The sequence below is a fragment of the Xyrauchen texanus genome, chromosome 21 (assembly GCF_025860055.1).
Source record: "Xyrauchen texanus isolate HMW12.3.18 chromosome 21, RBS_HiC_50CHRs, whole genome shotgun sequence".
Classification (NCBI taxonomy): Eukaryota; Metazoa; Chordata; class Actinopteri; order Cypriniformes; family Catostomidae; genus Xyrauchen; species Xyrauchen texanus.
This window is the reverse complement of record NC_068296.1, coordinates 31,358,264-31,430,352: the sequence shown is the minus strand read 5'-3', so window position 1 is coordinate 31,430,352 and position 72,089 is coordinate 31,358,264. Positions and strand designations below refer to the sequence as shown.

At 40.2% G+C, this 72,089-nt stretch overlaps 2 protein-coding genes across 3 annotated transcripts; both read left to right on the top strand.

The window, feature by feature from the left end:
* Positions 1-25,581: 25,581 nt before the first annotated feature.
* si:dkey-11o15.10 (myb/SANT-like DNA-binding domain-containing protein) lies at positions 25,582-33,967 on the top strand. 2 transcript variants are annotated; one of them, XM_052152118.1, is made up of 5 exons: positions 25,582-26,131; positions 32,051-32,425; positions 32,538-32,690; positions 32,799-32,867; positions 33,013-33,967. In XM_052152118.1, exons 1-5 carry the CDS (start codon positions 26,047-26,049, stop codon positions 33,267-33,269), a joined length of 939 nt encoding a protein of 312 aa, XP_052008078.1. In that variant the 5' UTR covers positions 25,582-26,046; the 3' UTR covers positions 33,270-33,967. The 2 variants fall into 2 exon arrangements, with proteins under 2 accessions (XP_052008078.1, XP_052008077.1); XM_052152117.1 differs by lacking the exon at positions 25,582-26,131 and having other exon boundaries at positions 29,533-32,425.
* A 15,180-nt stretch (positions 33,968-49,147) lies between these two features.
* Positions 49,148-50,617, top strand: LOC127661492 (gastrula zinc finger protein XlCGF57.1-like). Its single transcript, XM_052152226.1, has one exon. It carries the CDS (start codon positions 49,148-49,150, stop codon positions 50,615-50,617), a length of 1,470 nt encoding a protein of 489 aa, XP_052008186.1.
* The last annotated feature ends 21,472 nt before the right edge of the window (positions 50,618-72,089 follow it).

Here is a 72,089-nt window from a genome sequence, read left to right as displayed (position 1 = left end):
CCTTAGAGAGAGAGGGGGGGTTCAGGAGAGTGTGGTGGATTTGGTTAATGGACATAATGGTAATGCAGTTAAAGGGAGTTAGAGGTGGATCTTGTATGCAGTAAAACAATAAAAGTGATATTGGTGTCTAAAGTGAAATGAGAGTCAAAAGAGAAAAGAATGATGTAAAATCATGTTAAAGTGTGGCAAGGTATGCTGCCCAAAGCACAGAGGTAACATTCACAACTGACATCTTCCCTGATTAAAAAGAGTCTGCAGGGTACAAGAATCCTGATAGACAATAAATGTTCATGATAAATCTGCCCAGAGTAACGTAGATATTTTGATTGAACTTTATCTTTGTAATTATTTTTTAATATTTTAAATTTTTTCCTGAAGAGCTATTTGAAGGTTAAGCTGTAATATTTTCCCCCCTTATGGTTTGGTTAGCATTTTTTTTTAAATAAATCGAATTAGACGTAAATTGTTTTATTGATTTTCTTTTAAACTTATGTGTCCTTTCCAATGGTCATTTTAGGTATAAGTTATATACATAATGTAGGCCCCTCTCCTCTCAATGTTTCGGTATGTAAAACACTGCCGTATAACTTTCAGTGTTTCTTGCTTTCAAAAAAACCTGACCCTAAAATATAAACCTTAAAGGTACACTACAGAGGATTTCTTTCTTTTTAAAATAATAACTTAAAATAAAGAAAAAGAACCTGTGATCAAAGCCAAGCTGGGATCTGTTGAATTCAGCCAGGAACCACCTAACAACAACTCCATAGCAACAGCAGAGCAACGTACTTACAACAACTTAGAACACCGTAGCAACCTCAAAGCAATGTCATGGCAACCACCTATGGCAGCAAGTTTGCACATGCATGCAACACCATGTTGTCTAACAATTTAGGTAAAAATCTATTATCTGTCTGTGTCCATGATTGTTTTGTATCTGGTTATTTTTGGAGAGTCTTGTTTGAGTTTGGCTGGTAAGACACTAAATCTGGTTCCTCGCAGACAACAGGCATTCTAATTAGAGTCTCCTAAAGCAGACCAGCCCATCCTTATTAAAATCCTGTCAGAACATTGCTAACGAGTTTTTAACGACCACGAGACATATTCATGCCAACACCATCTTCTCACCTTGGTAGAGAAACTACTTTTGGCACAACAGCGCAGATATTCAGGGGAATATCAGAAGATCTCATTTGACAGCAGGATTTGGATAGCAGACATACTGGTAACACACTTCCCCATGATGCCATGTGATTAATGGGATGTTGTTTTTACACAGGAGATGATTAACGTTGAACGCACTTAGGTGGAAGCCAGTCAAGTAGTTGTTAATTTTGATTTCTTTATGTCAATCCGAGTATGAAGCTAGAACAATGACTAAAGTATTTGATTAGGAATTTTGTTCATTCATATTCTAGAAATGTGACATTTAACAAAATAACAGTTTGAGGTTTGTGGTGGAATTAGCTGTAAATATTCTGATTTTTAAAATTATAGGTTAAAATTTTCAGATTGAGAAGAAATTCTGAACTCCAAATACAAATCTCTCACTTTCAGATTGTGAACATACTAGGCCAAGTTGCCTTGTTCCACAGGGAAAAATAAAAAGGGAAAAATAGAAAAGAAAAAGGGAAAAATAATCGGAATATTTACAACTAATTTCACCACAAAAAAACTTTTTTAAAATATAAAATAGAATTTTATAGAATTGTAATAAAATATGCCACAAAGGTCATACATTTAGTTAAATGTCATATGCCTAGAATTCAAATCAATATTAATTCATATTCAAGTACTTAACTTATTGTTCTAGATCCATTGAAGTTTGCTTACTGGACAAAATAAGGAAGGGTGCTTCTCATGTCTTAAATTGTGCATCCTCGTTTCCTCACTCCTCCGTCCTCAAGCCTGTGACCCAGAAACTGATCAATGTGAAGGACATATAAATTCTTTAAATGCACCATGGGGAGGTGAGGGTCGAGGACTTAGGAAGCTTCCCGAAGACACTAGAGCGAAGAAGCACTGGGGCATCCTATGCGGCAGAGTTTTGGTCGAAGCATGTGATGCATGTATTAATTCTCCTCCCCCTTCACATCTGATTCAACTGTTTTAATTTATGTTTAACCTTTGCAGTGTAAATAAACCATATTTGTCGCATACTTTAACAGTACATCTTGAATTATTGGGTTTTATTATGAAAATATCAATAAATCAAGTTTCAACAACATAACGGTGGTAATGCAGCTGTGCAGAGATTGTGCTTTGAAGAGACGCACGCGTAAGCAAGACATTCCATTTTACAAATCGTCATGTTTCTATTTCTCCATCCTCTTTCAAGAAAGAGCAAGAAGAGGAAGCAAGGAAAGGAAATGAAGATGCACTGATGTCTTATACTATGAGATTTGTTCAACACTCGAAGTCTTATCCTAAGTATGAGCAATAGTAATAGTGATACAACCAGATGCAACCACCACTAATACAATTAGAAAATAAATAAGGTTAACAGTCTGTTTGCCAGTTTAAATTACAATTTAGTTTTAAATGATTGATGTACAAAATAAAATGCAGGAAAATACTAGATTTCCATTAGCACTCATTGTAATGCACACATTTTTTATTTAGCTTGTTTTATTTTTCTGGCAAAATCAATCTGCCATTCCAGTTTGAACTAAGCAGATAGCTGAAGGAAAAGCCCTAAAGGGAAGGACAAGAGTGCAAGAAAATTGCCAACATTATAAGAGCATAGCAACTGTGACCAGAAGGAAGATCACTAATCATGTTATTGGCAGTAAAGATGTCTCCCTCCTCATCATCTGTGTCTGGCCATTAATCTGTACGTGTCCATGTGTTTTCTCTAGAGTATTCTCTGAGACAGCACATTATCAGGGGTGTCTTATCACATGTTTCATGCTAATTAAGGTCTAAAACCTCTAAATGCAAAAAAAAATGGCTAATTCAATGATAAAACAGACACTGTTCGAAGATGAATGTAAACATTTTATATGCTGCGTTGACGTCATGTTGAAATTACCAACCTGATCTCATGAAATGTCGCACATAATTAACAAGTTAGCTATTTCATATGGTCTCGCTCGATGTTGTTTGCATAAACTCTTATACATACGACTTCATCACGTGCAAATTCCTGGATGTCTAATGTAGATATAAGCACGAGGTCCACGTTAAGGACATACTTATTCATTTTATGCCCTAACCCAAACCCCTTATCTAAACATAGCAATCAGTAGAGTGTGTAAACACAAGCTGTTGTGTGTGACAGAAGCAAGTCATCGTCACGTATTAGATGGAAACGATGTCCAATGACATCATTGGCTGTAGTGAAAGTCGTAGGAATTCAGACACACAATATCATACGTACCAGTTATGGACTAAAATATTGATTCCTCTAAATCGTTTATAATTCGACTTTTAGTTTTTTCGACAATGGAGCCATCCTGGCTAATTGCCGCTCGCAAAGGTCATTTCTAATGAATGTTGTGATTGTGAGGATGAAGTGTGATTATCTGAGAGAACATCATGGCATACTGAAAAGGAATAAATGTCAGCAGGGATTCAGGTCCAGATCGAGGGACAGGGAGCTTTGGATTATCTCATTACTAGCAAACAGATGTAATGACATTTCATCTGTAATCAATAAATAGAAGATTTCAAATGCCCTGGTGTTGTGCCATCCATTTGATATGCAGGTGACAAATAAAACTATCCTTTGTGCTTCGTTGTAGGAATCTGTGTTTGGTTTACACCTTAATAAAGGAGGGGCACATGTGTAATTCAGCATCTTAGTTTAGCAGAAGTTCTAGAACAACAACATCACTTACAGCAGCTTTATGGAGGCTTGTGAATTTAGTCAGGCTCTGGTAGGTTATAAAATGAGATGATGACATCTGCATATGGGCTGAGATCTTGCAATAAATCAGATTTGATGAATGCTTGCTGATGAAGAATACAGACTGTCTTTGCCGTTGGAATGATCCTGACTGTCATCATAGAGCACTTGTTTGATTATATGCATTCTGACAACTTCTCAGAGAGTAAGAAATGTCATAACAGAGAAAGAGCAAGGAAATAAAATTGGGACACGTTTGAAATGGGACTGAAATAGATTTTAAACACATTAGTCAGTCAAGCTCTTTTTTGTCATTGTACCGGTACAACTCAATTATTTTTGTATTTCACAAGGTACGTAGTTGCAAGTTGTAAATTAAATGCTTAAATGGAAAATATGAACTAAATAAAGAAAACTATAGAAATGTTTGTGGGTATTAGACAAAGATTTACATATATATATATATGTGTGGCAGGGCAGAGGGTGGGGCCGGGTCATGATCCTACACACCCGGTCCAGTATTATGCCTCTGTGAGGGTTAAAGGTCGACTGCAGAGGATTGTGTGGGAGAGAGAGATCGTTAACGGACATGTCCGTCATGTGTGATTGTGTCTTCTTTTAAGTTTATCATTAAACTATTATTTATATTCAAAAGTCGGTTCTCGCCTCCTCCTTTCCATTGATCACGTTACAATATAATATGTAATAACACACTTTCAGAAATGTACATAGTTCCAAAGTCGAATAAAACGTATTGGAAATGTTATTTACATTTACATTTATTCATTTAGCAGACACTTTTGTCCAAAGCGACTTACAAATGAGGAGTAGGCCTACAATAGAATTGATTCATCCTAAGGAGGCAGTAATAAAAGAAGTGCCGTAATACAAAGTTGCAAATTGCTTAACCCTCGTGCGCTGTTCGGGTCTTTTTTTAACTGTTTTAATTTTTTTACTTTAATAAAAATGGTAACCTTTATCTAAGTGGTATAAGACTTTGGTGACTTTCCCTCAGGACTTTATTCGATAAGTCTAAGGGGTCATAAATAGAAATAAATAAAAGCAACACGACGAGTTGATGATTGAGAGTTTTTTCTCTCAAATAAAAATCAATAAAGCAAACATAATGCAGAACACAACCACACATAAATGAAGGGGTGAGACTATAAAACATCCAGAATGGAGAAAACACACACACAGGTTTGTTTGACTTCAACTGATTTCATATTAGGCCAACAATATTTTCTATTTCCAAACTCTAACCCATCACACAAACATGTGCACATCACTAGATTTGAAGATCAATATCATCATTAAGAGCTTTTTTATTGTACTGATGAGGACATTTGGCCCTCACAGGTGTAGACAAGCCTGTCGAAGTCTGAGTCTGACCCCTGTGTGACAAAGTGTATGCTAGAAGTTTTATGTTTGATATAAATGACGGGTAACAATATAGTAACTCTTTTGTTTGTAACACAATTAGATTTGACTGTGGAGTATTGTCATGTTTGACAGTATATTGGTGCATCATTGCAAAATCTGACATTTTTTTTTATTATGTCTAAAGATATATCAAATGCATAACTTGTGATAATATATAGAAATTAAGTTTGTTAGAACATGAGCTTAAAGATATCACCCAATTCATGGAGCACTGATGTCATCTACTGGTCACAGTTGTTATTTCTAGTAATAATTTTTTTTTATTCCAGCAGATGTCACCAGAGACCCCCAATGTATGACAAATTGTGATGTTTTGACACTTTATATTTAGTACAATTTAGAGTTAGTGGGATTGAGTCAAGTGCTCACGAAAGAGATGCATCTTTATGTTTCTTGAAATTGGAATCAGCTGCTTGGGTAGGGGTTGGAAGGTCATTCCACCAGTGAGGAATGGATGAAGTGAAAGTCTGGGAAAGTGATTTTGTGCATCTGTGAGATGTTGCCTTGAGGTGTTGCTCACCACTGATCTTAAGCTTCTGGAGGGCTCATAGACTTGAAGTAGCGAGTGTAGACAGGGCGGTGCAGCGCCAGTGGTTGTTCTGGAGGCAAGTATCAATGCCTTGAATTTGATGTAAGCAACCATTAGCAACCAGTGCATTTCGATGAAAAGAGGCCTGACATGGTCTCTCTTGGGATCTTTAAAGACCAATCGTGCTGCATATCAGTTGCAGAGGTTTGACTGTACATGCAGGTAGTTCTGCCAGAAGATCATTACAGTAGTCCAGTCTAGATAAAACAAGATCCTGGACGCTGAGTTGTTTAGCATGCTCAGATTGTAAGGGTCTGATCTTCCTATGTTATACAGCGCAAATCGGCATGATGTGACTGTTATTGTGACATGTTCTGTGAAGTTCAACTGATCGTCTAAAATATCCTTGAGGTTTCTGGCTGTCCTGTTTGGTGTGATTTTTGATGAGTCTAGTTGAATGAAAAGTGAGTTGGAGGTGGTGTGGAGCAACTTTAGGATCATCAGGCTGGAATGAGAGGTTGAGTTGTGTGACATCGGCATAGCAATGATGGGAAAAGGACATTGCCATCGCTAATAGGGCAAGTATTATATGATATGCATATACATGTGTGTATACATATATATACAGACACACACACACACACACACACACACACACACTATAAAAACACTATCAATTTCAGTTAAATTCCCAAATTTGAATTGAGGTAGCAAAGTATAGTTTCTAACAATACATGAATTGCCCATAATCTGTCAGGATCCTGTCACTTGTCAGTCATGTTTATTGTGGTGACAGGATCCTGACACACATGTTCTGTGTCACTGTGTGAGCGCCCCGCTCTCTGTTTCTTTTAGAAACAGTGACGAGATTATTCATCAAATATACCACAGTCAAATCATCTTTGAATACAGACAAACTTTATTGCTATTCTAAACCTAAATCTAATCTAACACATATATACATGAGACAAGTTGGTGAAAAGTGACAGAATGTGAAATAACTGATCAATACAGTGAAAAGGAACTTTATGGAGTCTATCGACAATCTAATCTAACACATATGTACATGAGACAAGTTGGTGAAAAGTGACAGAATGTGAAATAACTGATCAATACAGTGAAAAGGAACTTTATGGAGTCTATCGACAATGCCTTAAAAACATTTATCCTCATTTGAGTCTACATAGGTTTGTTATCAGATTACTCAAAATATTTAATCGATACACAAGCCATTTGAGCACAAACTGGAGGTATACCTTGCCTGTCCTGGCGTCCTTTATGTTGCTCGGTTCTTGGTCGAAAGTTCGTTCTGTCGATGTTGTGACTTCAATATGGTCAAAGTTTATTGTCTGGTATGAATGATGTTAGCTATGAAGCGAGGCCTTCTCACTCCTTCTCGGGACGTCGAGTCAGAGCGAAGTCAGAGCAGTCAGCAAAATAGAAGAGACAAGAGCAAGAGGAAAACCAAGAGAGCCAAGCCAAGATTCAAGAGTCAAGAGAGCGAGCTCTTCCTGTTTGGAACTTTTTGAACTGAAATTGGCCACATCCCTCAAATGTGTTCTGTGCCAATCAGAATTGACTTTTCAGAGTCACATGGTCGACTGGGCTGTCCTTTCCGACAGCTGATTTGTGACCCGTACAAATCTCCCGCTCAAAAATAGTGCATACTTAATCATGAACTCTCATATCTCGAGAATGGTACAAGATACATGATATTCGTTTTCACCAGATTTTTCTTCATACACAAACAAATGTTTACATATCAAAAATGACAAGTTTTTATGGATGTTATACGTGTAGGTAATAAATCATAAAAAATACTGGTTAGTTCCTTGGTTACACAACATGAATAAATATTATACATATTTTAAAGAGGTGCATCGGGCTATAATCCTTAATTTATGAGATATATACGTCACCACAGTTCAAAGCAATTGTCAGAATTATCTAGCAAGACTAGGTATTTTATAAATCATGGATTTAAAGTACTGTGACTTTGTGTAAAATGTTCCTGGATTAAGCTGAAATGTCTTAGTATTCGAGTCATGCAAATCTGATGGGCTTTTGGAAGCCTTACAAAGGAAAGTCTGGTTTAACTGTGTGTGGAAGTTCAGAAGGTCACGCTGAGGGGCCTTTCGGACCAAGCTCGATGCTTGAGTTGCTTGATTTACGACGGTGAAGAATTTCAGGATTGCAAAGGTTGGGTTTTCTTAGATTCAAATCATGTCACTGCAATTCTTCTGCATATATAATCCAACATAAATGTACTGTATACTTGGATGTTTTACTGTCTTGTTGGCATCGGTCAGTCTGCAGGTTTCTGGAGAATCTTGTGCAGAGATTGGTCAGAGAGGCTCAACTCCTGCCCAGCCAACCCGGTTCCAGTCTGTTTTTGGGAAATCTGTTCCTTCCCTAAAGGATTGTTTTAGTTTGTTTTTTGTTTATTTTTAAAGCTTAATAAAGCCCATTGAAACTTCTGTGCTTGAGTCCTTGCCTCTCAACCTCCACACCTGACAGAATCACATTATCACATTACTATTATTTATATATCCACTGTCTTAGTGTGTAAATATTGACTTGTTAATGTCACGATTGAAGGTGAAGGCAGACACGGAATGAGGATCTACTTGCAGCGATACTTTATTAACTCAAAAGGCAACACGAAAAAAACACGAACAAAGGCAACATCCACGATGGGAAAAGGTAAAACAAAACACGGAAGGCATACAAAGGGTTAACAAAACACAGAAGGCTTAACAGAAGGGGTAACCGGGGAATAAACCAAGACAGAGAGCACGGATAACAGGCGTCCACATACATCAAAGACCGACAGGGGAATGGAGAAACAAACGGGGTTAAATACAGCGACACAGGAAGATAACAAACCATATTCTGGTGCAGACAATAACACTGTGGCAGTGGTGATGAGGGCCGGGAATCATGGGAAATGTAGTTTGTTTACACAGACAATGAAACACGGGGCGGACAACAAGGAAAATGTGACATGGAACGTGAAAGGTGGCATGTGAAACAGAAAACACGGGGCAGACAACACAGGAACGTGACATAATCCCCCCTCAAAAGGACCGGATTCCAGACGAGAGGGGGGCTAGGCGAGGGGGAGAACAGACAGACCAAAGGAGCCACAAGGGACACAGAGACAGACCAAGGAGGCACAAGGGGCACACAGGAAGTCTAGGGGGCACAGAGGGCAAGAGGGCAGTCCAAGAGGAGCACATGGGGCAGACAGGAAGTCCGTGGGACACAGAGGGCAAGAGGGCAGTCCAAGGGGCAGGGACAGGTCCCGGAGGCCTGGGAGGTGGCCACAGGACAGGGACAGGTCCAGGAGGCCTGGGAGGTGGCCACAAGACAGGGACAGGTCTAGAAGGCCTGGGAGGCAGCCACAAGACAGGGACAGGTCTAGGAGGCCTGGGAGGCGGCCATCGGACAGGGACAGGTCCAGGAGGCCTGGGAGGCGGCCATTGGACAGGGACAGGTCCAGAAGGCCTGGGAGGTGGCCTCAGGACAGGGACAGGTCCCGGAGGCGGAGCTGAGAGGGGCTCTGGAGACGAAGCTGAGGGAGGCTCTGGAGGCCCAGGAGGCGGAGCCAAGGAAGGCTCAGGAGGCGGAGCCGAGGAAGGCTTTAGGGGCGGAGACCTGGAAGCTCTGGAGGCGGAGCCGAGGGAGGTGGCGCCGTGGGAGGTACCCGAGGCGAAGGCCTGGTAGGCTCTGGAGTCTCTGGGGGCAGAGCCGTAGGAGGCTCGGGAGGCGGAGCCGTAGGATGTTCTAGAGGCGGAGCCCTAGAAGGCTCTGGGGTCTCTGGGAGCAGAGCCGTAGGAGGCTGGGGAGGCGGAGCCGTAGGAGGCTCGGGAGGCGGAGCCGTAGGAGGCTCGGGGAGAAGAGCCGTAGGACGCTCTAGAGGCGGAGCCCTAGAAAGCTCTGGGGTCTCTGGGAGCAGAGACGTAGGAGGCTCGGGAGGCGGAGCCGTAGAAGGCTCTGGAGTCTCTGGGAGCAGAGCCGGAGGAGGCTCGGGAGTCTCTGGGAGCAGAGCCGAAGGGGGCTCGGGAGGCGGAGCCGAAGGAGGCTCGGGAGGCGGAGCCGTAGGAGGCTCATGAGGTGGGGCCGTAGGAGGCTCTGGAGGCGGAGCCGAAGGAGGCTCGGGGAGAAGAGCCATAGGAGGCTCGGGAGGTGGAGCCGTGGAAGGCTCGGGAGGCAGAGCCGTGGAAGGCTCGGGAGGCTCGAGAAGCGGAGCCCTGGGTGACTTGAGGGGTGGAGCCCTGGAAGGCTCGGGAGGCTTGAGGGGCGGAGCCCTGGAAGACTTGAGTGACTTGAGGGGCGGAGCCCTGGGAGGCTCGAGAGGAGCCCTGGGAGGCTTGAGAGACTTGAGAGGCGGAGCCCTGGGAGGCTCGGGAGGAGGAGCCCTGGAAGACTCGAGAGACTGGAGAGGCGGAGCCCTGGGAGGCTCGGGAGGAGGAGCCCTGGAAGACTCGAGAGACTTGAGAGGCGGAGCCCTGGGAGGCTCGGGAGGCGCTGGCTCTGGGACGGTCATGGCTATTGGCGCTGGCTCGTGGACGGTCATGGCTACTGGCGCTGGCTCTTGGACGGTCATGGCTACTGGCGCTGGCTCTTGGACGGTCGAGGCTACAGGTGCTGGCTCAGGGACGGTCGAGACTACAGGCGCTGGCTCAGGGACGGTCGAGGCTACAGGCGCTGGCTCTGGGACGGTCGAGGCTACAGGCGCTGGCTCTGGGACGGTCGAGGCTACAGGCGCTGGATCGCTGGCGTGGGTTCAGGCTCGCTGACCGTGGCAGGCGTGGGCGCTGGCTCGCTGACCGTGGCAGGCGTGGGCGCTGGCTCGCTGACCGTGGCAGGCGTGGGCGCTGGCTCGCTGACCGTGGCAGGCGTGGGTGCTGGCTCGCTGATCGTGGCCGGCGTGAGCTGGAGAGCAGAAGCATTTCTTCTCCTCCTTCTCCGGGCGGACGAAGTTGGCAGCGCTGGCTCATCGATCAGGGTAGGCATGGGCTCAGGCTCAAAAGCCGTAATCAAGAGGGGTGGTTTCTCGGTCGCGAGTTTCTTGAGAACGAGACTCACGTACTCCCTCCAAGTGTGCTCTCCGGGTTCCGGCGCTTCCCTCCGCTGGCATGATGGTAACCCGATCCAGTAGATGGTTTTCAGGGAAGCGTCGTCGAACCAGGTGTGGATGGCGACAGTGGAGAAGAGCCGCGAGTACTCGTGAACGGTCAAATTTGCCTGGGCCATTTTGGTTAAAACCGCTGCTAGATCCGGTCTTTCTGTCACGATTGAAGGTGAAGGCAGACATGGGACAAGGATCTACTTGCAGCGATACTTTATTAACTCAAAAGGCAACACGAAAAAACATGAACAAAGGAAACATCCACGATGGGAAAAGGTAAAACAAAACACGGAAGGCATACAAAGGGTTAACAAAACACGGAAGGCTTACAGAAGGGGTAACCGGGGAATAAACCAAGACAGAGAGCACGGATAACAGGCGTCCACATACATCAAAGACCGACAGGGGAATGGAGAAACAAACGGGGTTAAATACAGCGACACAGGAAGATAACAAACGATATTCAGGTGCAGACAATAACGCTGTGGCAGTGGTGATGAGGGCCGGGAACCATGGGAAATGTAGTTTGTTTACACAGACAATGAAACACGGGGCGGACAACAAGGAAAGCGTGACATGGAACGTGAAAGGTGGCATGTGAAACAGAAAACACGGGGCAAACAACACAGGAACGTGACAGTTAAGTCCAATTTATTATCTGCAATGTACTGTTAAACGTATAGAAGAGTTAATTTTACAGTGTATGTCTGTTCGGATGTATATTAGGGTACAACGGGACTAAATGTACCACTTGAGGAAAATTTGCTTTTTTCTGAAAAACATGCATTTCTATTGAATATTGATGGAGCAACACAATTTCTCTGAAAATAATTAATAATGGAAGGATAAATGATTTAAATTCTTAAAAAAAAGGTGAGGGACCTTTTTACACCTTTGGAGTAAAAGGCCCTTGGGGGTTTAGTGATATAGTGTAAATATAGGGGCAATAGTTTGAATTTATGCAAATACTTTTGACACAGCAAAAGTAATTTTTTTTTTTGCTTACTCAAAATAAACTTCTATTTTCAAACCCATTTGACATTTAATAACATCCCAAGTATTTGATTGGATCAGAATGTAAGCTCACTTTGAACCTTCTTCATAATTAATCTATTCCTAGTTAAGAGTGGCTTTTTTTGTGAGTTAAACTATTTATAAGAGAGAGATTGAGGAATACTAAAGAGGTGTGGGCACAACTCCAAAAAAATGGATGAGGTACAGGGGTGGAATGAGGTGTCAGGTCACTAAAGACCAGGGCCGTAGCTAGTGGGGTGAAAGGTGGTAACGATTCTACAAATTCTAAACTGTTTAATAGGAAATGGGCCCAGATTAGCTTACTACAGCCCTGCTAAAGACCCAAAAATGTGCATTTTAAGTGTTAATGTGAAAGGGGAAAATTAGGAGAGTTATTTTACAGCTGATTACAATAATTGATAAAATAGAGTATAATCTAGAAACAAACAGGCAGAGAAACAAGTTTGAGTGAACAGAAGAATATGAAATGGCAAGAGAGTTAATGTTCTGAAGGATTTTTGAATTTGTGTAGCTTTGTGGAAGCACAGAAATGTCTCTCTCCTGCTCTTGTACTGAGTTGTCTCTCTTTGCCTCTCATGTTCTCTCTCCTTCAGGGTGTCATGAGATGTTAATTACCAAATTCTCACTTCTCAGCAAAGGGACTGAATTAGACCGATAACAGCCAATTTGTACCTCAGTCATGCAAATAAATCTAATACCCAGATGCAGTAACGTCAGGATTGTGGTGTTTGGATGCTGTTTGGCTAAGAGTCCAGGATGACTGGGAAATTACCTCTGTGGTTGTGAGCTGTGCCAGCGACTGGGGAACCACCTCTGTGGTTATGAGCACTGGCAGTGGCAGGGGAACGACCTCTGTGGTTGTGAGCACTGGTAGCGACTGGGGAACAACCTCCTTGGTTATGAGCACTGGCAGTGACTGGGGAACGACCTCTGTGGTCGTGAGCACTGGCAGCGACTGGGGAATGACCTCCATTGTTATGAGCACTGGCAGTGACTGGGGAACGACCTCTGTGGTCGTGATCACTGGCAGCAACTGGGGAACAACCTCCATGGTTGTGAGCACTAGCAGCGACTAGGGAACGACCTCCATTGTTATGAGCACAGGCAGCGACTGGGGAATGACCTCCGTGGTCATGAGCACTGGCAGCATCTGGGGAACCAGCTCCGTGGTCATGAGCACAGGCAGTGACTGGGGAACAACTTCCATGGTCTTGAGCACTAGCAGCAACTGGGGAACCAGCTCCGTGGTCATGAGCACAGGCAGCGACTGGGGAATGACCTCCGTGATCATGAGCACTGGCAGCATCTGGGGAACCAGCTCCGTGGTCATGAGCACAGGCAGCATCTGGGGTGAAGGTGTCCTTTTCCTTCTCTTCCTTTTCTGGATAGCTGGGAGCTTCACATTTCTTTGTTCAAACTTTCCAAAAATAACCCAATTCACTTCCATTGTAAGTGCCTAATTGGAACCTTGATTTTTGCTTTTTCTTTTTTTAAAGTCTACTGTAAACACATTTTTGTTCTGGTAATCAACATAATGCCAATATGCTGTCGATTGAGCCGGATTTATTCCTTTAATTAAACCCTATTTGTAAGTTGAGTGTGTGAAGTCATGTTTGTTCTTCAGCCAGACCTTAAAAATCTTAATTTTGGAGGAGGGCTCACACCCTCCTCCATCTGCTCAAGGTGAACCAAAAACAACTGATACCAGCTCTCAGTGATATGTGTTGGGTCCCCACTATGATAACAGTAACTTTCTCAAATGTTTACAAAACAAGCGAGAACCCAGTGTGCCTGTATCTTTCTCTATTGCTGTTTGATTACATCATAGAAAGTCTAAGGCCTTCAAAAGCCGTACAGCAAACCCATCTAATCTGGTGCCTATTACACGCCAAACTAAGATTGCTGTGGGGACAAAAACTTGTTAGCACTTTTAAACATCCGCTCACTTAAAAATAAGTCACTTCTAGTCAATGACTTAATAAGCACATACAACCTGGATGTTATGTTTCTAAATGAAACTTGGCTAGAAGAGAACTGTAGTGCAACAGTCCTTAATGAAACATCCCCTCCTAACTTTACTTATTTGAGTGTCTGCAGAGAAGGTAGGAGAGGTGGGGGTTTAGCTGCTCTCTTTAAAGCTGTCTATCAATGTAAGCAAATATCATTTGGGAATTACCCGTCTTTTGAATATCTGGGTAGTGTGTTAAAAGTTGCTCCACGCATTTTACTTATCATTATTTGCAGGCCTCCAAAATACTCTCCAGTCTTCGCTGAGGACTTTACAGAACTGTTATCAACAATTACCTCAGAGTTTGACTGTTTTGCCATTGCTGGAGACTTTAACATTCACATAGATAATGCAGAAAACAATATGACAAAAGAAATCATAACTGTTTTAAAAACTTTTGATCTGACTCAGCATGTACATGGACCCACACACAATCATGGACACACTCCAGATTTACTTTTCAGTAAGGGTCTAAACATTTCATCGATTGTTATTAAGGATGTAGCACTGTCTGATCATTTCTGTGTTTTCTTTGATATATTGATCTCTCCTGCCATTGAAGCTAGATCTGTGTCTGTCAAGAAGAGATGCTTAAATGAGAACACTAGTGTACTATTTATGAAGGCTATATCTTTAACACCAAGTATATCTGCTGACTCTGTTGATTTTCTCCTTGATTCTTTTAACTCAAAAGTTAAAAGTGTAATTGATGATATTGCTCCTGTGAAAGTCAGGAAGAAGAGTGGCAGACAAAAAGCACCTTGGAGAAACTCAACAGCAGTGCAAAATATGAAAAGACAATGCAGAAAAGCAGAGCGTATGTGGCGGAAGACAAAACTTGTAGTCCATTATAACATCTACAAAGACAGCATCCATGCTTTTAATATGGAACTAGGCAAAGCTAGACAGACTTTCTTCTCGAATATTATAAACAGCAACTTAAACAACACACGCACTCTTTTTGCGACTGTAGAGAGACTGGGAAAGCCAGATTCCCAGTGAAATGCTCTCAGACAGCAAGTGCAGTGAGTTTGCTTCTTTCTTCTCTGAAAAAATCAATAATATCAGAAAGGTGATCAGCACATCCTTGAGTTGTGCTGGGGTCAGACAAATCAAACCACAACCTGAGAAAGTAGTTACTATGTCTGATTTCAAAGAAATTGATGGCAAAATTTTGGAAGAAACCGTACAGCACCTTAAAACATCAACCTGCGCCCTTGATGCACTTCCCACATCTTTTTTCAAAAGTGTGTTCAACTGTTTAGAAGCAGATCTCCTAGAAGTGATAAACTCTTCACTTCTCTCTTGGAGTTTTCCAAAACTCCCTGAAAACTGCAGTTGTCAAGCCCCTCTTGAAAAAGAGCAATCTGGATAAGACCATATTAAGCAACTATAGACCGATCTCAAATCTTCCTTTCATAGGCAAGATCATTGAAAAAGTTGTCTTCAATCAGCTGAATAAATTCTTGAACTCAAATGGATACTTTGACAATTTTCAATCTGGTTTCCGATCTCATCACAGCACAGAGACAGCGCTCATAAAGATAATAAACAATATTCGCTTAAATACTGATACAGGCAAATTATCAGTACTGGTACTACTCGACCTCAGTGCTGCATTTGACACTGTCGATCACAACATACTTCTTGACAGGCTGGAAAACTGGGTGGGGCTTTCTAGGATGGCCCTAACCACAGCTATGCAGACGACACACAGATCTACTTAGCCCTATCACCTAACGATTACAGCCCCATTGACTCCCTGTGCCAATGCATTGATGAATTAAACAGTTGGATGTGCCAAAACTTTCTTCAGTTAAACAAAGACAAAACTGAAGTCATTGTGTTTGGAAACAAAGATGACGTTCTCAAGGTGAATGCATACCTTGATGCTAGGGGTCAAACAACTAAAAATCAAGTCAGGAATCTTGGTGTGTCTCTAGAGTCAGACCTTAGTTTCAGTAGTCATGTCAAAGCAATAACTAAATCAGCATACTATCATCTGAAAAATATTGCAAGAATTAGATGCTTTGTTTCCAGTCAAGACCTGGAGAAACTTGTGCATGCTTTCATCACCAGCAGGGTGGATTATTGTAATGGACTCCTCACTGGCCTTCCCAAAAGACCATAAGACAGTTGCAGCTCATACAGAACGCTGCTGCCAGGATTCTGAGCAGAACCAGAAAATATGAACATATCACACCAGTCCTCAGGTCTTTACACTGGCTCCCAGTTACATTTAGGTTTGATTTTAAAGTATTATTACTGGTATATAAATCACTCAATGGGCTAGGACCTCAATATATTGCAGATATGCTCACTGAATATAAACCCAACAGATCACTCAGATCATTAGGATCACATCAGCTAGAAATACCAAGGGTATTCTAAGCAAGGAGAGTCTGCTTTCAGCTATTATGCCAGACACACTTTTTTCTATCACTTCAAGAACTGTCTCTTATTGATTCTTTTTTTATAAAGAATATGTGTTATTAAGGAGGAGGGTGGACCGGCTGAAAGGTGTGCCACTTACTGTCAGGAGTAAAATTGACATGTCATTCAGCGCCACCTATTGTAAAGGCATGAATGTGCTAACGGCGATTATTCATCTTGCTTTTAATGTAAAAGTGCTTTTCATCTGCAATTCATCTATCATTATTATGTCGCCTCTGGTAAAAAAGACCTTTAAACCAGCTGAACCATCTTATGCTTGTGGTTGGGGGTGGGGGTGATTGGGGTTTTTCTTTGAAAATAAAAATTACCCCATATGTGCTAGTTGAGTGTGTCTACGTAATGCAGGGGAGACAACATAAAGAAAAAGTAGATTTTTTATGTAATTGCACACTTCTTCTCAACTTGATGATTTCAGATATCATGTCTTTAGCATAAACAGTGTGGGATGAGTTACACTTAGGTTTATGGGCTTGTTCATGTATTTTTGAGCAGTAGTAATAGTGACACTTGCCTTAGAAAGCACCATTAATAAGAACCATCCTTCTCAACAGTTACAAATGAACCGTGCTGGAGGAGAGTTTACTAAACTTGTCACTCATTGGACACCGTATGTCAGGGATTTGTTATGGTTGGTTAAGATTAATTAATTCTGTCCTCACAAGCTTTCTGTTGAGCTCTTAAGATGGCCTTCATGTTATGTTTGTGTACACATAACCAGGAGTCTAAAATCATCTTCTGTTCATGCGGCCATTTAACAGACCAATAAATGTACCTTTTTACACACATAGTCAGGAGGCTTATTAGGTTTAGCGGCAGTACATTGAGTGACCTAGGTTCAAATCCAGGTGAGTCAGGAAGCTTTTGTTGTTTTGCTGTAGATTTTGTTGTATTTTTAACAGATATTATTAAAAAAAAACATTGTAAAACACACACAGACAATTTATAAAATTGTTTTAAATAAATCAATACAAATTGTTACTGAATCTGACAGCCAGCAATTACAGTATAATCTATTGATTTCTCTGAGAATGCTTGATTTACTGAGAAATAAAATATATGATCTACATTTTCCATTCATAGTTTAGGGGCTTTTTAAAATTGTCAAACCAATTTTTTTGCTAAGCAAACGCTTCTGAAGAAATGTATCATACTTTATCAGAGTTTATTCTCATTTATTCTCACTCATTTGTCAATTTGGCCTTTAAACAAAAAAAAAAAACAATGCACTTTTCTGATAGATCATCTTTTGGCAGCGTCATGGGTAGTTATAAACATACAACATTGCCATGCACATGACCTCTGAAAAGTAAAGGATCCTTTTATAACAATGTAAATACAAATACAAATGCTCACTGGGGATTTGAACCCAGGTCGATACGCATGGTTAGCAGACACGCTACCACTAGACCAACAAAAAACAATGAGACATTTCAGCCAGGGGTGAAAATTTAAACATAACAATTCTCAAGAGCAATTTTTGAAGGGGACACCAAGGGGTTTTTTGTTGTTGCCCCGTTTGAATTTGCATTATTTTATTTCTTAAACAATTATTTTAAGAATATATCATTATATTATTTACAATACACCTATTTTAATGATATTTTAGGGGACACCCCACCCCCTTGATTTCCGCCTATGATTTCAGCCTATGCTTAAATGTTGCAAATAAAATTATTCCACCTGTGATTTACTGCTCTGACAAGTGCAATTGCCAGTTCCCATTCAAACCAATGTCCCACTTTAACGTAGGAAAACATGTTACCCCGTAAAGCATTTAAAATCGCTTTTAAACTGTCAAATTCATTAGAACAGACATCAATGAAAAAAGCGGGTTGATAATGAGACCTGCATTGTTTTTATAATGTGCAAAATGTCTTTTCTTTGCTCCTTGGCAATTCACATTGAACAAATCTGCTGAAAAGACAAATTAACTATTCACATCCCCGGTTTTTCACAAAAGTAGTTGCAAAAGTCAAGGCATGAAGATTTAAAGTATAAAAGTTAATGTGTAATACAAGATTGTGTCTTCAGTTGTATTTTTGTGAATGTCATTTTACACATTTGTGACTATTTGTCTGCTATTGTTAATTCAGAATACAAGCTTTGAATTATTGTCTGCGAGTGCAGATTGCAACATTTAACTTTAGTTTTCACTTCGGTGCTGTGAGGGTAAATTTCAATTTAGGAGTACACATATTCATTATACAAGCTCTCAAATCCAATAATGCAAGCTTTCGAGTTTTGCTACTAATTTATCTTCATACTTTTGTGCTACTGTTGAAGTACTTTGGAGGGCAGGGTTTTTGAATGAGGGGCGTGTCTAATTCAGTGGCTCAGTCACGTGAAAGTTTCAGAATGCCAAAATTACAGCGCAATAAGGGAAGGTAAGATGTATCAAATGCGAAGGAGAACACGAATACGAACAATGTAATGCCTCAAAAAAGCACTGCTGTAACTGTGGATGAGAACATAGAGCTGCATATAGGGGAAGTGAGGTACAAAATATAACAAGAGAGATTCAAAATTATAAAATTGTAAATAAAACCTCAAATGCTTATGCAGTCAAAGCATACAACACCACCACGGTTTTAAAATGCAAAATACAGGTCAGTACCGGATGCACTCAGGAACATCATCATTTTGGTGAAAATGTGTTTGCTGACAAAGAATCGCAGAGAGGTTCACACAGATGTAGAGAGATTTCTGAAAATATTTTGGTTGTAGATAAAGTTAAGTTTCTTGCATTCATGGTTATGGTGGTGAACCTAACTGCTGTTCAAAAGAGCTGTTCAGATAGGTTGAAAATGGTGGTGGATACACCTGCTGAGTTCTTAAATATTAGTGTGATGGATAAAATTATACATGACCTACTTGCTCAACCGATTTATATATGTCTCAGTTTACTGATTAATGTTATGGTTTAATCAGTTTTACAATGGAATATTAGGAGTAAATGCGCTAATGGACAGCAGTTAAATAAATATTTGTCTGATCTTAATGAGAAATCTGACATCATATGTCTGCAAAAACCATGGTTACAACCACAGCATGAGTTTTTAATATTTGGATATAGTGTTGTTAGAAAAGATTGACAGCAAGGCAGAGGAGGGGGTGTAATCACTTTAGTTTTCTCGGATTAATATTTTTAATTTATTCATTCAGATAACAAAGAAAATCTAAACATATATACACAGAATCAACGTTTAACCCCCACTATTACCCCTCCCAATCCCCAACCCCAACCCCAACCTTACCCTCAACAAACATCCCTGTGGTCACATATAAGTATACCCACCAAAAATCATCCTACTTTCTTAACGTGACTGCTAATGGTTAAACGGTGGGGGTGGGGGTGGGGGTAGTCTCTTTTCTGCATATTGCTGCCCCCTTAGACATGGCCAGTCTGCCCCTGATCAGCCCCAAAGTTCCTCGGCCCACTGGGAAAATGCTCAGTATGCCAGAATACCAATCCAGCCCAGCGGGTGCCCCAATCTAGGGTAAAATAATCTGAAATATATCCATTCGTCTGCGATGGACTGGCGACCTGTCCAGGGTGTCCCCCGCCTTTCGCCCAATGTTAGCTGGGATAGGCTCCAGCCCCTGCGACCCTGTACACAGGATAAGCGGTTGATCGATGGATGGATGGATGGATGGTATCCATTCGTTTGTACCGCCACTACCAGGTGTCTATAAAGTAACATAATTCAACCAATAAAAGTATTGCCACATTTCCTAAATCTTAAAAAGATAATCCCTTTCTACCATATCAAACGTCTTTCCGGCGTCAAGTAAGATGGTATCGACCAGAGTCTGATCGTTCACCACTGACCACATGATATTTATGAAACGCCTAATGTTATCAGAAGAACTACGGCCCTGAATAAACCTCACCTGATCTATATGTATAAGAGATGTCATAACTTTATCGGTTAGCTAAAATTTTTGACAATATGTTAACGTCTAGCTGGATCAGGGAAATTGGATTGCAACTCTTACACTCGCTTGGATCTTTGTCCTTTTTAAGAATCAGACTGATCAGGGCTTGCGTGGTTGGCAGAAGTTTTCCATTCTTTAATGATTCTGTATAAACTTCTAGCAAAAGTGAAGCCAATTTTGTAGCATAAGATCTTAAAAATTAAACGGCAAAGCCATCTGGACCAGACCCTTACCTGAAGGTAAGACCTTAATTACCTCGCCAAGCTCCTCCAAGGTTACAGCGGATACCGAGGACCTGTTGGTCTCCATATAAACATTGATTTCAGCCTTGAACATGTGTTGGAATTCAGGATTTTGCGAATATATTAAATCCCCAACTAAATGATTTCCTTTTCTCCATTTGTGACAACACCTCTAAACTCACCAGGGCATGATCTGAGACTAAAATGTTTCCAATTGAGCAATCAACAACAAATGAAATGAGGGACTTAGGTATAACAAAATAAATAATTCTAGAATAAATCTTATGGACTGATGAAAAACAATTACAGTCCCTACCATATGGGTTCAAAAGTCTCAAGATTTTACACATCCTGTGAAGCGTCAATGTTGCTCTAGGGGGCTTGCACACTTTTGCTTCACTATGATCAAGGACTGAGTCCATCAAAAGATTAATTCTCAATTTGGCCGGCAACATCAATGGAAAAGCGACCTACCGTTGATGTAAGAGATTCTTGCATTCCTAGAAGTGATCATGTTTCTCTCTTGTTGAATTTGCAAAGTCAGGGAACAAGAAAATACTGTAGGCTAAAAAAGCCTTCCTTTACTCCTCTCCTCGCGTAACACCAGATTTTCATCAGATGATCTCAGAAATTTGGCCAGAATTGATTGAGGCCTGTCTCCCTCAGCAGATGGCCAAACTAGTACCCTGTGAGGAAAATAATATTTCTTAATCTAATTTAGGAATTTCGACGATTCTGACATTTTTCCGCCAGCTACAGTTCTCCAACTTCTCCCAGACACACTCCAAATCTACCTTGGTTGCTAGCGGATTATCAACTAATTCCCTCTCTGATGACCCCAGATAATTGATCTATTTCTCGACATCACCCACTCTTGATTAATTGACGTATTACAGCAAGATCCTCCAAGTCAGCAACGACCTTCATCAGCATTGCTGACATGTTCAACATTTCTCACCGAATTTCCCTCATTTCTCCGACCAGATCGGCTCCCTGGCTCTGAGCTTTATCAGGGGTATCAGCTTGAGCACATGTCTTTAAATGTCTTTAAATGTCTCCAGAGCCCGAGGATTTTTAATTCTTTGACATTTTGTCTTCCTAGAACAGTTATGGAGCAGAGTGTATCAAATCTCAGAGTGTATTATGTCATCAGTAGTGTTAAAACCAGCAAAGTGCGCAGAGCTTGCCGTTCACTAGTCCGAACCTCGCATGTTCTCTGTGATCACTTTTGTTAAAGAAAATTTACTACAGAGAAGTTGATATATCAAATTATTTTGAATGTAATATAGTGGAAATATATAGGGATAAAGACAGCATAATATATACAATCCACGTCGTCCATTATCCAATATATTTGCCAATGTATTTAGGAGACCTCAGGGTCTTGAGATATAGTGTGGGGACTTCAATGCCCATAATACATTATGGGGCAGTACAGTCACAGATGCAAATGAAAGTTTTTCGAAGATTTTATTGAAGATCGAGTGCTAGTTTGGCTGAATAATGGGACAGGAACTAGAATACATTTTAATACAGGGAGTTTACCATGTTTAGATCTGACAATGATGTCTACTTCTCTGGCAGGTGGAAGTGAAAGACACAATGAGTAGAGATAATTTTCTTGTGTGTTGTAATATTAATGTTAGTGTAAAGGCAAAATAATCAGGGAAAAGTGACATGGTGCTAAAAGCAAGCAAACTGGAACTATTTGACTTGTATTGCCAATCGGATATCATGTCAATAAATTCAAATGTTTCAGTTAATGACCATGCTAATTATTTTACAGCTTGGGTGTTCAATGCTGCAGAGAGAAGAATACCCAAATGCTTAGGCAAGAGAAATGGTAAGATTGTTCCATGATGGATGAATGAATGTACACTTGCAATCCAAGAACGAACCTGGTCATTCAAAGATCTTAGGGGAAATTTGAATACAAAAAATGCAATGTATATCAACAAAGCAAAGCAATTGTCTGGCGTGCCATTAAAACTGCCAATAGAAACTATTGGACAGAGTTTTGTTCATCTATTGGGAGTGAAACAAATATAGGATTTATATTGAGTATGTTGAAAAGGATGAATGGTAGGGGAGATTTCACACAAATTCCTATACTTACGGATGAAGTAAAAGATCATGTAGCAGATATAGATAAACTGATCTACAGGGTAGAACTTTTGCGAAGGTACACTCTGCATAATGATAATGAGTACATATATCAGTACGAACAGTTCTTAGCCAGTTCCCAGATATTGAGACGCCGATGCCCTTAACAGATAGCTCTATGGATGTAGAGTTTACTACACTTGAGCTAAAATTAGCCTTCAGTGGATGTAAAAGTATAGCAAATGTGGAAGATGAGATTAGTTATATTATGGTCATATATATGTCAGAGGAATCTTTGTCAATTGTTCTAAACCTTTTCAATAGAATTGGGAGAGAGGGCCGGATGCCAATCAATTGGAAACAAGCTATTGTCCTTCCTTTTGTTAAACCTGGGAAGGATCCATCAAATCACAGTAACTACAGACCCAGAGCATTAATGAGGTATGCGAGTTAATAGAGAATATGATTTGACATAGATTGACCTTCTTCCTAGAGAGTTGAGGATCGCTAAACTATTGCCAGTGTGGATTTAGGAAGGGTAGATCGACAGCAGACACATAAAATAAACTTAGTAATTAAACTGAAGAGGCCATGGTGTATGAAGTTTAGGTGTATGAACAAAAAACTGTTCTTCATTTATTGTGTTCTGTTGACATTCAATTATTTGTAGATTTTCCCTCCACTCAAACAGAGACTAAAGAAAGTGAAAGCTGCAATTTGTCCATTCAATTTAGTTTAGTTTGATCTAAAATTAAGTGTGAAATACACTTAATGTGTTTAATACATTTAATATTAAAACATTTAATAATGCCCATAAAATAAAATACAACATAAAATAAAAACAGAAGAGATCAGATACCAGATAAAAACATATTTATATACTACTGTAACACATGCTGGCATTGACAGGCAAACGAAGACGAGAAGAACCCAAGTGCAGTTTATTCATAAACGTGAAATCCAAAACCATTAACAGAAACATTTGCTTGACATCCAAACAACATCACATAAACAATACCTGACAAAGGACCATGGCAAACTCGAGGGTTTAAATACAAGGACATGGGTAACCACATGACAAAAATATCCAATGACAAGACTGAACTAATAACAAGATAACTATATACTAAAACAATGACATGACAAGACTGATAATGAGTTAACTGGACAATAAAACAATGAAAACAAACACATGAACATGGAGGGAAAACAGGACATCACATGACATTTAGTCTCAGATCATGACATGACAGAAATTAAACTTTCAAAATAAAAGACATGAACACAAAACATGAAAAAACACACAATAACATGAAAACTACTGTATTACACGTCACACTTTTCAGTCCTCCTGCTGTGTCCAGGTGTAGCCTACTTCCTTAAATTCAAGATAACATTTTTGACAGAAAACTTTTCACATTATATTTAGTATGGATAATAGGTGAATAGAGACTTCTCCCCTCACTTGTGTTCTTCATTGTATTTTCTGATTTTTTTTGCCATTGAATCACAAGTGGCAGCTTTACAGCTAACACACAGAGATTGCACAACAAATATGTGACGGACTGAGTTTTACAATTTCCATCATGGATTTCATCCGTCATATTAATTTAAATGTCCCTGATATGTAGTAAATTCGATTTTGTCTCGATATAGTCAACATTTTCAGTTAGAAATGTCTTTGCGTAGTAAGTGTTTGTCTGATAAAACGTGTTCTTTTAATAATTTGCAGAGTTGGGGAACGTACTTTTTAAAGTGTACTTTTAATATTGATATTTCTGGATGAGAGCGACACAACACACCTATCATACTTATATATTAATATATACTGTAATATATTAATACTGCTCTGTAAGTGTTGGGTCTGTGCAAGCCACCTAGACTGACTGTGTCCCCCCACTTTTAAAATGACTGCTACACCCCTGGGTTTACTCTGTAGAGTTAGTTGTCATAATTGTGGGCCTTCAGTGGGTAGAAGACACATTAATTGTATTTTCTGATTCCTAATCAACCCTTAATAGTTTGGATTAATTTCAGTCTTTGAGAGAAGATAAACTAAATAAATAAAATGGGAATCAGTATTCCTTTTTGTTGGATACCAGCAGGGATAAAAGAAAATGAGGCAGATAAGCTCTCCAAGAAGGCAGCTGGAAAAAGAACTGAAGATGTACAGGTCTCTTTGGGTAAGGGTGAGGTCAAATCCATAGTGAAGAAAGAGGTGGTCAGTGAATATCAGAAAAGATGGAATACATTTCAAATTGAGAGATAGTATTTCAAGATTCAACCATCTGTGAGTGGAGTGTCTGGAAACAGGAAGATATAGAAAAGAGGTGTTGTTATCTAGATTGAGACTCGGACATACAGGTCTTAATTCTACATTGTTTCTAATGGTAAACCTAACTCGGGTCAATGTCAGTATTGTGGAGTAATGGAAGCTGTTAAACATATTATTATGCTATGCAGACAGTTTGTAGAGGAAAGGGAAGTACTATATTACAGTGTATGTAATATTGATAAAGGTAGTTTTTCTTTGGAATGGTTGTTAGGGGATGGATTATGGAATATAATTGTGTACAGAGCAATTATGGCATTTTTAGAAGATACAAGACTAAATGTATGCATATGATTCAGTAATATAGGATAGTTTAGGTAATGGGTCTGAACACGCATCAACCTAGACCTATCATGTAGGGATGTATTATGTACTGGATTGCTTATATTTATTTATTTCAATGTGTGCGCTAGATAGAATAAACTGTATTGCCCACACTGATTTCACTAATAACTGTAGATGGCGGTATTCACCAACCGTATGTTGCTCGACATGAAATTACCGAAGAAGAAGAAAAGAAGTCGCCCAAACATGGCGGCTTCCAGCCAGATGCATAGTTAGCACAATGGTAAACATTAACCTTTAAACCAATAACATTCAGGAACGAGTCGAGATTCATATATTACAAACAATCCATAGTGTTTCTTTATACGCAATCTTTCGAGCATCGCGCAACAGAACACTTTGTGGTCGCAATCAGGAGATATCAAGCAGGATAATCTGACATCAGACTTTGAACGAAACTCATCTTTACTTTAGACTCTAACCGCGCGGTACCTACATTTATTGTGTAGTAAATGTGTGCGAGTTTCAGCTCGGTAAATGCTTGTTAAATTTTCATCCTTGTAAACGTTATATCCATCAGTTACTTTACAGAAGAAGAGGAAGAATCATCATAAACGTGACGAAGACACGCTTTCAAACAAACAAGCAGAAATATCTCCAGATAACAAATTAAATCGGTGTAACACACTATTGATAAGGTGATGGAGGTTATTAAAGAGGAGAGTGAAGACATAAGTTGTGCAGAAGCATGCAGAGTTAAAATTGAAGATACAGTGGAACAAGGAGGTTGGTGTCCATTATTGATTCTTTATTATTGACATTTGATGAGGAATTTTTAGGAAACAAAGTTTCAGGAAATTAACCATATTTGGTGGTTGAAAAATATACGGGGATGTGCTACTTTCTCAATTCTTACCTCTAGTTTTATTCAGATGGAATGATTTTTAAGGTATATAGCCTAATTATGGTCCTTCTCTTCAATCACATGTTTCTCAGCAAGACAAGAGGGAACATGTGCTGAATTACTTTTACATTGTTGTTCTTTTACAGATACCCTGAAATCATGACATAATCTTATATATATACAGTTGAAGTCAGAAGTTTACATACACTTAGGTTGAAGCCATTAAATCTAATTTTTGAACCACTCCACAGATTAGTAATTATTCATTTTTCCAACAATTGTTTACAGTCAGATTTTTTCACTTTTAATTGACTATCACAATTCCATTGGGTCAGAAGTTTACATACACTAAGTTAACTATGCCTTTAAGCAGCTTGGAAAATTCCAGAAAATGATTTCAAGCCTTTAGACAATTCACCAATTAGCTTCTGATAAGCTAATTGGAGTAAATTGGAGGTGTTAATTTAATTTGTGCACTTATTTTAAGGACTACCTTCAAATTCAGTGCCTCTTTGCTTGACATCATGTGATAATCAAAAGAAATCAGCCAAGATCTCAGAAAAAAATAAAATGATATTTGTCGACCTCCACAAATCTGGTAAATTATTAGCAGCGATGTCCAAACGCCTAAAGGTACCACGTCCTTCTGTACAAACAATAGTAAAACTGCTCAGGAAGGAGACACTTTCTGTCTCCTACAGATGGACGTAATTTGGTGCGAAAAGTGCAAATCAATCCCAGAACAACAGCAAAGGAACTTGTGAAGATGCTGGAGGAAACAGGTAGACAAGTATATATATCCACAGTAAAATTAGTCCTATATCCACATATCCTGAAAGTCTGTTCCAAAACTGACATAAAAAAGCCAGACTACACTTTGCAAGTGCACATGTGGGAAAATGATCTTACTTTTTGGAGAAATGTCCTCTGGTCTAATGAAACAAAAATGTAACTTTACAAGACAAATGGACAATGACCCCATGCAAACCTCCAAAGTTGTGGCAAAATGGCTTAAGGCAGTGTTTCCCAAACTGGAATACACATACCCTTGGGGGTACATGAGGTAACAATGAGAGTACGCGAATATCATTCAGAGATTTACCGTTCTTTTAATTTCATCACAGTCTAAAAATAACATTCAAACCCAGTTCATGTATTTCTCAATGTCAAAAATTATTTTGTGTGTCCTCTAGTGTAGAAACACCAAAATGGTTTTGTCATAAAGGTCAGAAAAATTAAATAACCCTATCTTTTGCGGTTAAAAAATTGCATCCATTCATGCGTCGTGCATCACACAAGTAATGTTTCGGCCAGTCCAGTGCTAGGTGACATAGCAAGTAAAATACTTCACATATTTAATGAGTTTATTCTCAAGATTGTATTTCAACATTTTTCTCGAAATTTAACGAGTTTAATCTCGCATTATAATGACTTTAATCTCGATATTTAATGAGTTTATTCTCAAGATTGTATTTCGACTTTTTTCTCGAAATTTAACAAGTTTAATCTCGCATTATAATGACTTTAATCTCGAGATGGTTTTATTTTTTTATTATTGCTTGGCCCTAATCCTCTTCCGTACATATGTCAGTCATCCACGATTTTTTTTTTTGCAGTTTAAAACATCATTTTGTATTTAAGGTTAGATTCATAGGGAGTTTTGATTCTGATGGTATAAGTTTTGATGACAGGTGTCAGACATCCAGTGCAAATTATTTTCCACATTCACATGCAGTAATTTTCACTCACATTTGCTCGCACACTAGAGACCTGTTTTTACATTATTTTTTTCAGCAAATGAGCTCAACCTTGCTAACAGTGTCAAACGTGACAAAAAAGCACCTTGAGCTGGCCGCACAATTGCACAGATACTTAGCCGCAATGCTCGAATTTGGCCGACAATGCCATACCTGCAATGATGCACAATTCCAGGCACAGAAACGAACGCTATTCTTGCATACCGCGACGTGATGAGGGGGGAGTTTTCAATTTATGCAGTTATATCATATCTAGCATTTCAATCGGTAAGCCATGTATTCAGTATGTATATGATTAATATAACATGTACAAATATAACATGTTTAATTTAAGGGAGTTGTTTTACAAAGATATTTGTGTTAAACAGACATATTTTCAAATTACCTTGTGTGAATGTTATCTATCCGTTAGAGAGGGGGTACGCAAAAGGATGATGAATGTTTGAAGTGGTACGCCATTATAAAAAGTATGGGAACCACTGGCTTAAGGACAACAAAGTCAAGGTATTATAGTGTCCATCACAAAGAACTGACTTCAATCCAAACTGAAAAATCATGTGCGAGCAAGGAGAGACAAAATAGGATAAAAAAAGAATTTGACACAATTCCAGTAACTTCTTGTGAGATGCTTGTGGAAGGCTACCCAAAATGTTTGACCCAAGTTAAACAATTTAAAGACAATGCTACCAAATACAAACAAAGTGGATGTAAACTTCTGACCCACTGGGAATGTGATGAAATAAATAAAAGCTGAAATAAATTATTATCTCTACGATTATTCTGACATTTCACATTCTTAAAATAAATTAGTGATCCTAACTGACCTAAGACAGGGAATGTTTTCTTTGATTAAATGTCAGGAATTGTGAAAAACTGAGTTTAAATGTATTTTGCTAAGGTGTATGTAAACTTCGGACTTCAACTGTGTGTGTGATTTTTATCTTCCCTGAGGTCCCCTGATAATGTTAAAGTTTTAATTTTAAAAACAGCCATAATTTAGTATTATAGTATAATTTTCGACCCTGTCTCTGGCCCTCTGTCTGAAGCGCTCTATTTTTGGCCTCTGCGTCTCCTTTAAACTTCAGTGTTAACACACTCTGTTATGATTTGCTATCATCATGCAGCCTCTCGAATACAGCCATATTTGAAACTCAATCGGAAGAAAATGGTTCTTCCTGGTTAACAAGCAATCCGCTCTGATATAAGCCAAAAGTAGAAGTGGAATGGACCAGAACAGACATTTTTTGTATTCTTAAAACATGCCGCACATCACCAGAAACACGGTGATCAAACAAAAGGATTAAAGAGGTATTTGGTCCTTGCGACATCACAAAATCCACAAATTCCAAACAAGCCGTTTTTGCAGCTTTGTTTAATTAAATGTTCTTTTTCTATTGAGAAGGAAGTTGAGTTCTCAAGCTTACTGTATGATCATGGGAAACTTGACTCCTCATGTCATGACCCCTTTAACAAATTATATATACAGGAAGTTAAACCTTTAAGCGTGGAGGGCCTGCCGAGAATAAGATTATTATCAAAATATTGCAATATTGCAAAAATAGGTATCATTATAAAGCTGGGAAGCTCTATGTTACAATTCATGTAGGCATTATTTGAAATTTGCAGATAAATCAGAAGTGTTATGTTTTGATAATTTATTAATAATTCTGCACTGCACATTTAATTGTAATCGATAAAAACATCAAACTGATCAAATAGCCATGTGGCATATGTCATTTGAAAGTTCTCAAAGATTACAATAAATCCAGCCTATTTGTTTTTCTCACAGACAAAGATTTAGCGAGTAATAGCTAAGTATATCTCTTTGACATACTGTACATGTTACATGTAAACAGGTGTTACTTAAAATAAACGGAACATAAATTGTCACATACTATTATTTATAGGATGCGATTCCTGTTAAAACGAGCACACTTTCAGCATAATCGGATGCATTGTGCGTTGTGTAGATTATCTAATAATCAACACAACGCACAATGTGCACTCAACACATAATGTGCTATCTAGCTAAACACACATTAGGTTTCCTGGATCAAATGACTTCATCGGAAATGGTGTAGTATGTTGTCCAGCGTCAGAAATGTTTGAAATGATTTCATCTTTAAATTATAAAAGTAAAAAATAGAGCTTGTACTCAAATAGGAAAAAGATCTTATTTATTTATTAAGAGGAACCAACAGAGAAAAAATATTACAACTGTAATAACATACCATGTTTTTATATAATAATTAAAAAAACAGCAGCAGCAACATCAATAATAATAGTCCAAATGTATTCATTATTAATTTTTTAAATGGAGAACATAAATAAATGTCATTGGAGTCTACCAACTTTGCATAAATGTAATCTTTCATTTTAAACTACAGTATTAAAAGGTTTAGGTGTTGTTTATTAGGCTAAATGCAAATAGTCCACCGTGAATGGCATCAGAATTATTATAAATGCCTTTGATCTAAATTATAGCAGCTGCATAATGAAATACCTGCTGAAAGAGCACTATTTTTTTTGTGTTTTACAGTGAGCAAAATATCAGCAAATGACACCCACTTCTTAACACTCATTGTCACCCAACACAAATACATTTTGGACACACACAATTGCCCCATTAATTTCTATACATTTACGCAAAAATAATACTCTAATGGTGTCGTGGATATAAGAAATAGATTTTCACATTGCAGTAATTACATAGATGATGATTCGTAGCTAAATAAAGTTAAATAGTAAATGAGTGAGCCTGCTCGTTCGGCTCTGCTCACCAAAAAGAGCCGGCTCTTTTGGCCGCCCAAACGGCTCTTTAAAAAAATATTTCGTATTTTTCAAGTCAAACAGTTTGCGATAGTTTGATTATAATTGGTGTTAAAACAATTCTAAATAAATATGTATTATTATATATATATATTATATATAATTATATCAAATGAAATCATACTCTACCTTAACCACAATGTATTTAAAAATGCACTGGTTTGTTATAAAAAACAATGCTATTAAACATTTGCATTTAAAGTATAACTTTTTATTGTGTATAAACAAAGTGCATATAAATCTAACCATTCAAAACAAATACAGTCTGAACAGCATTCAAAGAAAAATAAATATCAAGTTGCAAAACGTCAGCATCACACAAATTGAAATAAATGTAAAAATGAAGGATGCTATTATTTGAGCTGGCTTCCAACGTTCACCTACAAGAGCCGACTCATTCGCGGATTGGGCATTCTGTCAGAACAGACTAACTAGCACAGACTTTACAGACTAATAAGCACAGGCAACTGAGAATTAAATGAAACCATTTTTTTTCCCAATATGCACACATCTATGGCTCTTTCATTTGATTAATGTAAAGTAATGTTGTGTCTTTGGCAGTTTGCTGGTTTTGTCTTTCACTACGTGAGTTTGTCTGTGTTTCTTATAGTATTAACCCTAAACTACACATCAAGAATTTATGTTACACATCTCACTTGAGCATGAATGAATGAAGCTTTGAATAAAGTTTATTAATTCATACAACACATTGCAAAAGCACAGGCAGTGCTGCAATGGCGGTCTTGTTTGCAATTTCTGAAACACCCACCAGATGCCGCCATTCACCGGTGATCCAATATTATAAAAATGAAATATACTTGAATATAGTAAAAAGCATTCGATCTCTAGTGTTAGGATTCAGAATGCTGCAACCAGAGGTGGAAGTCATCCAAATATGGTCAGAGAGGATTGTGCACTCTAATAACATGTGGTTACCAGAAGATGGGGCCAAGTATATGACACAGAATAAATGATGGCTCAAATGACACAGAATGGAACTGAATAGCCGCGTTCCACTATTGGGCCAAATTAGGTCATGCTTGTGCATGCCTGGGCCAGTTGTGTTCCCAATGTCACTATGCTTCATCGTGCATCCTCTGGGCTTTCACGGGGCCAATGGGCCAACAAGGGGTTCAAGCAGGGTCAATGTCAATAGACCAGAGTCAGGTCAGAGGGCCAGCACCAAGATACTAATTTCTCAAATCTTTCATATAGCTACCGGCTTACCAAAAACAGATCAACAGAGAATGGAAAATCGTCAGTACTGGTCAGTAGATGAAATCAGCGCTCTTCTGAACATTTGGGCTGATGAAAATGTGCAACGTCAGATTGACGGCGTCTGCAGAAATGAAGAAGTTATTAAGTATATTGTTGCCGAACTTTCCAAGTTGTGTATCAAGCGCACAACAGTACAGGTTCGGGAAAAATTAAAGAAATTGCGGGCACAGTACAAATCCGTGAAGACGCACAATGGACAAAGTGGTGCCCAAAGGAAGAATTTTCCATGGTTCAAAATCATGGACGGTGTGCTGGGACATCGTCACGCTGTTAGTGAAGAGACCACTCATGACACTATTGCCGTTACGGTCGGTAAGTTGTCAACATTAATTTATCTTGCTTGCTAGCTTACTTTTACATATTATTTAAACTCGATATTCTTGATTAGTTGATAACATAAGTATTTGGTTTGTATGTGTGCTAGATGATTCATCATCTCCGAGTGCTTCCCTGGAGTCAGAAGAAGGAGATGAGGGACCATGTACAGCTCCACTGAGAACATCTACACTTACACACATACCTACAGTTATAAAGATTGCAGAAAATAGTGATCAAATGTCTTTTCAATCTACACTTGGTACATACCTACAGTTATCAAGATTGCAGAAAATAGTAATCAAATGTCTTTTAAATTTCTTTAATTGATTTCAATAAATAATTATTCCTAAATGTTTGTATATTGCAGAGAGACCTGCCACTCCACAATGCCTAATCAGAGGGGGTTCACATCTTATAACGCAAAGGACCAGACCAGGTATTTTGGAGTTTAATTAACCAAACTGTACAGTTGGACATATACTGTAGGTGCTCTTAGAAACTAATCAGACATTTTATAGGTGAACCTAGAAAACATCCTGGATGTTATGCTTAATTGATTTCTGTGTGTTTTGTTTTTACAGAGAACCGCAAACGCAGAGCTTCCAGTTTGGCGACCAGTGAGTTTTTGCAGTGCATGAGGGAGATGACACAGCAACAGATGAAACAAGAGCGGGAGTTGAGGCGTGAGGAGATGAATAGAGAGATGGAGATGAGGCAAAAGGAGATGGAACATGAGGCAAGACTTAGGCGAGAGGAGATGGCACGTAGAGAGAAGGAAACGGAGACATTTGCCTCTGTTTTCAAAAATTTGGCTTCAGCTCTTCTCCCTAGGACATAGACATTATGGCAAATAGACTTTTCTTTTATGCTTTGATAGGCATTTCATGTAAATATTTTTCTTACAGCACCGGTTTTGTGTGATGGGCATATGCCATAAATATTTGTCTGAAGAGCAACTTTTAAACCCATTGACAATTTTTATATGTAAATAAAGTCCTATTCTGCTATCACATTTGAGGCTATTGGTTAGTTACTATTTGTATTTACTATACAGATTCAGGTAACTTTATTAGCATGGTAAAAATAAGCTTTACATTGTCAAAGCACTGGTAACATAAAATGTATAAACAGATATACATATATGTTTATATGCCATTAAAAAGAATAAAAGTAATAATAATAATAATAATCTAAGTAAAAGTTAGTTTGAGTAGTTTATTTTTTTATTTTAATTTGTTAGATAGTCTGATGTTCTAATGTGGCAAGCACTCTTAACTGTGTTGAAAACGCAGTTTCAATATGATAAATACTTTTTATTGAGGGGCACATTTTCTAAACGGTTGTTTGATGAGCAACTTTTGTTTTCTGTAATGTCCACTTATGTGAATTTTTTGAGATATAAATAATGTCCTAGTCTGATATCAAAATAGAGGCTATTGGGCGGTTGAGAAAGTCAACATCTGTATATACTTACACTGGAGTCTGATATAGTGTAATGTCATACTAAGTAGGTGAAAGAACACAGCACTGTGTGAAAGTAACAAATTGAGTGTAAACAAAAACTTTATTTGAAAATCTAAATATAATAAAGCAATATAAAAATTAGTGCTGCTGCAGCACTTCTTACATGTGACCTCTCATTAACAATTTAACATGATAGGTCGTATAGTATCTTTGACATCACCCTACTCTCCATGAAAATCTCTCCATGTGTAATTAACAAAGGTTGTGCAGTGAACAGTATGACTCCTCCATATCAACAACAACATTTACACTGCAGTAATTACTTTTACTGAGACACTTTCCTGTCCAGAGCAGCACTGTGGATCAGTGGGTAGCATTGTCTTCTCACAGCAAGGTGGTCCCCGGTTCTACCACAGTCGAAAAACATGCATATCAAGTGAATTGGAAACACTAAATTGCCCATGAATGTGTATGTCTGTGTGTGTTAGCCCTGTGATGGACTGTCCGGGGTACATCCTGCCTTCGGCCCGAGACAGACAGGATGGGCTCCAGCACTACCAGTGACCCTAAATAGTACAAGTGGCTATAGAAGATGGATGGATGGATGGACTTTCAACCTCCCAAAAGCATGTTCAACGACACTACGGGCATGACTTGTTATTGACCCTCTGCTAGTCTGCGAGGATAAAGTTTCAACAATTCTGCAATGGGTAAGCAGGTCACCAAAATAATTTAACCTGCATTAGTTCCGAATGTTTTTCTAACTCTGCCACAGAATGTATTACTTGTAGTGGCCCAAGCCCAAAGGTGTGAATTTCTGAGGACACCGGCGTCGTGTTTCCTCCCTGACTGTCCCAACATTTAGGTCCCAGAACATCCCTTTACCATCCACAACCGCTTGTTGAATTATTGAGTGCCAGCCTTTTCTGTTGTGAAAATCTGATTGGTATTGTGGAGGTTTCAATATAGGGAACTAACTATAGTACAACATAATCTGCCATCTCATCCAGGTTGACCTGGTTGGGCTTTTGGATTAATTTAGGCCGAAGTAATGCTTTAAAAATGTTACTAACAATAATGGACCATACTTATTAAGCATTTATTTAGCTTAGTTAATGTTAATTTCAACATATAGTAATACATTTTTTAAAATCTAAAGTTGTATTTGTTAACGTTAATGCACTATGAACTAACAATGTACAATTGTATTTTTATTACCTATTAACAAAGAATACCCCGATGTTTTCACTGCTTACTGACTGCATCTTAAGATAGACAATTCAAATTAAATTTAAATGTGCCATACCTGTCAAATTATTGGGAAACCAAATCAGACTATCAAACCTACTCTCTGTCCCATTGAAGTTGATGCAAAGCCATTTTAATATTTGATTCTAGATTGTGTTGTTCCTTTGCCTTGGTCTAAATCTGGTTGTAATTATTTCTTGACTGTAATGTGTTAAGCTACTGGATATCCTGCTGCCTATCCACTTAGGTCTTTCACAACTAAATATATCACGAAAGCTCATACTCAATTTTTGTATTTTATTTTTGGCATCCTTAAAGGATCAGGGCACCAATTTTAAAACAATTTCAAACTGATCAGGGCACCAATTTTACATCACGCCTCTTTGTGAATGTCCTGTGTCAGCTCTACATTAAGCATAACGGGTCTTCTACTTACCATGCGCAGATTCAGGGCTCTTTAGAAAGGTTCCACTAAACTCAAAAGTCCCTGTTTTGAGCTTATTGAAATTGTCTGATGACTGGGAAGTTACTGTTGGCCTTCAGAGAAGTCGTTCAAGAGAGCACCGGTTTTAGCACAAATGATCTTGTCTTTGGACATGTGGTATAAGGTCCATTTCCCATTTTGCATGATAACTGGTCCTCAAATTATCCTCCTGAAAAATGCCCTGTTCAAACTTCCAGCGACACAATCTAATTTGTTTTCGATGAGAGCATAGCAACGTCTGCTGACACAAGCTGCCATGGCCATTGGCACCAGAGATCGCCATGGGCAGTGACAAGAAAAAGCTGAGAATTTTAATATTATGCAAATGGCATCATGTCATCTGTCTCCTTGCAGACTGGAGATGAGTGCAGGCAAGACGGAGAAGTTTCAGCATCGTGAGGGATTTTAACTGTTCTATATAATTTGTCTGTAACCACATATATGAATTTAATAAATCGATGCGTGGTTAAGCATGTCTGAAACGGTCTACCTTCTGAGTGAGTTTGATTGATTGATTCATGATATATTGATCGTCTTGTTAATGATTTATATTGATCGTTATGTTAATGATTTAATGCACTGAACACTGCTGCACATTTTATAAAACATTCTACACTGCAGAATGTACATTTATAGAGATAAGAGAACTAATTTCATGTCAAATTGTAATGATATTTTAATTTAACTGGTCTAAAACTGGTCTTTGAGGTCTAACATTTTCAAAAGCTATGGCCAGATGTGCCGTCCTCCAATAACATCACAGTGAGAAACAGTAGGAACGACTACTAGCGCAGGCTGACTAATTGTAAGAACTAGTGCCCCCATAGGTTGCATTTTTATTGCAACAGGCATTAAATCTCTTCAACTCATATCCTCAACAATATTAATCTGACGATAGACTGTGGCTATCCACTCTCCTAAAGCAATCGTGAAGCTGTGTTCATGATTCGCATCAGAGTGTCAACATCAGCTTCAAGTGTTGCTTTGAACTCTATGGGAAAAGTGCTTGCAGAAAAACGTCTTATTCTGCGTTTTGGTGAAAGTTGAGACTTGACGTGCTTCTGTTGAAATAAAATGTGCCTTACATAGGCTGAAAATACATAATACTGAAAAATACTAGCGCTAAAAGGTCCTTTCTCCATTTATTTATCACTGACAGGGAAGCTATTGTGTTTGTGGTGTGTGCGTGCGTCAGTGTAATGATTACGGGCAGACATGTTACAAACATTCCGCCCTCCCAACAAGTGTTTATGCTGTATTAACGGTACATGTGTTAATCACGATTAAGAAGAAAAATTAATGTGTTAAACTTTTTTAATTAATCACATGAGTTAATCCTCTAATTCTGACAGCTCTATTAAAAAGTTAAGAGACACTTCACCTCAGCTTTTGTGTACATCTCATCAAAAGGAATGTCTTGAGCCAGCTCTTAATTTGTTTTCCAGATGAGGTTTTTGCATGACTTGAGTTTTCAGGCACAACATGGTCAACTGGCTTTGGAGGTAATACCCATTTGAAATGTTTGGATGTATTATTAATTGCCCATCACCCAGGGATTTCATATCTCCATTTGGCTGGTTCATAAATTTGGCAAGTGACTTGGAGCACTTGAATTGGCTCGTCACCTCTAATATGTGTATAGCATCAATGTGCTGGCTGCTAACCACGGCTCGTCAGAACAGACCACAACACCAATCTGCTTTACATACTAGGGCTCTACATCCTAGGTCATTATTGCTGCTGTACTTGGTAGATGGGTTTCCCTTAAATGTATGGGACAAGTGCATTTTGGGACCCTTTTAGCTGTACTTGCTGTAATGCGTATTCTCCTGGTGTCATGCATACTTGACATTAGGTCTGCATGTGTATTTCCTGTGTTAACCTGTCTGTGTTTTCTGGTCTTCCGAGGTAAGGATGAGTCAAATGGTAGCTCTGTGTTGTTTTCAGATACCCTTTCTCCACTTGCTCTGTAACAATGCTGCAAGAGGCCATTTGCCAGAAGCTGAAAAAGGGGAGCCATCACAGACGCATCTACAATGCTTTTAAACTCTTCATGAGATTGGAGTAGTCTACGGTTGGTTTGTTCTTTCTGGGTTGAAGTAGAGGGACTGAGTTATAGTGAGATGCTTTGTGACATTTGCATTCCATTTTATTTGAGGATCTGTGCAGGATGCCCCTGTCTTCACCTGTCTGACTGCATTCACATCCTTAAGGGAAAAGAAACCACATAATTTGTAACATGATGTGTCATTATCAATGGGCTTGTTATCTATGCCTTTTTCAAGCATCGATAATCGATATATCTGTATATAAGGATTTTTTCAGATATAAATTGTGCTTCTTGTTGCATAATAGTCTTTGTCTTTTCAAAAATATTTACTAACTCAACTTTGCTATGTGTGATCGGCAGGGTAAATTAAAGGGAGTCGCACACCAGATGGTCTGGCAGATTACATGGCTTATTCTAAAATTCCAAACAATTGTTTTCTACAAAGGTACACACACACACCACCAACTCTCTGTGCCAAAATTCTGCAGTGCCACGGAGCACAACTAGCATAGTTTTCCAATAAATTTGACCCAAATCATTATCAAAGAACGACGATTATTTACTCTAGCCATCGCTGGATGATATATTGTGTATATGCATCTTTCATAAAGCCTTCACAATGTATTTTCAGTTACAAGTATGTCATTTTCTGGTTTGACAGCTTGAATGAAAGACCTGTTCTATGCTATATAATAAACATAAATATAATAAATGTGCATAATGAACATCTGAATTTCTGATTGTTCAGTTTGTGCAGTTAATCCAGTTTCATGCACTAACCTGCAAACTCATCAATGTCACTTTGTTATTTCTTGAAGTACAAAAATGGAATGGACTCTTCAAGCTCTGACTAGGCTCAATATCTGCTAAGTAAACGTAATTATCTACGGTCTTATTCAAAATACATTCAACCTTGCTGCTGTGCAAATACTGATAAGCTTTGGAACTTTTCATGTTATTCATAGCTTCTCCATCACTAGACAAAACTCAACAAAATGACTAAAAATGTTTCCTTATGTAATGTTTGTCCATTTTTTCATATCATCCACCCATCCTTCATTAATTTAACAGATTGGTGGGGAAGAACGATATCACCTCACTTTAATTCTTCTGCCGTATATTCTCAAGTTTCTGTCATATTTCATGCAGCGATATCACAGCACAATACTTGTTTTACACTAAACCAGAATTTCCACCCATTGGCCGCAAAGCATAATGGTACTCAATAATAATGTGGATAGTATCTAAACAATGTTTAAATGATCCCTGGTGGCTCGGAGGCTACAGTATAAGCGTACATATATATATATATATATATATATATATATATATATATATATTTTTTTTTTTAACTGCCCACAGTGTGAAAAGAGTTTAATAAAGAAAGGAAACCTTCATAGGCACATGAGAATTCATGCTGTAGAGAAGCCTTTCACCTGCCATCAGTGTGAAAAAAGTTTCAGGAGTAAAGGAACCCTGTGACGAGGAGGAGGGTGGGGCCATGAGTGCACATGCCGTGCCTCCAATCTGGGTAATCAGCCGAGGAGAGGGATAAAGACAAGCCGGATGCAACAGTTTGAGAGCGAGAGAGCCACATCCTGCTGCTTTGAGTTGAAAATATATGTAAACATTTTTATATACATACCTTTTAAAGTGAAGTAAATCTTTGCATATTAATTGTTTTAATTCCTTCCCAGATTATTCTTAAGAAAGTAGAAAAGCCCTTTGCTTTGACAAGCGCTGTTTCTGTATTCCTTTAAACAAAGTAAGACTCAAATAGCCACAAAGAAATATTTTTCATGATTCATTGTCTGCATTTTTATCAGGTATGAGCATTATACAGCAAGCTGCACTTCTGGTCCTTGTAATGCTTTGTGGTTTATGCAATAAATTATGCAAATGACTATGCACTGCTCATAGATTTACTGTTTGCTGATTTCTTTTACGCTGCTGTTATTGTATTTGTTGAAACTTGCAGTTATTTGTCAATTTGTGATTATTCAGAGCTCATCTTATCCCTAATATGTTGTTTTGGGTTGTCACCATTATTGTAATTTGTATGTCAAATAATGAAGTCCATGCGAGTTATGGAATAAGCTGCATATGGAAACCGCGCCACTGTGTGAGCAATTTCAAAATAAAAGAAAATAAACTGTTTTGACCTTACAAATTTTATTGATTCTCACTATATTTCAGGTTTAGTGCTGCCATGTTGGAGCCCAGGGCAGCTGCCTATATTGCCTGTAGGATGGGCTGGTGCTTGCACAGTAGCGGGCCGGCCAAAATTACCCAGCAGCCCACTGGGAAAACGTCCGGTACTCCCGATGGCCAGTCCACCACTGCCATGCAATATTAAGCAGCATAATTTTTAATGTTTGTATCATTAAAATAGCTGGATGTGGCTTATACAGGAAGAGGTCCTCTTTCAAGGTTGATAATGGCCACCCCCTTAAGTTAACATGACAAGGTGTTGACAGTCTCGGGTTATCAGACAAACTCTGATATGTTGCTATCCCTGACACAAAGAGAAGTCTAATAAAGTGACTGAATCTTACAAGGGTATTGTTCTTTGAAAAGCTATGTATTAGCGATGGGAAGTCTGATTAATTTCCGTAAACAAGTTTGTTTCAATTAACCATTTACAAAAACAAAATTCTGCAATTTTACATTATTTTAGTTTTGCTTTACTATATCAAAAGGTCATCATTTTGACATCACAAAACAAACACATTCAAATAAAGCCATATTTAAGAACACATTTTGGACTTTTACCTTTTATTCAGTTAAGATAGGGTTAGGGTTAGTGTGTTTAATTTCATCCATGTTTCATTCAGTGATCCTGCACATAGAATACAAATGACACATATTGGTATAGTTTTAATAAAATGTCATTAAAAGTCAAGCATATTCCAGTAAGTTGTATTTTTTTTTATTAAAGAAGTTTACATTTCGCCTCATTCAAATCCGACAGTGTAAAAAATGTCAGTAATTTTAACAGTAAAATACTGTAAAAATGCTACAGAAATTGATTAATGAATATTAACTGTAAAATATACTGTAAAATGTTTTAATATATTTTAAAGGACAATACAGTAGTTTTCACAATAAAATTATGTAAAAATTATTTTCCTGTAAAATGAATGGTAAAAAGAACAAGAGAGTACATGTACTATTTTTACAGTAAATTATTGTTAAAATTACAGTAAAAAACAGTAATATGTGTTCCCACAATTCCCTGCGTGACCCATTACATTTCATTATATTTTCTGGGAATAGTTATGTTTCATCATATTTTTAATATCAGTTACATACACTGGGGTGTTCTGTGTTATGTTTGATGTAATTTAGTTAATGTTTACTGCATTATTTAAATCTCACATGTGTTACCATGATGGTGTTTAGTGTTTGTGTGAGTGACATTGAGCACTGTCATGATAAGTTCTTTAGTCATTTCTCCAGGAAGAGCCTCTTTTGATGAACTTCCTCATGTTCAACTTTGATGAAATGTCATTATGTACTCTTCTGAAGTTACTATGCTGATTAACAAATACCTTATAAAGTAAACAACAGAATTGTACAGTTTCAGAAGGCATGTTAATAAAAACATTTTACTGTAAATTTAACAGAATTTTTTATTTCAGTGCCAGCATGTAAATTACAATCATTTTAAACTGTGAAATGTACAGGTTGTTCTGTAAAGTGGTTAACATTTTAACTGTATTTTCTACATAATTATTCTGGCAACCACAGCTGCCAGATTTGTTTTGTAAAAACAACAGGATTTTTTTTACAGTGTAGGTACACACATGCTCACAGCTTCAGCAGCTCACTCATCTGTTCTCAGCATTTCAGGCAAGTCTGAGAGAGACGGTTCCCTGTTCAGTTTACTGTTGACTCGAGAACTGTTGCATCCGGATGGTTCAGTCAGTCTGATCTGTGCTAGTCAGAGTGTTTCATTGCAAAGAAGTTAGGAAAAGCAGACATCGCCAGAATCACATCACTCTCATTTTTGGCTCATCGGAGTGTAAGGCACATCTGAGAGACAGGTTACTATTGAGTAACTTGTGGATCAGTGTTGACTCAAGAGGCAAAATTCTACAACCCATTAATTACGAATTGGTGAACTGGTTCATTCAGTTCACTGAAAAGAACCGGTTCAAATGTGTGATTTGTTAACAAACCAAACATCTATACCATTTATTTTTTCCCAAGAATGCTTTTTTATGGTTGGGAGTAACAGTACTGGATGATGTTGTTTCTGATGACTGTTTATCCCTATCAGTTTCTCTAATTAGTGTATTCTCATCTGTGTCTTTTCTGTGCCTACACAAAAACACCTTTATACAGTTTTATGGTACTCACATTTAAATACAGTGGTTACTCTAACAATATACAGTACATTTAAAAAGTATTCTGACCACTTCACTATTCATTAATCTTTTACTGAGGCTTTTGTCTGGCCATTCTACTATAAAGCCCATGATCAGTGGAGTGTTGCAGAAAAGGTTGACTGTCTGGATATTTTTCTCCCATCTCCACACAGGATCACTGGAGCTCAGCCGAGTGACCCTCGGATTCTTTGTCACCTCTCTCACAAATGCCATTCTTCCTAGATTATACAGCTTGCCCAGAGAGTCAGCTTTAGTAAAAGGCCTAGTTGTTCAAAACATGATCCATTTAAGAATTATGGAGGTCACCGTACTCCCCTGATCTGTGCTTCAATCAATCGTATCTCTGAGCTCTGCAGGCAGATACTTTGACCTCATAGCTTGGTTTTTGCTCCAATATACACTGTCAGCTGAGAGACCTGTAGGCAGGTGTGTTCCTTTCCTTATCATGTCTATTCAATTTAATTTACCAATCAATGTATAGAAACAGTTCAAAGTTTATGAAGACTAATGGGATGAACCTGGGCTACATTTTAAGTGCTGTATCAAAGGGTCTAAATACTTGTCAATGTGATATTTCAGTTTTATTTTTAATATATTTGCAAAAAAAAAATCTAAAATCCTGTTTTTGATTTGTCATTATGAGGTGTTAAGTGTACAGTAGATTGATGAGGGTAAAATTCATTTAAATGATTTTAGCATTAGACTGCAACATAACAAAATGTGAAAAGGTAAAGGGGTTCTTTCTGAATGCACTGTATGTGTTCCCAAGTGCTTCCATTTAAACTTTTTTATAAAGATAAAACAAAAACTGGTACAATAGAGTTAAATAAACTGCTTATCAGCACAAAATATTGAACATTATAAATGAAGGGTGATAAATGAAAGGAAAAGGGGGGGAAAAAGAAACTCCGTATATAATTGTTGGTCATTATGGCTCACGAAAGACCTCATTATAACAATTAAGAAATTTCTTACTTTAATTACTCTATTCCTATACTCTATTTCTATTCCTTCCTCAGCACATCTAGGTGAGTCATTCTACAATTGCAGTAGCAGTACTGTTGGTCACTTTTAAATAACAAAAAACTGCATTGAACACAATTTCTATAGAGAAACTTAACACTTTATCTGTTACTTGAAATAGTATTTATGGTATTATAATAAATATTTACAATCATTGTAATCAAATTGCATGTATTAATTTACATGAAAACAATAGTTGGGTATACTTCGTTTTTCCATGTGCCATTCCGTCTCTGTGTCAGCATGCTCCCAGCCCTGGCTGAAGCACGCAAGGCTGGGCCACCACCAAATCCTCCTTAAATATCCGCGCTCTGCCCCATCCTTGTGCGTCTCCCTCGGGTGTCCCTCTGCAGCTGCCGCAGGAGGAGAGGGGATTGGTTTCAGGAGTATATGGAAAAAGTCTCGGGTTACTTAACTGTAACCCCTGTTCCCTGATAAAAGCGGAACGATTTGCTGCACTGATTTAGTGCTTTGGGAACATTTTTAGGAGTGACCAGTTGTGAATATGTGTGCAACACGTCAGTTAGATTTACTAGAATTTATAGCATCCGCCGATACAGGGGCTATAAATAGATGCGCCACAGGTGTATAGTCAGATATTTTGTCTGAAGAGCAGTCCTGGGGCATCCTCAGTGCGGCAATGAAGCACAGCATCTCGTTCCGCTTATATCAGGGAACAGGAATATTACATTTATGTAACTCGAGACGTTCCCTATCAAAAAGCTTCACTTTGATGCTGCGCTGATATAGCGCTTTGGGAACGAGAATACCCATGCCGCCGCACTGTGGATGTCTGGACCCCTTACGGTTGTGTAGTTGTGCTCACATGAGCTTGTGATGTAGACTCAAGGACATAAGAACCCGGAGTGGCATGAACATCCAAACTATAGAATCTTATGAATGTATGTGGAGAGGACCAGCCCCGCCGCATTACAAAAATGTTGCAGAGGGACACCTCTGGCCAAAGCTTTAGGGGAGGTGACCCCTCTGGTAGAGTGAGTTCTGATACCTACTGGCGAAGCTTGACCACGTGCCTCATAGGCCAGGGCAATAGCATCCCTCACCCAATTTGACATAGTTTGCTTGGAGGTGGCCGCCCCTTTGTTACGACCCCCAAATGAATAGTTGCCCTGACTTACGCCACTATAGAGTGGCCACATAAACCCTGAGAGCGGTAAATCTGCTCCCACATTCAGGCATCCAGGGATATAAACTGATTGACAGGAGCTTGCCCTGGATCCAAAGGAGAATCTGCCGTGCTAGTCTGTTCAGCTGGCATGAACGTAGACCTCCTTGATGGTTTATGAAAGAGACTACTTCTGTGTTGTCCACCTGCACCAGGACATGGCAGCCTCTCAAATACTGGAGGAAGTATTTCAGAGCCAGAAATACAGTCATCAACTTGAGGCAGTTGATGTGCCAATCGAGCTGATGATCCTTCCATTCCCCTTGAGCTGGTCGACCAATCAAGACTGCTCCCCAGCCCGTCAGGGAGGCATCTGTCGTTAGAAACTTGCAACGGCAAGACGCACCTAGATTGGAAGCCAAAGTGAGGAACCTGGGTCTGAACCACATAGAAAGGGTATGAAGCATGCGGCGCGTAACCCTTATCTGCCTTTGGGAACTCTCTCTTGGATGAAATCCCCTGGCTCTGAGCCACAACTGAAATGGTATCATGTGCAGAAGGCCCAAAGATGCCATGAGACCTAGTATTCGTTGATACTGACGAACAGTGCAACCTTGGCCTAGCCTGACTTGCTCAGGGTGTTCTGAATGGTGCCCGCATCATGATCGAATTCCACACAACCCCCAGATAGGTAATTTCCTGAGTGGGAGAGAGAATGCTCTTTTTGACATTGAGCCTCAGACCTAGAGAAACCAGATGAGCTAAGACGATATCCCTGTGCTGAAATGCCAGTTCTTGTGACTGTGCTAGTATCAGCCAGTCAACTATATAATTCAGAATGCGGATGCCCCGGAGTCACAAAGTAGCCAGTGCGGCATTCATGCACTTCGTGAATGTTGATATTGGAAAGCTTCGCCCCCGAAAGCGAACCTTGTTGTGGCAGAATTTCTATATGAAATATGCGTCCATGAGATCGATTGTGACCAACCAATCGTGCTGTTGGATTTGAGACACGACCGTCTTGATGGTTAGCATCTTAAACTTGAACGCCCTGACTGAGCGATTCAAGCCTCGAAGGTCTAAAATCGGACGCAACCCCCCATCCTTCTTGGGAACCAGGAAGTATCTACTGTAATAACCTGACTCTTTCTCTGGAAGAGGAACATTTTCTATGGCCCTTTTGACCAAGAGATTTTGCAGTTCTTTCCACAGTAGACATGCTTTTTCTGGAGGAATATCGCAGAGGACGGCATTATCAAATTATGTTCCAACTCGCAGTTTGAGGTCTTCCAATGCAGAATTTCTTACATATTGTAATATCAATCTTAAGAAATCTGGTGAAGCTGCTTTATACCCATTATGTGCCAAAAATCTGGAATGCTTTACCAATTGATCTTAGACAATCATTTGAAGACATATATTTTAAATCATTATATTCAATTTGTTTCTTTTTACTTTTGTTTTATGTACATTTATTTTAATTAATTTTAAAATTTTATCTTTGTACTGTTTAATTTGAATTGCCATGATTTGTTTTACTTGTCTGAAATTATAGTTCTATGTTTTTAAACTTCCAAATGTGAGGCGCTTTGAGCTGCATTTTATGTATGAAATGTGCTATAGCCTACACATAAAATGTAAATGATTATTATTATTATTATACAATTTTCAAAAAACAAGAAAGCAAGGGAGGCTGTCAGTGTTTAATGAATTTGATATACGTTTGTGATTAACTTGGTATATATATATCAGTGTTTATTTATAGTGTCTGCGTAAAAGAATGCTCATTGCGCTGGATCCACCCTTTTGGTGTGACGTAACACAAACATGGCGGCTCCCAGCCAGATAGCACAATTGTAAACATTAATTTTAGAGTCGAGATTCATACATTACAAACAATCCATAGTGTTTCTTTATACGCAATCTTTCGAGCATCGCGCAACAGAACACTTTGTGGTCGCAATCAGGAGATATCAAGCAGGATAATCTGACATCAGACTTTGAATGAAACTCATCTTTACTTTAGACTCTAACCGCGCGGTACCTACATTTATTGTGTAGTAAATGTGTGCGAGTTTCAGCTCGGTAAATGCTTGTTAAATTTTCATCCTTGTAAACGTTATATCCATCAGTTACTTTACAGAAGAAGAGGAAGAATCATCATAAACGTGACGAAGACGCGCTTTGAAACAAACAAGCAGAAATATCTCCAGATAACAAATTAAATCGGTGTAACACACTATTGATAACATGTTTATTAAAGAGTTTATTGAAGTTTACAAAGCGTTTATTAAAGAGAAGAGTAAAGACATGAGTTGTGCAGAAGCACGCAGAGTTAAAATTGAAGATACAATTGAAGGAGGAGGTTGGTGTCCATTCTTGATTCTTTATTAATGCTGTTTATGAATGATAACATTGTTTCAGGCAGTTCACTAAATTTGGTGGCTGAAGTAATAAAATCAAAGGAGCTGTAAAATACCATATCCTCTACTAGTTTAATAATAAAGACATAAATAAAACAAATTAAGAAACTAAGTTATATAAAAAATATATACTTTTTGTTAATATGCGCTCAACCAAAACACTTCTGAGTCTCACTGATCTGTTGCTGTTAAAGAAACAACAATACTGTTTTAGCGCTTATTTTACATATCAATGTAAATACTTGTAAAGAGTACAAATGATGCATTTAATCAACAAACAATATATGAACCAAAATGTTGAAAAATTAATGATAAATTAAATTTTGTAAAATCTATATTTCTTAAAGGGTTAGTTCACATATTCTGAAAGCTTTTTTAAAAACATTGTTTATTTTCTAGTGATGCAGAAATTACATTTTTGCTTTAAATAATAATTTGCAACTTACACCTTTCTTAAGGCATACAATGTTTGGTGAGAAACAAACTGAAATCGGATGTATTATTTAGTGAAAATCTTTACTGGCTGTTCCTCTCCTGTGCATGTCCATGAGAGTGCACGAGAGCAGCAGACCCCCACTCGCAAGATGGGGCATTCAAGCAAAAGCTTGCTTTGTTGTTGCTACAACCGGACCACCAGATATATTCACAACTGAGAACACAGTACAGACTTCTACAGAATACTTGAACTTCGGGGATATTACAATATTAATGATAACAATGATATTTAGTCTTCGGTACAAATCTTTTGTTTTGTGTCAATGAAGAGGTTCTTGAGCTTTACTGATGGCACTGTGGGGAATACTTACGGCAAAAAATGTTGGAGAACACAAAACTAAATGATCATAACTTTGAATTTCAATCATCTAAAAGATTTGATGGCAAGTTTTGTGAACTGTAAATACAGTGAGGGAAAAAAGTATTTGATCCCCTGCTGATTTTGTACATTTGCCCACTGACAAACAAATGATCAGTCTATAATTTTAATGGTAGATTAATATGAACAGTGAGAGACAGAATAACAACAAAAAAATCCAGAAAACGCATGTCAAAAATGTTATAAATTGAATTGCATTTTAATGAGGGAAATAAGTATTCGACCCCTCTGCAAAACATGACTTAGTAATTGGTGGCAAAACCCTTGTTGGCAATCACAGAGGTCAGACGTTTCTTGTAGTTGGCCACCAGGTTTGCACACATCTCAGGAGGGATTTTGTCCCACTCCTCTTTGCTCCAAGTCATTAAGGTTTTGAGGCTGACGTTTGGCAACTCAAACCTTCAGCTCCCTCCACAGAATTTCTAAGGGATTAAGGTCTGGAGACTGGCAATGCCACTCCAGGACCTTAAGGTGCTTCTTCTTGAGCTACTCCTTTGTTGCCTTGGCCATATGTTTTGGGTCATTGTCATGCTGGAATACCCATCCACGACCCATTTTCCATGCCCTGGCTGATTTGATGGTACATGGCCCCGTCCATCATCCCTTTGATGTGGTGAAGTTGTCCTGTCCCCTTAGCAGAAAAACACCCAAAGCATAATGTTTCCACCTCCATGTTTGACAGTGGGGATGGTGTTCTTGGGGTCATAGGCAGCATTCCTCCTACTCCAAACATGGCGAGTTGAGTTGATGCCAAAGAGCTCGATTTTGGTCTCATCTGACCACAACACTTTCACCCAGTTTTCCTCTGAATCATTCAGATGTTCATTGGTAAACTTCAGACGGGCCTGTACAGGTGCTTTCTTGAGCAGGGGGACCTTGCGGGAGCTGCAGGATTTCAGTCCTTCATGGCGTAGTATGTTACCAATTGTTTTCTTGGTGACTATGGTCCCAGCTGCCTTGAGATCATTGACAAGATCCTCCTGTGTAGTTCTGGGCTGATTCCTCACCATTCTCATGATCATTGCAACTCCATGTGGTGAGATCTTGCATGGAGCCCCAGACCGAGGGAGAATGACAGTTCTTTTGTGTTTCTTCCATTTGCGATTAATCGCACCAACTGTTATCACCTTCTCACCAAGCTGCTTGGCGATGGTCTTGTAGCCCATTCCAGCCTTGTGTAGATCTACAATCTTGTCCCTGACATCCTTGGACAGCTCTTTGGTCTTGGCCATGGTGTAGAGTTTGGAATCTGATTGATTGATTGCTTCTGTGAACAGGTGTCTTTTATACAGGTAACATGCTGAGATTGGTAGCATTCCCTTTAAGAGTTTGCTCCTAATCTCAGCTCGTTACCTGTATAAAAGACACCTGGTAGCCAGAAACCTCTGATTGAGAGTGGGTTGAATACTTATTTCCCTCATTAAAATGCAATTCATTTTATAACATTTTAGAAATTATAGACTGATAATTTGTTTGTCAGTGGGAAAACGTACAAAATCAGCAGGGGATCAAATACTTTTTTCCCTCACTGTAAAGACAATTAAAAAAGAGATACTTGTTCACTTTTATTTCCTATCATATGTATCTTTTTTTTATATTAATTTTGACTTTGATGTGTTTTATTTTAGACATGATGAAATTGAAAGAGGAACGAGAAGAACTGCATGAAGTGGAGGAGAGAAATGAGTATCGGAAACAACATTTCACAACTAGATATTTTTTTTATAACTGCTCACAGATGGAAATGTATTCCTCCCAAAAAACAACTGGAGCCAGAAATTCTTTCACCTGCCCTCAGTGTGAAAAGAGTTTCCGGTGTAAAGTAAACCTTGAAGCACACATTAGAATCCACACTGGAGAGAAGCCTTTTACCTGTCCCCAGTGTGAAAAGAGTTTCAGGTGTAAAGTAAACCTTGAAGCACACATTAGAATCCACACTGGAGATAAGCCTTTCAAGTGTCCTCAGTGTGAAAAGAGCTTCTGCAGAAAAGGAATCCTTGGTAATCACATGATAATTCACACTGAAGAAAAGCCTTACACCTGCATTCATTGTGGAAAGAGTTTCAGAACTAAAGGAAACCATGATGTGCACATGAGAATTCACACTGGAGAGAAACCTTTTACATGCATGCTATGTTGGAAGAGTTTCTCGTATCAAGCACACTTTAAAAGGCACATGAGAGCTCACAATGAAGAGAGGCCTTTTATCTGCCCTCGGTGTGGGAAAGGTTTTTCAGACAAAACAACCGTTACGAGTCACATGCGAATTCACACTGGAGAGAAGCCTTTTAAATGTGATCGGTGTGGGACAAGTTTCAGGCGTAAAGGCGAACTTAACTTGCACATCAGAATTCACACTGGAGATAAGCCCTATGCATGCCATCTGTGTGAAAAGAGTTTCATAACTAAATTTCAACTTAATACACACATTAGAAATCACACTGGAGAGAAGCCATTTTCATGCATCCAGTGTGAGAAGAGTTTCAGAACTAAATGGCAACTTAAAATTCACATTAGAATTCACACTGGAGAGAAGGCTTTTGAATGCCACCAGTGTGGGGAGAGTTTTGCAAGTCAAAAGGGCTTTATTTCTCACATGAGAATTCACACTGGAGAGAAGCCTTTCACATGCCTCCAGTGTGGGGAGAGTTTTGCACACAAAAAGGTCCTTAATACTCACATGAGAATTCACACGGGAGACAAGCCTTTCACATGCCACCAGTGTGGGGAGAGTTTTGCACGTAAAAAGGGCTTTAATACTCACATGAAAATTAACACTGGACAAAACCTTTTGACATGCCATCAGTGTGGTACAGATTTTACTTCTGCATCAGCCTTAAAAACACACCTGAAAATTCATGAATATGAAAAGCCATCTTTGTGTTCTCTTGCAGGAAATCATTTTAAAAAGCAGCAGAAAAAACATATTGCTATTAGAGCTCATGTCTGCTTAGATTGTGGAAAGGTGTTTTCTAGAAAAGCTAATTTGGAACGACACAGAAGAATCCATACTGGTGAAAGACCATACAAGTGTCTAATATGTGGAAAGAGTTTCACTCATTCAGAAAGCCTGAAAGTACACAAGAGAGCGCATACTGGGTGAAGCTATACCACTGCACTTCATGTTTTAACTAGTCATATTTTCTACGTAAAGATTCATTAAAAAGATAATTGCCCAAAGTTTTCATTGACATGAAATTCAGATGAAAAAAAACGTCTTACCAACTTATCCAATGTGCGCAGTTGTTGTGCGCATGCCTCTTCATGTTTTGATGTCTAAAGCAGAGTATAACAGGATTTTTGTTATTACTTTGTCAGGTTTATTTTTTAAATAATGTGATTTTTTGGAAGAAATCAGTGTGCTGGTGTGCATGTAAATGTGCTCAATGTAAGGGTTTGTGGGATGGTTGTAGTAGTTTAACCAAATGGGTGTTAAACAATGGATCTAATTTGAGTTTTTAAAAGCAAGCCGTGTGTCTGCGACTTAAAGGGATTAAATATACTTCTGTTTTACTTCTTTTTTTTATCACTTTCATGTTATATTCATAATATTAACTAATTTCTGTTAATTTTTACTTCATACTTTTCATTGTATTTTGCTTTTACTGTTTGATCTCATGTGTGCTTTATTGTCTTCACAACTTAGAGATAAAGAAATGTCTCCATTTCATTTGACTCAATCAGTCACACAAACTGATATTTGTATATCTTCTGACATAAAGAGAGATTAAGCGTGTTGCGGTCACGATCCCCTGTTGTCTGCCCCGTGTTTCACTTGTCATAAACTACACTTCCCATAATTCCCTGCCGTCATCACTGCCTATGCACTTCATTGTTCTCACCTGTGGTTAATTTGATCATCATTATCCCTCTGTATTTAAACCCTGGTTGTTTGTCAGTCTTCGTCGGTCGTTGTATGTTCATATGTTAATGTCTTGGATAGTCTGGTCTGTGTTCCTGCCTGAGCATGTCGTGGATGTTTTCCCTTGTTTATATCTATTGTTTCCCCATTGTGGATGTTTTGTTTGTTCACTGTATTGTTTTATTCTGAGTTACTCTGTTCACCGTTTGTTTCATTCATTAAAGAAGCCGCATCTAGATCCCCAATCCTCGTCTGCCTTCGTAACAGTTGCTTTGAAAAGCCCTTTTATTTTTGTAGGAATGCTTTTCTTTTATGGTTGGGAGTAACAACACAAAATTATGTTGTTTATTCTTATCAGTTATTTTCATTAGTTTATTCTCATCAAAGATTGAACATCATGAGACCACATTCACTAAGTTACATGAGCGATGATTAAAAAAAAGGAGGGTAAGAAACTATATATAATTGTTAATAAATTTGGGCTTAGGAAAGACTTCATTATAACAATTAAGTAATGTCTTACATCTTTGACTATTAATTAGTGCATTAATCAAATTATTTTTTCACATGTGAATTTTCAGCAAATGGTGGGCCATTCTACAATTGTGGAGGAAGGTGCTTTGGTCACTTTTAGACAAAATAATAAAACGGTATTCACAATTTCTATAGAGCACCATATATACAATATAAAGCAAATGAAAAAATACAGTTGTAAATAAATAAACAACATTTGTTGTAAAATGTAGTGTCACTGTGAGAAGGTTTAAGTTAAAGGTAAATTAATCAAACAATTTATGATAGATTATTAATCAAAATGCCTTTGTCTACAATTAATCAATACAATTTATTCTAGTGTGAACATTAATTAAAATAAAATAATGAATATAGCATGGTGGGGTTACAAAGAAAAAAATGGCTGGGCTGATTATACATGTGCTGGAAGTGAATTTACCCAGTCTCACTAGCTGCTGCCTGTCCATCAGAACAATGGTGATCCACTGTTAGATAGATGCGGGAACAGAGAGCTGGGTTAATTTATTCCATAGGAGAGCTGGGATGATGGTATTGATAGCCAAAGTGAAGTCCACAAAAAGGATCCTTGCATATGTCCCTGGTCTCTCCAGATGTTGCAGGATATGATGCAATCCCATGTTGACTGTATCATCCACAGACCTGTTTGTTCTATAAGCAAATTGAAGAGGATATACTGTAGAAAGGGTCCAGTGATGTCCTTCAGATGGTCCAACACCAGTCTCTCAAATGGCTTCATGACCACAGATATCAGAGCAATGGGTCTGTAGTCATTAAGTCCTTTGATCTTGGTTTCTTTGGGACAGGGATGATAGTGGAGCATTTGAAGCCGCAGTTAACTTGCTCCAGTGATCTGTTGTAGATCTGTGTGAAGATGGGGGCCAGCTGGTCAGCACAAGATTTTAGACAAGTGTTTACGGAAGACCCGGCACACCTCCTCTTCACAGATTTTAAGTGCAGGTTGAGTAGCGTGGGGGGGTTGCAGAGGTGTTTGTGTGAAGTGAAGGTCGGAATGTGGTGTGTGAGACTGGGCTTTTCATATCTACAGTTAAACACACTTTCAGCCAGTAGTTGGTTCCCTACAGTGTTGGAGGATGGTGTCTTGAAGTTAGTAATGTCTTTCACCCTCTCCACGCTGATGCAGGGTCATCGTTACTTATTTTTCAGAATCTCAGAGTAGCTTCTTTTAACCACTTTAATTTTCTTAGTGTGTTTTTTGCCTGATTATACAAGATTTTATCTTGCTCCTGTAAGCATCCTCTTTGGCATGACAAAGCTGTCTGAGTTTTCCTGTAAACATGGGGGAACTGCCCAGCCTGCCCACTCGCACTCCCCCACCCCTTTTCTAGAGAGGAAGTCCGCAACAGCCATCTATGCCCCCAGCCTGTGGACCACCTTGAACTTAAACAGCTGGCGTGTCAGGTACCAATGAGTGATCTGGCCATTGGCCTTCTTCATGCGGTGGAGCCACTAGAGCGGGGCATGGACCGAACAGAGGGTGAATGCTCATCCCAAAAATAGTAGCGGAGAGTGAGGACCGCCCACTTGATGGCCAAGCACTCCTTCTCTATGATGCTTACTTACCCTCTCTCATAGAGAGCTTCAGACTAATGTACAGTACAGGGTGCTCCTACTTCTCCACCACCTGATACAGTACTGCACCCAGCCCCCTGTCCAGCCCCCTTCTGCAAAACAAAAGAGAAAGAGAAGTTAGGGGAATGCAGAAGCAGCCAGCCACAAACTGCAGCTTTTACCTGCATGAAAGCCTGTTGGCATGGCTCTCTTTTTAGTGAGATCAGTCAGTGGGCTGGTGACATCTGAATAATTAGCACAAACCTTCGATAATAGTCAGCCAGCCCCAGTAACTGTCTCACCTCTTTTTTGGTCTTGGGTCTTGGGCATTTCGCAATTGCTGCGGTTTTATCAATTTGAGGCCGCACTTGCCCATGATCCAAGTGGAACCACAAATACCATACCTCCACCCACCCAATTACGTACTGCTTCAGGTTTACTGTGAGCCCCACTCGCCGCAGCGACCATAGAACTGCCCTCAGATGCTGCATGTGCCACTGCCAATCATTACTGTAAATAATTATATTATCCAAATAAGCAGCAGACCGGCCCAGGCCTCCTGCCCACACTTGCAGCGGTGGACTCCTTCTCCTGAGAGGAAGAGAGGGGAGAGACAGGGTTTGTTAGAGCAGGGATCACCCATGACCAGGGAGCCATTCTTGGGGTAATGTTAACCCATATCTGGGGAAACGGAACAGGATGGAAGGAAGGAGGGGGGGAGAGAAGAGGGGAGGAGACAACAGGGGGGAAGGGGTGTGGGGCACGCCAGCCCCGGATACACCGTCAGATGGTCTTCCACCAGCTGGACTGCTTCATCCAGCAATGCCGGCCGTTGGCACTGGAACCACTCGGCCGTCCCCTTCGGTAGCCAGGAGATTAACTGCTCCAACACCACTAAGCGGATGATGTCATCGGCATCGCTGTTTTTCTTGGCCAGCAACCACAGCCGACAGGCGTTATGGAGCTGCTGAGCAAATACAAAAGGGCAGCCAACCTCGCTTAGACCGAAAATTGTTGTGTCGCAAGCTGGGCTTCCCCGGTCAGCAGCGGCAGAAGATGTACCACCCATTGTTCCTGTGGCCATCTCAGGGCTTTGGCTGTGTACTCAAAGAGCTCGAGATAGGCCTCCGGTTGATGTTGAGGCCCCATCTTCGTGAGCAGCATGTAAGGATTTGCTGCTGCTGGGGAATGCCGCCTCTTGGGCTTCTAAGCTCTGCAGCACCCGTCGGTCCTATTCCTGGGCCTTCAGTAGCGACTCAAAACACTACTGCTGCTTCACACATAGGTCCACGATGACCTGGTGTTGGGTCTGGTAGATGCTGGCAAGGGACCTGAAGACATCCTCCAGCGCTGATGACATCATGGCAACATTTCCTTCTTCCTATTTTTCCCAGGTTTCGGCACCAGTTTAATGGTTCAATGAAATGAGGAAGCGGGAAATGGCGATTCAAACTCAGGTGTGTCACTTTTATTTTATAAATGAAACACATCTGCCTCAAGCGTGATGGTCAAGCTTTCAAAACAACCAATCAGCGGCCAACACACACACAGCTTGTCAGCTGGGTTCTCTCTCTCTCTCTCTCTCTCTCTCTCTGGGGTGTTAGGCAGCCTTTTATCTCCCCGCCTCTCACTGTGAACATAGAAACCAATATTAGCAGCAATTCATCTCAGGTGAAAACCCTTACCCCTTCATCTCTCCCTAGATGAATGCTCGGCCACGCCCTCGTCTCCTCAACAGGTTTAGCTGATTTTAGTTTCTGCCTGTAGGTTGGAAGAAGATTAAGCAGACAGTGATCAGAGAGTCTCAAAGCTGCTCTAGGAACAGAACAATATGCATCCTTTAATGTTGTGTTGCAGTGGTCCAGTATATTTCTATCCCTAGTGGGGTATGTAATGTGCTGTCTGTATTTTGGCAGTTCCGAGAATAGCCAGACTGTTTCGAGCTGACAGAAAGGTTACTCAGATTACAGATTACTACAATTGTAGTGAGCAGAATGCATCTCAGAATGCACAACACATTGAACCTTGAGGAAAATGGGCTACAACAGAAGAAGACCATGTCAGGTTCCACTTCTGTCAGCCATGAACAGAAAGCAGAGACTACAGTGGGCACAGGCTCACCAAGTCTGGACATTTAAAGACTGGAAAAACATAGCCTGGTCTGATATCTGCTGAGGTTCACAGATGGTAGGCCTACTGCACCAGTAAAATATTGTTTTTAAAACATTTATTATTTTAACATTTTTCTTTAAAAAGTAAGTTACTATCCTTGTTATATACAATAGGTCGGTCTTAAAAGGTTTATGAGTACTTGTTAAAAATGAAATGTGTGGTATTTTTAGTTCCGAAACCAGACTGTTGCTATCTATAGATGCCAAAAGAACCTTGCACTGTCTTTTAATTATTCATTTGTATAATACAATTTTTATAGTAACATTCTTTTAAATCAATAAACACATTATATTGTCCTTAGAAAAAGGGGAGAAAGTATGACATACAAAAAGTTATTTTGTATGTCATAATAATGAGAATGTTTCTCATTGAAATGCAATACTAAGTCATTATTATGAAACCGTTTTTTTGTGTTTTGAGATACAGGGCTAACTTTATCTACAAATTGTATTTTTTTATCAAATTGTTGTCAACAAATCTGTCTCCATTTGACTGACTTATGGAAGTAATTTGTCTTTTTACTCTTTAACAAGTTCAGATTCTAGTAGCTCAAATTAATAATATGCTGAAGTGTTTTGCTGATCATATGATTTATAGCCGAGTTCCAATCTCCTTCCTCGTGAGTTTTTTATTTATTTATTTTTTATCTTGCATACCTCTGCCATTGGATCTAATAATACCACTTATTTTAATCTGAACAATGTTGCCAGCAGCATCATTTAGTAAGTTTACATTTAATGGAGAGCAAAATATTGAGACAGGAGCATGATTTTTGGAATCAGTTAATCTACCGTGGGTCATTCACATCTTGTGTAAAGTGGAAGAAGTTCTCCAGTTAACATGTAAACCAGTTGAATCTGCAATAACCTGCAGCAGTGAACTGATCTGGCCTGAATCAGTGCATCAGGCATGCACCTGCCACTGATCACCGGTGATCGGTTCTGTGCAGAACTTGCTCATCTCAAACGAGCCTCATGGTAATTGCATACTATCACCCTGCTCTTATTTTGGCAATTGACTGACATAGCAGAAGTTGTAAGATTAGTATGTAAAGTATGCAATTGCAAATGCAGCCTATGAAACAGGTGTAACTGTTGCCATGTAGTGAGTCTGGCCAATTATGAATAAGCTGTATCATCATCAGAGCTTGTGCAACTCATCTGGAGCAACCGCAGAGGCTGAATCAGCCAGCTGCCCTGAAGCGCTGATGCTGCAGTTGTGGCGGTTCAAGTCAGACACAATTTCTAACCAACATGAACTGATTCAGGTCCAGCTTCCATCAGTCTGCATAGCGCTGCATGAAGTCAAACACACCTAACAAGGCAAGGCCAGGCCAGAAATTTTAAAGTGAGTGACCTCAGTGCCTACTCTGAAATTACATAATTAATATTGGGAAGAGTATCTCCTTTCTCCAGCCTATTTGAAGCAGTATTTTATAATACCTAGTTTATGGGATAAAAATTAATTGACAATTAAGATTAGTTAAATGTGATTTATTGTCAACCAACAGTTTCATGAAAACAATCAAATACATTCACAAATAAAATAAAATAACCAATGAACAAATGAGTTGGGAAAATCTGCACATTGTGACAAGCAGCAGACTAACATCTGGCGCCTGTCTGCCACAGCCATGTTGTTGAGATATAGAGAGAGAGGGAGAGCTTGATAGAGGGAGAGAGACAGAGAGAGCTATACAACATTCATAACACACATTTCTAACACAAATACACTCTCAAATTATGAAAAATAATTTGACTTACTAATTTAAATGTTTTTGGATCCCAATCAGGTCATCTTAAAGAACAAGATGTAAATGCATGGGCTTTGCATTGTAAATCTCAATAATTTCATCATACTCCTATGACTCTGTAATCTCACGCTCATGAGAAAGAATGGCGAGGTGCTTTATGCAACCAGTTCCCATGGATGATCGAACAGATGTTTTGATCCTGCCAGCAGTGGAGAATAGGTGCTCTGCACTACATGAAGTCATGGGGAGGGTGATAATGATTCTTATGAGTTTATTCGTGTTTGGAAATATATCGTCATGTTACTGTTGTAACCTCCGTTCCCCGAGGGAAGGAACGAGACGTTGTGTCGAATGAAGTGACACAAGGGGTCTTCCTGAGATGCCAAACGTACCTCTGAACCTGAGAAAAGGCCAATGTCAAGTTGGCAGACAGAATTTGCATGCCCCGCCCCGGACAAACGGGTATAAAGGGAAGCGGGACAGCGAGTGCCAGTCAGAATTTTGCACAGTGAGCGGCACCCGGAGCCTAGGTACCAGTCATCAAGCCGTGACGGCTGTGTGGAGGACGGAGGGTTCCAGTCCAAGCCCACGCTTCGGGCAGCCCGGGCTGGCCCGAAGGTGGCAGCCCAGTCGAGTCTTTCGCATCAGACCCCTGGAAGCTCTCCGATGCAGCGCCGATGTCATCATCCAAGTCCAGGGGCTCAAGGGAGAATGCCGGCTGGCTGTGAGGCGAGCCGCACTCATCCCGAGCTCGGACGGAAGCGAGCAAGGTGGTTCATGGGGATTTACCCGGCAAAACCGAGCCCGTCGTTATCCCCATATCGCCTTCATCGCCAGCCGGGTCGTCCTCAATCCCATGGGAAGAAGGAGCGACGCGGGGGGGCGGCTGAAGTGGCATTCACCTTGAGGAAGGAGAGCTGCCATGGTCAAGTTCTCGCAATGAGTACATGAGCCATCCACGAATGCCGCCTCAGTGTGATCACTGCCCAGGCACACAAGGCAGCGTCTCTGTGCTGTGTCTGAGCAAAGGGTGAAGGCCTGCCCTAGCAGGTAGTTACGGAGAGTGAGGACTGCCCATTTGATGGCCAGACACTTTGTACTTTGTTTCCCTCAAGGAGAGCTTGCGGCACCGGGCACTCCTTTCCCTCCACCACCTGCGAGAGTACGGCCCCCAGCCTCTGTCTGAAGCGTCCGTCTGTAATACAAAAGGGAGAGAGAAATTAGGCGCATGTATAAGTGGCTCCCCGCAAAGTGCGTCTTTAACCTGCGTAACAGGGGATCGAGCATTTGTCCCAGTTTCTAGCATCCTCTTGCACGAACTTACAAATCATGTTTTAAGGGTTTTATTAAATCTAAATATTAGTTTGTAGTTAATTACATGATCTGCTTCCATATTATTTGAACTTAAATAAAGCTATAACTCATTAAATATAACTGCATTATATATGTAACACTGGGGTGTTTTGTTTAAAGATGCTCGACATGCAAGTTTTGCTTCATTGGAGCTCCAGCTCCACTTATTCCACAATGAGAGTTCTTCTGTATTTACTTATTTTTTATTTTTGCATTATAATTCCCTCATACTTTGCGATCTACATCACCTGAAGCTGTTTGGAAAGTTTAGAGTGCATCTGGACTGTGAGTTGTGTAATTCTTCCTCTCCTTAGTCATGCGCGAGCTGCAGTGCTGCTCTCATAATTAGTTTAATGTGATCTCATGTTACGTTAAATGAGATCAAACGACTATTCGACAACAAACATTTTTGTCGACAATCTTTTATCATCACCGTTGTCGATAATGTAGACTAATCATTTCAGCCCTAGTTTTTATAATAATAAAGTTATAATATAGCTATAAATATAAAGTTACATTAAATTAAAATAGAGTTATAATATAGATTCAATAGCAAAATATTTCAGTCATAATTTCTTAATTTTAAAACTGACTTTTACATCGTGTCATCACCGAGCACATCTGTTGATGCATTGTTTTGAGGCTATCTACACTGGATGCATCAAAAGAACATACATGTATTATTAATTATTATTGTTACTAAAGCTGTGTAAATGTGGTTAGACACAAAATATTATTTAAATTAGTAGACCAGAGTAGACCAAATTAACATCACTAGCTGGTTTTAATGAAGCAGTCAGAAGTTATAATGCTATCATATTACCTGAGGTACACTGATCATTTTAGTCAAGTTTTGTTTTTGCACCAAAACATAATAATAATAAATAATAAAACACTTTAGGGTGTACTCACTTTTGTTGCCAGCGGTTTAGACATTAATGGCTGCATGTTGAGTTATTTTGAGGGGACAGCAAATTTACACTGTTATACAAGCTGTACAATCACTACTTTACATTGTAGCAAAGTGTCACTTCTTCAGTGTTGTCACATGAAAAGATATAATCAAATATTTACAAAAATGTGAGGGGTGTACTCACTTTTGTGAGATACTGTATATGATAATTTGCCACCTAGTCTCTGGCCCTCTGTCTGAAATGCTTGGTTTTGGCCTAAGTGCCTTTAAACATCAACTAAATGTATACCAGTGCTACGGTAGTATCACCCCAGATAGCAATAAGTCGGCGGGCCGCTGGCGGTGCTCCGGCGGCAAGTAGAAGCGGCAGAATGGCAATATCGCAAACACGTTTGACGGCGCACCGCCGGCGGCAGCCGCTTTTTAAAAGCGGCAGCCGCCTTCCTACCGCCTTCGTTCAGCGGCCGGCCCGCTGGCTATCCGCCGTTCGCCGCCGTTATATCGGGCGGACCGTCGGAGGCAAACGCTTTTTCGAGCGATCTGTCGCCGCTTATTGTATATATATATATATTTTTTTTTATATATATATATATTTATAGCATGCAGTTTATCAAGAATAATGATTGATCAAACCAGAGAAATTTCAATTTGGCATTTTAATTCCACATTTCAAAGTACAGTAACTGTCATTGAAACAAGATGTCAGATCACTGAAATATAAATAACAGAAAAATACAAACATTATATATACACACACACACACACTAAAGAACATGCAGGTTTCCAGTTCAATTTTGGTAAAAAAAATTTTTTTAAAAACACTATTGTAACACTTACAATAATTGTTAATAATATAAAGAGGTCAGCTCTGGGATGAAAAGAATTACCAGTAAACATAAGCAATGAGGATATTTGGTAGCAAATAAAGTGCAGGATACCAAATAAATTGAGGTATAACATCATATTTACAAGTCATTTCTAACAATAGGTTAAGTGGTAATAATTTAGAGTAAAGCTCTGGAGTAGAATATACCATTATAACTGCAATGCTGACCTGTGGCACAAGGATTTACAAGCTATATTTAACAATAGAATAACAGTTAAGCACTGTGACGGAATGAAAGTAGAATTTTTGGTACTAGTTAATGTGCAATATCAAATATCAGGCATGAAATAGGATTTACAAACTATAATAGAATCATTAAGCACTGACGGAATGAAATAAGCCAATACTAAAGTCACGGTAAGTAGAATATTTGATACCAGATAATGTGCAAATATCAAGTATTAGATGTATAATCTAGGATTTACAAGCTATATTTAAAAATAGAATAGTTAAGCACTGTAACAATGAAATAATCAGCAAATTGTATATGAAATAATTGAGATCTTTGGTATCAAGGAATGTGCAGGATAACAGGTATAATATACATTTTGACATTCAACTTACACATGACAACAAGTGGGAATAAATATAATTAACAGCAGAAAATCTGGCTGTAGAGAACACAGCCAATCAGAATGTCTGGAGAGGTTGGGGACTGCGTGGCGTAGTGGGCTAAGAATCACCGGTTTTCCCCGACCTCCAGAATGAGGCAGTGCAAATTGGCATATCTTCAGTGATTCCTTGTGCGCCTGTATAAAAGGACAAACCATCTCATATTCATCCAAGGAGCTGCCCTCAAAGCAGGGTCACGAGAGAAAAAAGAAGCAATTTCCACAGTGAACAGTGTGGATTGGGTGAGTGTAGTCTGACACTTTTAGCAGGCTTTTTTAGGGGTCTTGATGTTACTGACTGCAGGATAAAGAAAGGGTTCCAGTTGTCAGTGATGCTGGGGTGTCAGTAGTCAGCCTAGGTTTAAGGGGTCGGCTGTGGGTCCCTCTCAGCTGTGCGGCGCCTTTTTCCACCTTCATGTTCAGATGCTCCTTTCAGGTAATGCGTAACGTTAACCTGGATCGCCTCATCAGTGGCATCCTGGGTTGCCGTGTTCTTCCGGATGGCTCCTGTTGAAAATAAAGATCTGCCATTCCATTTGAATGGCATAAGGTCATACACATCTACTTAAACAAAATATCCAACTTACTTTGAACAATGGTCTTCAGGAACATGTCTCTAAACATGCTTTATCCCCTACACCAGTCCAGGTTGTATTGATGGAAAGGTGATTAGAGAAGATACTCTGAAGCATTCGCCACACGGTTGTCTTTAGGTCCCTCCCACATTTGATTGCCAAAAACCGAAGCTGAAAATACAAAAAAAAACATGTTACAAATTACATTTCTCTGAAGCTTCTCATAAATTTAAAATGTGACAGGCTGTGGATTCAGACTGTAGAATATGCAGTGTACAATCTTAATTTTACTTTTTAGATTACCCTATGGCGTTATAAACGAAATCGGCACACTTACAAATCGTTGCTGGAGCTCTTTATCCTGCCTCAAACTGTTGTCAAGCAACGCCAACTCTTCCTGGGTGTCTAGGGGGGAGTAACAGATCCCCTGGTAGGGATAACTCTCCAACAGACACATTGGCACTGAAATGTTGCAGCATAGCATTTTGTTGTCCATGCTACGCACAACATCGCCAAACTCCAAGACGTCGCAGCATTAGGGTTTGATCTGCACCTACAGGGGTTCCCAGAATAAAAGAATAAAGTAGTCAGTCCTGGTCCTTCATCTACTAAACTATGACATTTATATCTAGGTCTACTACATGTACAGGTGGCCCCAGTGGGAATTAAACCAACAACCACAGGTGTTGTTTGCAAGTTGTACCTGATTGCCCAGTGCGAGCAAATGTTTCAACATTGTCCCAACTTGCTTCACCTGCTCTTGAAGTGAGCCGCTGTCACCTGGGAAGTAACAATATATTGATTAGCAATACACTAAATATAATAGTAATATAATATAACCACAATTATCATACCAGTAACTTTCCCTGTAATTTCTATCCACAGTATGTTATGCATGGCATACAATTTCATAATGAAGAACCCTTATGATAACATCAATTTCATTTTTTTTCTTTGAAGCAGAATATTTGTTTGTAAAAGGGGAGGAAAAAGAAAATAATGAAATATTGGTATACAGATTTTGGTTGATATATCAGACTGTACAGTGAAATTTGCTATTGCTGTATCCCTACTCACCTGAAGGACGGATAGATCAGGCAAATCTCCAGTCAGGCCTTTGTAGAGTGTGTGCTCCTGCATATCCACAGGTATTTTAATTCAAACATGCAACATATTGTAATAAATCTACAATATTCAGCCTTTACCTTACACCCTCGGTTGTTGCTCTACACTTTTATTATATTAAATACTTATTTATATAGCTTGCTCACTGTATAATCATGATAGCCTAATACTTATAACACAAGATTGCATCTTAAACGAATGACTGAGTTGAAAACTTGAATAAGAACGCATTTTACACAGAGGGGACCAGTTAGGGAAACTTACCTGCCTACAATAACTGTTTTCATTTGATTTGAGTTACATTAAACATGAATAACCTTAGCCGAGTCCCCAGGAACATCGGGCTATTAAAGTAACAAGCCTGTAACTGCGGTCTTATTAATTCTAGCTTCACCATACACTCAAACTGTGAGGTTTATCTGCTTTCCTCATGGACCTGAAGCACAATGCCCTGACAGTGACTTCACTGGTGTCCTGATCTTTATTAGAAACTGAGAGGAGAGCAAGTTAATATAATTTCTATTACAATTGTCACAAAAATTAACAAACAGTCTGCTTTAAAACTAAGAAAAAACAAGTTTCTATACTAACCTTACATAAAAAATGAACACGTGGCGAACTAGCTTAGCCGCTATCTGCCGGCTCACCACATTAGATTAAAATACTTACCCTTGTAGTTGTGCAGATAACTCGATATGTAGAGTTTAAAGCCCTTGTCCCTCTTGCTTGTCGGAGCAGGGGACCAGGCATCAACAATGCGATGAACATCGCTGACACGTATTTTCGGAAGATTCTGGAGACATCCAGTAAAAACAGACATTTTGGGCGACGCGCAAGTAAACCGGAAACAGATATGGCGACGTTTTAGCAATACATTTTTAACATTTATAATGCGTTTAGATTTTTTTTTATTGCCTTTACAGGGACTTTAACACTTTCTTAAACATTTGTACAGGTCATAATTGCAAAACCTGTAAAAGGTAAAATAACAAAAAATAAAAAATCGAGGTTGGAAAAAATGTAGACATAAACAAAATTTCTGCACAACTGTGAAACCAGAGGATAATTTCGCTTTTTCATTGAGTTTATCCTTCACGTCAAAACAGGGATTTTCATGTTTATGATAGATATCACCATGGTTGCAAATTAATACAAAAAATTAAAGTATACCAGATATTTTGGCCATGTTGCAGATGTCTTTCACTGTTCACTGATAGTCAGGCATTCGTGAAAAGTCTAACTTCATCAATTTATTCTGCTAAATTGTTCATACCATGAATTAAATATCTATTTTAAAACCTAATCAGAATCATAAAGATATTTATTGCCAAGTAAGTTTTACAAAAGGAATTCTTTTTGGTTTATTGGTGCATGTCTCAAATGCGCAGCAATCAAAGAAATGTAAACAATTTTCAAGTGCATAAAATAATTCAATATATTTTACATATATTACTGTATAATCGCTTCAGTTTCAAAGTAATTTAAATGTCATTTCCTAAACCTTACCTTATCATGGAATCAAGAGTCAAGACTCTGTTATAAACCCTAATGGCTTTGGAGCAAAAAATAATAATAGCCAACATGGCTGGTCGATTTTGAGAGTAGAAATCCTTGTATTTCAAAGCGACTTGCCGCCAGCCTGCGGCATTTCGCAAGAAATGGGAGTGACGAATTCGGCAGCAAACGTTTCATCCCCGCCAGTGGGATGCACCTATAGCCGACAGCTTAGGGACGGCGGCAAAAAGAAGCCGTGCGGATATTTTTTGCTATCTGGGACAACACTAAAGCTTCAAAATACTGGCGGTTTAAATGGTAGTAACGTTAGTATGGTAAGTTATGTTGGATGTATGGTAGAAAATATTATTTTTGCTAAAACCTTCATTTGAATCAGACCTATGTCTGCAATAGCATTACAAATTTAGTGGCATCCCCTTCACACATGGCCCTTTAAGAGCCTAAAATGCTGTTTAGAATTTGCCCCTTATATGGTATTGTTTATTTTTCAATGTGTGGTTTTCCCATGCTTCAAACACACACGTCTGAATCCCAGCGTCTTAATTTGGCAGTGATATCTCCTAATGGATAATATGGATTTAAATAAAAAAAAATAAAAAAACACAATTCACGTAACGAGTTTAGGAATTAGTTTGGGGTTTGCCTGACCCATCTGCCTACAAAGATTTCATGCCAAAAGGGGAAACGCCTAATCTTATTATTAAACGCCTTCAGACACATCCCACTGCTTCTGCAGAATACACACCGGTTAGTGCCACTTCATTTAACCTAGATACTTTATCTTAACATTTACAGATTTACCATTTCTCTGAAAAATGGAACAATGCATTTGTTTATTTTTTTCCAATTACAGATGCTTTTGGGAAATGCAGCCCAGATCGGTTTGGTCATGGTTTGATCACGTCCCTGAGCCGTGCGATCAAACCGGTGTGTGTGTAATCTGCATTCATGCTGCTATTTACCAGGAGAGAGGGGCTGAAGTGGTTGTAATAATGAAACTGTTGCTCAGTCTTTTCAATGTCACAATATCTCTATTTTTATGTTACAAACATTCAAATAATCACAGATTAATGGAATAAAAGTGTAAAGCCGTTGCCGTTTGAACTGGCTGTTTCGATGTGGCAAATTATGATTATTATTTTTTTTTTTACTAAGAATGTGTTGGGTAACAAGTTAATCCATTTGAGCCTTCTCCCAGTTCATCCATCAGTTATTTTTACCACTTCCGGAGCAATAAGTGGAATGGTTAGTTTTTAAGAATCACTATGAAAAACTGTTAAGAATTAACACAATATCATGTGGTATCCTGATACTACTTGGTATTGTGTTAAGTTTGTTTAGTATCGTAAGATATGATTATGGTATCGCAACAACCCTAGTGCCCTCTTGAATACACAGTCATTTATATTTGAAACTCAATCAGCAGAAAATGAACAAGCTCCACAACATAATAAAACTACATTTTAGGGTTTAATCATAACGCATACCCAACACATTGAATCCGAATATATGAAACTGTTCACAAAAGCACAACAGCACCGTAGACTACCAAAATGTTTTTTTTAACTGCTCCATCCTTCAATAATAGCTCCTTTGCAAAGCTTGCATCATATTGTGACTGGTTAACAAGGTATCCACGCTGATATGGACCAAAAGCAGAAGTGGAATGGACCAGAACAGACGCGTTGTAAATGTTTTCGCTTGTGCCGCTTTGTAAAACGCTTTGCACATTGCCAGTATCTTATTAAAATTATTCAAGTGCATGTTTACATAGACCAACAATAAAAATAGCGCAGATGGGTGCAAAATAGCGTCCAGGGCGCGTTTATACTCAAAACAGCAAGACACGGAATGGGGGTCTCATTTTAAGAGTTAGAAATTGACATTGTGTCTTTTAAAAATGGTGGGAGATGCATTAAATGGTCAAAGCAGTTTGTCTAGTGTAAGTTTATGTAGAAAAACATTTAGTGTGGAAGTCCCCTTTGGTGTATGAATCTCCCTTGACAGATGAGGCAGACCTGCCAACCTGTACGCATTTTGCATAGCAAGTACGCATTTTGACATCAAAGTACGCTGGTACGATCTGTCACTCTAAACTACGCAAAAAGCTGGTGATGCCTTTTTGTTAAATTGTGCATGTGCAGTACTCAAGTCTCAAGTCTTGACAAAGTACCTGTTTTTGGTCAACATCATCCTGTCTGTAGACAAAATACACTCACCTAAAGGATTATTAGGAACACCTGTTCAATTTCTCATTAATGCAATTATCTAATCAACAAATCACATGGCAGTTGCTTCAATGCATTTAGGGGTGTGGTCCTGGTCAAGACAATCTCCTGAACTCCAAACTGAATGTCAGAATGGGAAAGAAAGGTGATTTAAGCAATTTTGAGCGTGGCATGGTTGTTGGTGCCAGACGGGCCGGTCTGAGTATTTCACAATCTGCTCAGTTACTGGGATTTTCACGCGAAAATGCCTTGTTGATGCTAGAGGTCAGAGGAGAATGGGCCGACTGATTCAAGCTGATAGAAGAGCAACTTTGCCTGAAATAACCACTCGTTCCAACCAAGGTATGCAGCAAAGCATTTGTGAAGCCACAACACGCACAACCTTGAGGCGGATGGGCTACAACAGCAGAAGACCCCACCGGGTACCACTCATCTCCACTACAAATAGGAAAAAGAGGATACAATTTGCAAGAGCTCACAAAATTGGACAGTTGAAGACTGGAAAAATGTTGCCTGGTCTGATGAGTCTCGATTTCTGTTGAGACATTCAGATGGTAGAGTCAGAATTTGGCGTAAACAGAATGAGAACATGGATCCATCATGCCTTGTTACCACTGTGCAGGCTGGTGGTGGTGGTGTAATGGTGTGGGGGATGTTTTCTTGGCACACTTTAGGCCCCTTAGTGCCAATTGGGCATCGTTTAAATGCCACGGCCTACCTGAGCATTGTTTCTGACCCATGTCCATCCCTTTATGGCCACCATGTACCCATCCTCTGATGGCTACTTCCAGCAGGATAATGCACCATGTCACAAAGCTCGAATCATTTCAAATTGGTTTCTTGAACATGACAATGAGTTCACTATACTAAAATGGCCCCCACAGTCACCAGATCTCAACCCAATAGAGCATCTTTGGGATGTGGTGGAACGGGAGCTTCGTGCCCTGGATGTGCATCCCACAAATCTCTATCAACTGCAAGATGCTATCCTATTAATATGGGCCAACATTTCTAAAGAATGCTTTCAGCACCTTGTTGAATCAATGCCACGTAGAATTAAGGCAGTTCTGAAGGCGAAAGGGGGTCAAACACAGTATTAGTATGGTGTTCCTACTAATCCTTTAGGTGAGTGTATTTCCATATAACTGACAATGCATGTCATTTTGCAACCAAATCCTCCATTTCTTTTTGCCTTTTCCTCGCTCATCATTTCATCAAGCGCAAGCAGAGCCTGCACGTCAACAACGTGCAGCAATGAACGTTTAAAAAAATATTATAATGAACTCTGTGTATCTATGAACCCATAAACTGGAGTAAATTACGTAATATCAGACAGATATAATGCTACTTCCCCTTCTGTCGCTCTCTCCACGTTGTGTCAGAGAAGCGACACTAGGGGTCTCTCTTGAGCGCCGATATTCACCTCTGAACTATGAAAAAAGGCCAATGAGAGTTGGCACCCAGTATTTGCATGCCCCGCCCCCGGACATACGGATATTTAAGCGGCGCAAATACGGGAGTTCATTCAGAAAATTTCTTCGGAGCCGATGGTCGTGCATGCAGTCTGCTGCGAGTTACACAATAAGTTCCTGTTTAATCCTCTGACGCTCTGCATGCTTTTGGATCTGACGGCGCATAACAGTGGCTTTCTCATTCATGCACGGCTGTGCATTCTTGCCCCTGGGCGCTTCGACAGCGCAGACAACTCGAAAGAGTTATTCTAAAAGAATGAATTTCGCTCTAAAAGAGCAAAACACAGCAGCGTTGAACGTCCTTCTCAGGACGCGTCTTTTTAAAGACGATTTTCCGCCTCTGTGTAGTTTCTGGATGCGTTGATTCTCCCCACCTCTGACGGCCATAAAAACTGCCTTGCATTCCTGGGTTGCGATCGCACGCAGGCAGCGTTTTTATGAATGGTCAATGTTTTCAGTACGAGAACATAGCCATGACAGCATTGCGGTCGTAGGCTTTTTCTTGTAGTGAGAAAAAGCCGCTTCAGCCGCCCCACCGCGCCTCGCCTCCTTCCTCACGGGATTGAGGCAGGCGCGTGGCGATGAAAGCGATCTGGGGACAGTGGCGGGCTCCGTTTCGCCGGGTGAACCCCTCGAAACCCCCGCCTCTCCGGCACGCTTGCTTGTTTCCGTCCGAGCTCGGGATGAGCATTCTCTCCAATGGGTTATGTTTTCAGTGTGAGAACATAACCGCGGCAGCGTTGCGATCTCTGCTTTCTCTTGTAGTGAGAGAGAGCCATTTCAGCCGCCCCCCGTGCCTTGCCTCCTTCCTCACGGGATTGAGGCAGGCGCCGTGGCGATGGAGAACGATCTGGGGAGAATAACGGGACGCTTTCGCCGGGTAAATCCCCTCGAAAACCTCCCGCCTCCCCGGCACGCTTGCCTGCTTCCCCCGAGCTCGGGATTAGTGCGGTCCGCTTAACAGCCTACCGTCCGGTCCCTTGAGCTCCCCGGCATTGGATGATGACATCACCGTTGCCTCGGAGAGTGTAACAGCGGTGTCGGATGCGGATAACTCGCCTGGGCCGCCACCTTCGGGTCTCCGCCCAGTCTGAGCCTGACGCAAGAAGGTCCGCTATACTTCCCCAGGCTTAATTGGTTAAGCTCCGCCTCAACTAACAAGTGAGTGGGCCCAGCTCTCAGCCCCAGCGTTGAGCTCCCCGCAGAAGTTGGACGCCCATCGTCTCACGGACCCCCTTGAGGACCCAGAAGGCTCCCAGGCGCTCCTGAGATGACAGACCCAGAGACCGAGACGTTAGCTCCGGAGCTGGTAAGACCACTCCGTTCCCGGTGGAGGGCGGGAGGAGAATTTTTGTTAAATTCTTAACACTCTATAGAGCTATTTCCTTGTTGTCTCTGGGGTCACCTGGCTCGCAAATGCCGTTCTCACGGCACTCTGCTTTCAGGCCTCAACAGTCCTGGCTCCATGGACGCGGTGTCCCCGCCTTCAGCCCCACGACTGTTCCCCAGCCGGCAGGTTCAGACGAGTCCAGAGGACGCCAGCATCAGACCTCCTCCTCAGTCACGAACCCGCCCCCTGCCAGATGCGCGGAGCAAGGTAAGTGCTTTGAGTTTATTCTCAGCACCAGAGCCTCGGGACGCCACGTTGCCTCCCGACGCCGCGTTACCTGTTCCGCACGTAACGCCCCTAAACTCGGGATGCCACGTTGCCTCCCGACGCCGCGAGACAGGCCGAAGGGGACGTCCCTAAACTCAGCCTCTTGGTGCCCCTAGCACGGAGTTTAGAGGCGTTGCTTTCACTGCCCAACCCGTCACGCTGGCTGCACCGGACCATTCGACTCGGTTACGCAATTCAATTTGCCAGGTCTCCGCCCCCCTTCGTGGGCGTACATTTTTCCGCAGTACACGGCCAACATGCCCATTCCCTGCGCGAAGAAATTGCCTCCCTTCTATTAAAGGACGCGATAGAGCCTGTCCCTCCAACCGAAACGAAGAAGGGTTTCTACAGCCCTTACTTCGTTGTACCCAAGAAAGGCGGTGGCTTACGACCGATCTTGGACCTGCGAGTTTTCAATCGGACCTTCAAAATGCCATTCAAAATGCTCACCCAGAAACAAATTCTATCTGGCGTCCGGCATCTAGATTGGTTCGCAGCGGTAGACCTGAAGGACGCGTACTTCCACGTCTCAATTCGCCCTCGACATCGACTCTTCCTACGGTTCGCGTTCGATGGCCAGGCATATCAGTACAAAGTCCTCCCCTTCGGCCTGTCTCTGTCCCCTCGCGTCTTCACGAAAGTTGCAGAGGCAGCTCTAGAGAAGGCGGCATACGCATACTCAATTACCTCGACGACTGGCTCATACTGGCCCACTCCCGAGAGTTACTATGCGCACACAGAGACCAGGTGCTCAGCCACCTCAGCCGTTTGGGTCTTCAGGTCAACTGGGAAAAGAGCAAGCTCTCCCCGGTCCAGAGCATCTCTTTTCTCGGTCTGGAGTTAGACTCAGTCTCAATGACAGGACGTCTCTCCAACGAGCGTGCTCAGTCAGTGCTGAAATGCCTCGCTTCCTTCAAGCCAGGCACCGTGGTCCCGCTAAAACGTTTCCAACAGCTCCTGGGGCATATGGCATCCTCCGCGGCGGCGCGCGCTGGGGTTGATGCATATGAGACCACTTCAGCACTGGCTCCGGACTCGAGTCCCGAGACGAGCATGGCGCCACGGCACGCACAACGTAAAAGTTACCTCTGCCTGCCGCCAAACCTTGAAACCCTGGACAGACCTCTGCTTTCTAAGGGCAGGAGTACCCTTGCAGCAGGTGTCCCGATGCGTTCTGGTCACAATCGACGCCTCCAAATTGGGTTGGGGCGCCGTGTGCAACGGGCGTGCAGCCGCAGGCCGGTGGAACCGAGGCCTGCTGCACTGGCACATCAACTGCCTAGAGCTGCTGGCTGTTTTTCTGGCCCTGCAGAAGTTTCTCCCGTTAATTCGGAACAAACACGTCCTAGTCAGGACAGACATCACCACGGTCGTAGCCTACATAAACCGCCAAGGCGGAGTACGCTCCCTCCACATGTCACAGCTCGCCCGTGGTCTTCTCCTTTGGATTCAGCAGCGACTCAAGTCACTGCGCGCCACTCACATCCCCGGCTACCTCAATGTGATAGCGGACGCACTGTCAAGACAAGGCTTGCCTGGCAGAGAGTGGAGGCTCCACCCTCAGTCGGTCCAGCTGATTTGGGACCGGTTCGGCAAGGCTCAGGTAGACCTGTTGCCTCCCAAGAAACCTCCCACTGCCCGCTCTGGTATGCCCGGACAGAGGCTCCCCTCGGGGCAGACGCGTTGGCACACAGCTGGCCTGCGGGGCTGCGCAAGTACGCATTTCCCCCAGTGAGCCTTCTTGCACAGGTGCACCCAGACCTCTGGAACCTCCACGTCTGGCCCTTGGATGGGATGCGGAAGATCTAGCCGCCTACCATCGACCGTCATAGATACAATCAATCAAGCCAGAGCCCCCTCTACCAGGCATCTTTACGCTCTAAATTGGCGTCTGTTCGCGGACTGGTGTTCTTCCCGAGCCGAAGACCCGCAGAAGTGCGCAGTTAGGTCAGTGCTCATGTTTCTTCAGGAGAGGCTGGAGAGAAGGCTGTCCCCCTCCACCCTCAAGGTGTATGTCGCCGCTATCGCGGCCCACCACGACATGGTAGAAGGCAAGTCGTCAACACGACTTAATCGCCAGGTTCCTAAAAGGTGCCCGGAGGATAACTCCCTCCCGGACTAACCTGTTGCCCTCCTGAGATCTCTTGGTCGTCCATACGGGACTCCAGAGACCCCCCCTTCGAGCCGCTTGACTCAGTTGGTCTCAGGGCCCTCTCTCTCAAGACCGCCCTGCTGATCGCGCTCGCTTCCATCAAGAGGGTCGGGGACCTGCATGCGTTCTCTGTTAGCGACGCTTGCCTGGAGTTCGGTCCGGCAGACACTTTCGTGATCCTAAGACCGCGACCGGGCT

Coding starts and splice junctions, on each gene's coding strand:
- si:dkey-11o15.10 (XM_052152117.1), top strand. CDS start 31,828: ATGGAACTGAATAGCCGCGTTCCACTATTGGGCCAAATTAGGTCATGC. Junction 32,426..32,537: donor CACTATTGCCGTTACGGTCG/GTAAGTTGTCAA, acceptor TATGTGTGCTAG/ATGATTCATCATCTCCGAGT. Junction 32,691..32,798: donor GTCTTTTCAATCTACACTTG/GTACATACCTAC, acceptor TGTATATTGCAG/AGAGACCTGCCACTCCACAA.
- LOC127661492 (XM_052152226.1), top strand. CDS start 49,148: ATGAAATTGAAAGAGGAACGAGAAGAACTGCATGAAGTGGAGGAGAGA.